The 72089-nt window shown below is 42.0% G+C and overlaps 3 protein-coding genes across 7 annotated transcripts in view; 2 read left to right on the top strand and 1 right to left on the bottom strand.

The window, feature by feature from the left end:
- Positions 1-25689: 25689 nt before the first annotated feature.
- myorg (myogenesis regulating glycosidase) lies at positions 25690-33985 on the bottom strand. Of its 2 annotated transcripts, none has more exons than XM_021610247.3 (3): positions 33859-33985; positions 31248-31754; positions 25690-30872 (listed from the first exon to the last, which is right to left on the bottom strand). In XM_021610247.3, the coding sequence occupies exons 2-3, from the start codon at positions 31511-31513 to the stop codon at positions 29084-29086; spliced, it is 2055 nt and encodes a 684-aa protein (XP_021465922.1). In that variant the 5' UTR covers positions 31514-31754; positions 33859-33985; the 3' UTR covers positions 25690-29083. The 2 variants fall into 2 exon arrangements, with proteins under 2 accessions (XP_021465922.1, XP_021465924.1); XM_021610249.3 differs by lacking the exon at positions 33859-33985 and adding an exon at positions 31903-32213.
- Positions 32297-51623, top strand: LOC110529003 (cysteinyl leukotriene receptor 2-like). 2 transcript variants are annotated; one of them, XM_090241589.1, is made up of 3 exons: positions 32297-32654; positions 48921-49311; positions 49418-51623. In XM_090241589.1, exons 2-3 carry the CDS (start codon positions 49088-49090, stop codon positions 50499-50501), a joined length of 1308 nt encoding a protein of 435 aa, XP_090097715.1. In that variant the 5' UTR covers positions 32297-32654; positions 48921-49087; the 3' UTR covers positions 50502-51623. The 2 variants fall into 2 exon arrangements, with proteins under 2 accessions (XP_090097715.1, XP_021466829.3); XM_021611154.3 differs by lacking the exon at positions 32297-32654 and adding an exon at positions 47836-48217.
- A 17869-nt stretch (positions 51624-69492) lies between these two features.
- The window catches only part of LOC110528298 (citron Rho-interacting kinase-like), a 49514-nt gene continuing 46917 nt past the window's right edge, over positions 69493-72089 (top strand). For all 3 annotated transcript variants that reach the window (XM_090242327.1, XM_090242326.1, XM_090242325.1), the window contains exon 1: positions 69493-69862. The gene's annotated coding sequence lies outside the window, so the exon portion shown is untranslated. The remainder of the gene's footprint in view (positions 69863-72089) is intronic.

Genomic DNA, 72089 nt, shown 5'->3' with positions numbered 1-72089 from the left:
GGTTCGTCAGAACCTCCAACAGCCGAAGCTAAGTAGTAACATTAACATGATGCCTTCTAATTGCAGTCGCTGTACTCATAATATACAGGAGAACGATCACCTTACGGCGAGGATAGCTGTGCTACAAGCCCAGCTTTAGACGCAATCGTTAGGCAAGGGTATTTTCAGTGTAGGAAAGGATGAAACAGTGTCTGTGCCACCAGTAAGTACAGATAGTAAAGTTAGTATAAATCCCCTCGCACGGTCCCCACCGACAACTTTCTCACGGTTTCTGGAGGGAAATGCTGTAGGAATGCTCCACCCGCTCATTCAGTCGACAGAAACTTTCAACCGGTTTTCCCCATTAAACAACGAGTCGGAGTCAGAGGCCGAGCCTTCTCTTGTCTCTACTCCTCCCGTTACGGGGTCTGAGACGCCCGAAGCTTCCCGCCATTAGCTCTGACAAATTGAAAACTCTAGTCATTGGCGACTCCATTACCCGCAGTATTAGACTTAAAACGAATCATCCAGCGATCATACACTGTTTACCAGGGGGCAGGGCTACCGACATTAAGGCTAATCTGAAGAGGATGCTGGCTAAAGCTAAAACTGGCGAGTGTAGAGAGTGTATAGAGAGATATTGTTATCCACGTCGATGTTAGGATGAAACAGTCAGAGGTTACCAAGCGCAACATAGCTTCAGCGTGTAAATCAGCTAGAAAGATGTGTCGGCATCGAGTAGTTGTCTCTGGCCCCCTCCCAGTTAGGGGGAGTGATGAGCTCTACATCAGTCTCACAACTCAATCGCTGGTTGAAAACTGTTTTCTGCCCCTCCCAAAATATATAATTTGTAGATAATTGGCCCTCTTTCTGCGACTCACCCACAAACAGGACCAAGCCTGACCTGCTGAGGAGTGACGGACTCCATCCTAACTGTAGGGGTGCTCTCATCTTATCTACCAACATAGACAAGGCTCAAACTCCTCTAGCTCCACAATGAAATAGGGTGCAGGCCAGGCAGCAGGCTGTTAGCCAGCCTGCCAGCATAGTGGAGTCTGCCACTAGCACAGTCAGTGTAGTCAGCTCAGTTATCCCCATTGAGACCGTGTCTGTGCCTCGACCTAGGTTGGGCAAAACTAAACATGGCGGTGTTCGCCTTAGCAATCTCATTAGGATAAAGACCTCCTCCATTCATGTTATTATTGAAAGAGATCGTGATACCTCACATCTCAAAATAGGGCTACTTAATATTAGATCCCTTACTTCAAAGGCAATTATAGTCAATGAACTAATCACTGATCATAATCTTGATGTGATTGGCCTGACTGAAACATGGCTTAAGCATGATGAATTTACTGTGTTAAATGAGGCCTCACCTCCTGGCTACACTAGTGACCATATCCCCAGTGCAAAAAATGGCATTTTCGTCTTTTGAGCTTCTAGTCATGAAATCTATGCAGCCTACTCAATCACTTTTTATAGCTACTGTTTACAGGCCTCCTGGGCCATATACAGCGTTTCTCATTGAGTTCCCTGAATTCCTATTGGATCTTGTAGACATAGCAGATAATATTCACATTTTTGGTGACTTTAATATTCACATGGAAAAGTCCACAGACCCACACCAAAAGGCTTTCGGAGCCATCATCGACTCAGGGAGTTTTGTCCAACATGTCTCTGGACCTACTCACTGTCACAGTCATACTCTGGACCTAGTTTTGTCCCATGGAATAAATGTTGTGGATCTTAATGTTTTTCCTCATAATCATGGACTATCGGACCACCATTTTATTATGTTTGCAATTGCAACAAATAATTTTTATTTTATTTTTTATTTTATCTTTATTTAACCAGGCAGGCTAGTTGAGAACAAGTTCTCATTTGCAACTGCGACCTGGCCAAGATAAAGCATAGCAGTGTGAACAGACAACACAGAGTTACACATGGACTAAACAATTAACAAGTCAATAACACAGTAGAAAAAAAGGAGAGTCTATATACATTGTGTGAAAAAGGCATGAGGAGGTAGGCGAATAATTAAAATTTTGCAGATTAACACTGGAGTGATAAATTATCAGATGGTCATGTACAGGTAAAGATATTGGTGTGCAAAAGAGCAGAAAAGTAAATAAATAAAAACAGTATGGGGATGAGGTAGGTAAAAATGGGTGGGCTATTTACCGATAGACTATATACAGCTGCAGCGATCAGTTAGCTGCTCAGATAGCAGATGTTTGAAGTTGGTGAGGGAGATAAAAGTCTCCAACTTCTGCGATTTTTGCAATTCGTTCCAGTCACAGATCTGTTCTGCTAATCTGCTCAGACCCCAACCAAGGAACATCAAAAGTCGTGCTATAAATTCACAGACAATACAAAGATTCCTTGATGTCCTTCCAGACTCCCTCTGTCTACCCAAGGATGTCAGAGGACAAAAATCAGTTAACCACCTAACTGAGGAACTCAATTTAACCTCTCTGGGATATGTGGGACGGTAGCGTCCCACCTCGCCAACAGCCAGTGAAAGTGCAGGGCACCAAATTCAAAACAACAATGTCTGATTTTAAAAAGGCTTTACAGCGAAAACACCACAAACGATTATGTTAGGTCACCACCAAGTCACAGAAAAACCCATCAATTTTTCCAGCCAAAGAGAGGAGTCACAAATAGAGATAAAATTAATCACTAACCTTTGATGATCTTCATCAGATGACACTCATAGGACTTCATGTTACACAATACATGTATGTTTTGTTCGCTAAAATGCATATTTATATACAAATATATAATTTTATATTGTCGCGTTACGTTCAGTAGTTCTAAAACATGCGGTGATTTTGTAGAGAGCCACATCAATTTACAGATTATTTTTTTTAATAAAAGGTTTTTATTACCATCAAAGCCCAAACAAAAACATTTTCCATAATTCAAGCAAAATCAATATATAATGTCAACCAACTCAAAATGGGCGTTTCAAAACTATGAAACATTAATTAAACCTGAAACCACTAATAAGGGGAGCATCTTGCCTCCCTTCCCACCTACAGACTATCCAAACATACACCAAAAAGAAACATAAGAATCTTACATACCTAAGGGAACATTTTGACGCTTGCCATATGGTTAGTGAGAAAGTCCATATTGCAAATGTACGGTCCCTTACTAGACGTCCGAAAACGTTTCTAAAATTCATGGACAGCGTCGGGCAGTGCTGCAGGGCTGGATCTTCCAGGAAGTCATCAAACAAACTCTCTCGGACATTCGGTTTCCGTTTTATAAAATATTCAAATTTTGGTCATTTTTCCGCTGTCCCGGTAAATCCCACAAGAGGACGAATGGAATCATATTGCAAATGTACAAAACATCACGAATCACGGCGTGGCCTTTTCTCCTAAACGGAAAAGACTTCGAAGACAAAACTTGGTGAGCATAGGGTTGGCATAATGGGCAGTTGGCCCCGAAGAAGATGGCGTCTAGGCCTCAACGGTTTTTGAGTTATTGTCACACCCTGGTCAAAGTATTTTGTGTTTATCTTTATTTATTTGGTCAGGCCAGGGTGTGGCATGGGTTTTTGTATGTGGTGTGTATTTATGGGGATTGTAGCTAGTGGGGTGTTCTAGCTAAGTCTATGGCTGTCTGAAGTGGTTCTCAATCAGAGGCAGGTGTTTATCGTTGTCTCTGATTGGGAACCATATTTAGGCAGCCATATTCTTTGAGTTTGTCGTGGGTGATTGTCCTTTGTGTCCTTAGTGTTAGTTTGCACCAGTTTAGGCTGTTTCGGTTTTCATTAAGTTTATTATTTTGCACTGTTTGTATTTAGATTCGTGTTGCTATAGTCACAATAAACATGGATCGTAATCTACACGCCGCATTTTGGTCCGACTCTCCTTCACAAAAAGAAAACCGTTACAGTTATGGCCATTTTCTGGGATTAAAGGTCCAAAATGAAAATAGAGCAATAATTTTTCCGCTTCACGTCAAAGTGACGTGTCAATAAAAAAAGAACCAGCCATTTATCTATCGTCATTTAAGAGAAATCGTACAATGTAAAATTGGTGATGTTCAAAAATAGGTGTTTAAAAAAAAAACAGTTACAGATCCATTTGCAGCGTGTTCATACGAATATTTTTAAAGTGTGCTTCGGAGCTCTGCGAGATTTCTGTGATTTTCTGAAATAACACACACTCACTAAACCCTCCGTAAATAAGTCAGTTCTTAACGTAAAGACTTAAAACTCAAAATTCTATAATTGCCTACCCCAAGGAGGATATGTGTTCACTTTCAGCTTCCTGTGTAAACCGGACGTGCCTTAAAATGGTATCATAGGTGCTATTTCGAAGGGTTAAAAAGGTCAGATCTTTTCAGAACTTCATATGTGTGATTAGGCAACCCCCATGAACTGTAAGTCAGTCATTTCCCCCAACAGATGTCAAAGAAAAGCTTCACACACACACACACACACACACACACACACACACACACACACACACACACACACACACACACACACACACACACACACACACACACACACACACACACGCAAACACACACGCAAACACACACGCAAACACACACACACAGCAAGGATGGAGTGACAAAGTGAGGTGCTTAAAGACACACAGAGCCTGCAATGGCATTTCCATATTCTCAAGGCCGTGCCGAGTTCAACGAGATGCCCCGCCTGACCGTAGCTCGCTCTGAGTGCAGCGACCGTGAAAAAAGTAGGCCCAAAATTAAGCCTGGCCCTAAATGTCATTTGCTTTTGGGTGACAGTGAGAGAACCGTTAGGGCAAGAAGCACAATTCGACCTCAGGTACGTTCCTGAATTCCTCCCGATCTGTGCAAGCCTAACCTTGACCATGTGGCATTAACCCTTAACAGTTAATCAGGGTTTTTTGATCTCACAGATTACAATGACATCTCTCCCCATAGGAATACATTGCCTGCTCCTCTAAAGTCAACCTGAAGCCTATGTGGGTTATGAATGCCTTATGAACCTGTCTTCAATGACAGTCCACCAGGACACTATGAGGTCTACCTGTGTCGATTCTAAGCTTCCTGAAGCAACCGGAAGTGTTTAAAATCACCCTAAAAGTGTTTTTCCATACCCAACCAGCAGTTTGTGATAAATAGTGCATTCAACCCTGTGTAAATCGGTCAGTTCTTAACGTAAACACTTAAAACTCAGGATTCTGTAAAGGCATACCCCAATCAGGATATGAGTTTACTTATAGCTTCCTGTGCCAACCGGAAGTGCCTTAAATGGTGGCTGTTTCGAAGGGTTAAAAAGGTCAGACCTTTCCAAAACTTCATATGTGCGATCAGGCAACCCTCATGAACTGTAAATCAGTGATGTCTCTTATAAGATTTTAAAGAAAAACTAAATCACACACACACACAGCTTGGAAGGAGGTACACATTGGGGTGCGTAGAGACAGACACTGCCTGCAATAGTTAACTTTGTTCGAACTATTAAAGAACCGTCAGACCTAGAGTTCTGAAACTTTAGAACCCTGTTCTAGAGCTCAGGTCGATAGTGCGTGGTGAGTTATGTGGCTCTAGAGGGTTCTCGGACCGAGAAACAGCCTCATACATTTGCAATGACTTCAATTCATTTTTTACATCACGAAAATGCCGACATTTAGAAATGTCCCAGAGTCGCAGACTAGGTGCATTGTGACCGCCTCGACCCATATAGACGGACCCCAACGTTTCTGTCCGATAGCTCATTCAAGGACCCCGCAGTAAGTCATGAAAAAAGTGGATTTTCAGCACCAATTATGGTCTTGCTCGGGCACCAAATGACCTATCGAGCCGAAACTTGGGATTTTATGGTCGCCTCAGCTAGGCCTACACATAATGTCAGAACTGGACCCGCAGCTAGAACGTAACTACGTGTTTTATGTTTTTATTATGGTTTGAACAGAAGGTGGTGTGAATTTTGGGCCAGCTCTGAAGTATCTGACAGTTGGCTTCTAAACGAGTTGGAAAAAGTGGGTGTGGTGTCAGTTTGTATCAGTTTGGTGTCAGAATGATATCTAATTGACTGATGGACGGTGACTTGCTGGTGACTTTTGTCCATTTGTAATATGTTTAAACAGTGAGGTACCATCACCAAAGTGACATTCTGAAATCAACCCCAAAGAGCGATGGAGAGGAACTACTATCACTGCCCGGCCATCCTGTGTTCATCAGGCCAGTCAATTTTGCATTTCTGCAGGAGTTTTGAGCATGAGAAATTTGTGATGGTAAATGCCCATTGAAACATATTGGAAATGCACGTGCATTTGCAATATGATTCAACAGTGAAAAAACATCACCAAATGGACATGATGAAATCAACCCCAACGAGCAATGGAGAGGAACCACTATCACTGCCTGGCCATCCTGTGTTCATCAGGCCAGTAAACGTTTCATTTCTGCAGTATTTTTGAGCATGTCAAATTCGTGATGGTACATGGCAAATGGACATAACATCCTGATTTGGCATTTTCAAATCTGCATTTGGACATTTCTTACGGTATTTGGCCAAAAAAAAGTGACTTTTGACTTCGAATTTTGACTTCCTATGAAGTCATATTGCAAATGGACAAACCTTATGCACAAGTAAAGCAATTGATGATAATATATTTTGCCAAAAATATATTCATAAAGTTCTTACACATGATTAATTGACCAAAAAATTTAAAACATTTCGAAAAACGGTCCAGAAAGCACTTTTTTAAGGGATTGATACGTTTTTGAAAAAAAGTTTTCGACTTTTGACTTCCTATGAAAACATATTGCTAATGGACAAAACATCTGCCTTATGCACAAGTAAAAAAAAAAAAAAAAATGATGATAATAAAATATGACTAAAGTATGTTGATACAGTTCTTATACATGTGTAATTGACACAAAATTCGAAAGAATTTCAAAAAACGGATGTTGACTTGTGTTACATTTGCAATATGAAAAATCTCGGTGGAGCGCACTCGCCATCTGTTGGATTTTTAAAGTGTTACACTTGGCATTTGCCATATGGCATCTGCAATCAACTTTGAATGAAACAACGCCAAATTGAGTGGTATTGGACACCGTGTATATTGTCCAGTGCCAATGACTTCCCATTCATTTTTGTACATTTCAGGGGGGTGTTCTCTTACCCTATGCTCCCCTTCTCTGTCCTGGCCGACGGGGATGCCTTCTCCACTCCTGATTCCCCCCCGTCGACCACCTTACCCCCATCTCTGGATGCAGGAACGGCACCCGGCACCTGCGCAACCCGCATCAAATGCCTCACGCCAAAATCCACCACCCTACCTCCCTCCGGGCTCTTTACTGAGGACCCTGTGTCACCAAACAGGAAACTTGGACCCCCATCCATTGCCCAACTCTGGGCCATACCTGGGAGGTCTATCTCCGACAGGAGTGAAAGAGAAGGTAAAGAGGGGGCCACCCAGGGCCCCGGAACTTCTCCCTCCCCCATTTCCAGCCTTTCCACCCACTTTGCCAAAGCACAGCCCCCCACACAACTAGAGGGATGTCTTCAACCACCAACTTACCCTCCTGAGACAAGGCCGAGTATAGCCCACAAAGATCTCCGCCACGGCACAACCCAAGGGGGGGCGCCAACCCAGACAGGAAGATCACATCAGTGACTCAACCCACTCAAAAGACGCACCCCTCCTAGGAACGGCATGAAAGAGCACCAGTAAGCCAGTGACTCAGCCCCTGTGATAGGGTTAGAGGCAGAGAATCACAGTGGAAAGAGGGGAACCGGCCAGGCAGAGACAGCAAGGGCGGTTCGTTGTTCCAGAGCCTTTCCGTTCACCTTCACACTCCTGGGCCAGACTACACTCAATCATATGACCCACTGAAGCGATGAGTCTTCAGTAAAGACTTAAAGGTTGAGACCGAGTTTACGTCTCTCACATTGGTAGGCAGACCATTCCATAAAAATGGAGCTCTATAGGAGAAAGTGTAGGTATGTACGGCAGGACCAAATCAGAGAGATAAGTAGGAGCAAGCCCATGTAATGCTTTGTAGGTTAGCATTTAAACCTTAAAATCAGCCCTTGCCTTGGCAGGAAGCCAGTGTAGGGAGGCTAGCACTGGAGTAATATGATCAAATATTTTGGTTATAGTCAGGATTCTAGCAGCCGTATTTAGCACTAACTGAAGTTTATTTGGTGCTTTATCCGGGTAGCCGGAAAGTAGGGCATTGCAGTAGTCTAACCTAGAAGTAACAAAAGAATGGATACATTTTTCTGCATTATTTTTGGACAGAAAGTTTCTGATTTTTTGCAATGTTACGTAGATGGAAAAAAGCTGTCCTTGAAACAGTCTTGAAATGTTCGTCAAAAGAGAGATCAGGGTCCAGAGTAACACGAGGTCCTTCACAGTTTTATTTGAGACGACTGTACAACCATCAAGATTAATTGTCAGATTCAACAGAAGATCTCTTTGTTTCTTGGGACCTAGAACAAGCATCTCTGTTTTGTCCGAGTATAAAAGTAGAAAGTTTGCAGCCATCCACTTCCTTATGTCTGAAACACAGGCTTCTAGCGAGGGCAATTTTGGGGCTTCACCATGTTTCATTGAAATGTACAGCTGTGTGTCATCCGCATAGCAGTGAAAGTTAACATTATGTTTTCAAATGACATCCCCAAGAGGTAAAATATATAGTAAAAACAATAGTGGTCCTAAAACGGAACCTTGAGGAACACCGAAATTTACAGTTGATTTGTCAGAGGACAAACCATTCACAGAGACAAACTGATATCTTTCCGACAGATAAGATCTAAACCAGGCCAGAACTTGACCGTGTAGACCAATTTGGGTTTCCAATCTTTCCAAAAGAATGTGGTGATCGATGTAATCAAAAGCAACACTAAGGTCTTGGAGCACGAGGACAGATGCAAAGCTTCGGTCTGATGCCATTAAAAGGTCATTTACCACCTCCACAAGTGCAGTCTCAGTGCTATGATGGGGTCTAAAACCAGACTGAAGCATTTCGTATACATTGTTTGTCTTCAGGAAGGCAGTGAATTGCTGCGCAACAGCCTTTTCTAAAATTTTTGAGAGGAATGGAAGATTCGATATAGGCCGACAGTTTTTTATATTTTCTGGGTCAAGGTTTGGCGTTTTCAAGAGAGGCTTTATTACTGCCACTTTTAGTGAGTTTGGTACACATCAGGTGGATAGAGAGCCGTTTATTATGTTCAACATAGGAGGGCCAAGCACAGGAAGCAGCTCTTTCAGTAGTTTAGTTGGAATAGGGTCCAGTATGCAGCTTGAAGGTTTAGAGGCCATGATTATTTTCATCATTGTGTCAAGAGATATAGTACTAAAACACTTGAGTGTCTCTCTTGATCCTAGGTCCTGGCAGAGTTGTGCAGACTCAGGACAACTGAGCTTTGAAGGAAAACGCCAATTTAAAGAGGAGTCTGTCATTTGCTTTCTAATAATCATGATCTTTTCCTCTAAGAAGTTTGTGAATGTATTACTGCTGAACTGAAGGCCATCCTCTCTTGGGGAATGCTGATTTTTAGTTAGCTTTGCGACAGTATTAAAAAGGAATTTCGGATTGTTCTTATTTTCCTCAATTAAGTTGGAAAAATAGGATGATCGAGCAGCAGGGCTCTTCGATACTCTCACGGTACTGTCTTTCCAAGCTAGTCGGAAGACTTCCAGTTTGGTGTGGCGCCATTTCCGTTCCAATTTTCTTGAAGCTTGCTTCAGAGCTCGGGTATTTTCTGTATACCAGGGAGCTAGTTTCTTTTGAGAAATGTTTTTAGTTTTTAGGGGTGCAACTGCATCTAGGGTATTGCACAAGGTTAAACAAGTCTTCGAAAAGTTTCTCAAGTGTATTTGTAAATGGGTTGGTTATGTTTCCACTTGCAACTCCAGAAATATGTATTCAATGTTTATGTATTTCTATTGGTTGATTGATTTTACAATGCACATATCAATTAGGTGTTATGCCATTGGTTAAACTTTCAGAAAGGGAGAGATAGTGAACGTAAATTCTTCCCAGTCTGATAATAACTTGCAAGTGGTAGGTCATGTTCTGATACAATGTATTATATTTTCAGATGTAAAATGTTTAAAAGTTCACTATGTACATGTCCAAATGTACAGTACCAGTCAACATTTTGGACACACCTACTCATCTAGGGTTTTGCTTTATTTGTACTATTTTCTACATTGTAGAATATTAGCAAAGAAATCTGAACTATGAAATAACACATATGGAATCATGTAGTAACCAAAAAAAGTGTTAAACAAATCAAAATATATTTTATATTTGAGATTCTTCAAAGTAGCCACCCTTTGCCTTGATGACAGCTTTGCACACTCTTGACATTCTCTCAAGCAGCTTCATGAGGTAGAAACCTGGAATGCATTTCAATTAACAGTTGTGCATTGTTAGAAGTTAATTTGTGGAATGTGTTTCCTTCTTAATGCATTTGAGCCAATCAGTTGTGTTGTGACAAGGTAGGCGTGCTACCTTGTCTGGCAAGAACAGCTCAAGTAAGCAAAGAGAAACAACAGTCTATCATTTCTTTAATACATGAAGGTCAGTCAATACGGAAAATATCAAGAACTTTGAACGTTTCTTCAAATGTAGTCACAAAAAACATTAAGCTCTATAATGAAACTTGCTCTCAGGAGGACCGCCACAGGAAAGGAAGACCCAGAGTTACCTCTGCTGCAGAGGATAAGTTCATTAGAGTTCAAAGATTGCAGCCCAAATAAATGCTTCACAGAGTTCAAGTAACAGACACATCTCAACATCAACTGTTCAGAGGAGACTGCTTGAATCAGGCCTTCATGGTCAAATTGCTGCAAAGAAACCACTACTAAAGGACACCAATAAGAAGAAGAGACTTGCTTGGGCCAAGAAACACAAAAAATTATCATTAGACCGGTGAAAACCTGAGACGAGGACTAGGACTAGGGACGAGGACGAGGACTAGGTGAACGGATGATCTCCCTATGTGTGGTTCCCACCGTGAAGCATGGAGGAGGTGTGATGGTGTGGGGGTGTTTTGCTGGTGACATTGTCAGTGATTTATTTAGAATTCAAGGCACACTTAACCAGCATGGCTACCACAGCATTCTGCAGTGATACACCATCCAGTCTGGTTTGCGCTAAGTGGGACTATCATTTTTTTTTCAACAGGACAGTGACTCACACACATCCAGGCTGTGTAAGGGCTATTTGACCAAGAAGGAGAGTGATGGCGTGCTGTATCAGATGACCTGGCCTCTACAATCACCCGACCTCAACACAGTTGAGATGGTTTGGGGTGAATTGGACCGCAGAGTGAAGGAAAAGCAGACAACAAGTGCTCAGCATATGTGGGAACAAGATTGTTGGAAAAGCATTCCAGGTGAAGCTGGTTGAGGAAATGCTAAGTGTATGCACAGCTGTCATCAAGGCAAAGGGTTTGAGGAATCTAAAATCTAAAATATCTTGATGACTTCACTATTATTCTACAATGTAGAAAATAGTAAAAAATAAAGAAAAACCTTGAATGAGTAGGTATGTCCAAACTACTGACTTGTCCAGTATACAGTATGTGTAGATATTGGGGGTATCCTGGGATGTGCTTTTGTATGTTATTGCTGTAGGAACGACTTAGCTAGTATGCTCTAATTGCAATGGTCGCCATTAGCTAATACACAGTTATTTCAATGCTAACAGACAAATCACAAATCTACAGCCATCAACATGCTGTTGTTGTGCACATCTAATGTGGTTCCTTGTGTCTATCATGAGGAACAGTTTACATACACTTAGGTTGGAGTCATTAAAACTTGTTTTTCAACCACTCCACACATTTCTTGTTAACAAACTATTGTTTTGGCAAGTCGGATAAGACTTTGTGCATGACAGAAGTAATTTTTCCAACAATTGTTTACAGACAGACTATTTCACTTATAATTCACTGTATCACAATTCCAGTGGGTCAGAAGATTATATACACTAAGTTGACTGTGCCTTTCAACAGCTTGGAAAATTCCAGAAAATGATGTGATGGCTTTAGAAGCTTCTGATAGGCTAATTGACAACATGTGAGTCAATTGGAGGTGTACCTGTGGATGTATGTCAAGGCCTACCTTCAAACTCAGTGCCTCTTTGCTTGACATCATAGAACATTTATAAAAATCAGCCAAGACCTCAGAAAAAAAAACTGTAGACCTCCACAAGTCTGGTTCATCATTGGAAGCAATTTCCAAACGCCTGAAGGTACCACGATCATCTGTACAAACAATAGTTCACAAGAGTAAACACCATAGGAGCACGCAGCCGTAATACAGCTCAGGAAGGAGGCGCGTTCTGTCTCCTAGAGATGAACGTACTTGGGTGCGAAAAGTGCAAATCAATCCCAGAACAACAGCAAAGGACTTTGTGAAGATGCTGGAGGAAACAGGTACAAAAGTATCTATATCCACAGTGAAACGATTCCTATATCGACATAACCTGAAAGGCCGCTCAGCAAGGAAGAAGCCACTGCTCCAAAACTGCCATAAACAAGCCAGACTACGGTTTGCAACTGCACATGGGGACGAAGCCCGAATTTTTTTGAGAAATGTCCTCTGGTCTTATGAAACAAAAATATAACTGTTTAGCTATAATCACCATTGTTATGTTTGGAGGACAAAGGGGAGACTTACAAGCCGAAGAACACCATCCCAACCGTGAAGCACGGGGATGGCAGCATCATGTTGTGGGGGTGCTTTGCTGCAGGAGGGACTGGTGCACTTCACAAAATAGATGGGGAAGGAAAATGATGTGGATATATTGAAGCAACATCTCAAGATATCAGTCAGGAAGTTAAAGCTTGGTCGCAAATGGGTGTTTCAAATGGACCCCAAGCATACTTCCAAAGTTGTGGCAAAATGGCTTAAGGACAACAAAGTCAAGGTATTGGAGTGGCCATCACAAAGCCCTGACCTCAATCCCATAGAAAATTTGTGGGCAGAACTGAAAAGGCGTGTGCGAGCATAGAGGCCTACAAGCCTGACTCAGTTACACCAGCTCTGTCAAGAGGAATGGGCCAAAATTCACCCAACTTATTGTGGGAAGCTTGTGGAAGGCTACCCGAAACGTTTGACCCAAATGAAACAATTTAAAGTCAATGCTACCAAATACTTATTGAGTATATGTAAACTTCTGAACCGCTGAGAATGTGATGAAATAAATAAAAGCTGAAATAAATAATTCTCTACTACTATTCTGATATTTCACATTCTAAAAATGAAGTGGTGATCCTAAATGACCTAAGACAGGGAATTTTTACTCTGATTAAATGTCAGGAGTTGTGAAAAACTGAGTTTAAATATATTTGGCTAAGGTGTATGTAAACTTCCGACTTCAACTGTACTTACATTTATTGTATTTTGTACTATTTTTGTCATTGTTATAATGTTTGATTACAAAATGCAGAGTCTGATATTAACATGCAAGCCACGAATCTACAGGCATCAACATACTGTTGTCCCTAATGTGCTTCCTTGTGTCTATCATCAGAGTAAACACTAAGCAACTGGGTTTGATGGCTGGACAATCCTTTCTTTAAAAACACAAGAGAGTTACCAAGTACGATTACATCTGTTACATATGGAGTGAGAGAACTTGGCTTTTAAACATCTCTTACATATGAAGTGAGAAAACTTGGCTTTTAAACTATAAACATCTTCCTATTTACCAAACATTTCTGACCACAACATGCAATCAAGTCACTCTTCCTGACCCCCCCCCCCCCCCCCCCCCCTTACTTTACTCAAACCAGGAAATTACTATTGGTTTGGCTATGGTGTGACTGGGGCAGAGCCCAAAGCCTATACATATCTCAAGGAAGCATAGAACCTTGTAGGTTACAAGTCAAAGAACATAAGAAGTTCAATAGAACAAGTGAGTGAACAAACAATTGAGAATGAGAATGTACCCTTAAATGGAAACGATGGGCTCGTGGTAATGGCTGGAACTGAATAAATGGAACAGTATCAAACACATCAAACACATGGTTTCTAGGTGTTTGATACTATTCCACTCACTCCATTCCAGCCTTTTATAATGAGCCGTCCTCCCCTCATTCCTGTGGAATGTACAGATGTAGGATCTTAATTTGATCGTCCTGTTACAGGAAATGTAAAACTTGTAGTATATTTGAGGTTTAAAAAGGCTTCTGAAGTTTGCAATCCCTTTATGAAAAATGTATCAACCCCTACAAAAATGTCCATTCATTATAATCCACAAAATAATTCACTGATCGTGTTGCTGCAAGATTATTTTCCTGCTTTAGCAAACTGGCTCAAAATAAGATCCTACATCTGTACTGCATAAAACTGTGTGTGAAAGCCTGAACAAATATGTAAAACTGTCCTTGTGTGTCTGTATCTGCAATGTACAGTAGCTCCAAAGCCCTTGTTAACCCTTTGGTTTTATCAGTCTTCTGCCAAATCAGTTATGCAGCATAACATACTTTTACTTAAAGAAAAACATAATCACCATAGTGGACTGTATACTAGTAAAAACCTATGCTGAACATTGACATCATCATTTGCATAGGTTACTGTATGTATGATACATCTATATGAAGCATGGTTATGAGCAGATGTTTGATGGTTTCACAGGCCTATAAAACGACGATTGGGCTGCCCATAGAATGCTCTAGTATTGATGGATGGTGGACAGGTGGGGGCCCAGGAGCCACCCTCAGACGGGCCCTGTTTATTTATTCAGTCTGTCGTCTGCCCACATCGCCCAGCACTGGGCAGGATCTGTTACATTTAGCGACATCTACAGAGACAAAGTATGCTAATGAGGCTCCTGGCTGAGCCTGTTTCGGAGAAACTGAGAAACTTAACACCATCCTCTTATGAACATTCAGGTTTTTTCACCCAGCTATTATCACCCTATGAATCCTCCTAGGTTCTCTCACTGCACTAAAGTGTAGTATGAATACCAGGAGAAATTAGATAAATATATAGGAAAAGGGTGAGGGTTGTTGGGGTGTTGTTTTGGGTCACTTTACCATGACTGATCTTATGTTTATCTCTAATCTTTGAGGCCCTACTGTACTACTTTAGCTTTAGTAACCCCAGTCTAGATCTGGTAGGGGTATAGGTGTGGGACTATCCGTCAGGGGTATTTCTAGGTGTGAGAGAGACAACTCGGTACGCAGGGCTATGACCCTGGCCAGCCCTGTTTCCCCCATCGATCCCCAGGGTGAGAGAAGCATTGTCTCTGCAGACATGAATCACAAATCCGTCTAGACCTCTTAAATGTACTCAGGGGCGGCTTTAAAGGTGGATGGGTCACCATGGGAATGACAGTATCTGTGTAACCTCAAATGTATAATTCCTCAATACCACTGATTTAGTATTTTCATGGGACAAACTGACCACATCTCTGACCGATAGCCTTATATTTGGTCAGGTCTCTCCACGATTAGAGGGATAAGATCCAAATATAATTGGTATCACTTTGTCTTGCAAATATTTCATTTTACATTTTACTTCTTAGCTATATATATTTTTTTATTTTTTCTTTATAGTATTGTATGTGTTGTATTTAATTGTTTCAAATTAAAATGCTCCAGTGCTCACAGAGAGGGAGTTGGAGTGGGGGACATTTGTATTTTGCCTGGAGTCTCCTGGCTGCCCACCACTGTCCTTTTGAATAGGCTCCTAAAATTGTTAAGTCCATCACTAACTGTGCCTCTGTTTCCAACCCGCCACTTTCCCCTGTTCCAATTGTTGTGAGAGCGAATTCCATCTGCAGATCAGTCAGCACAGGAAAGGACACAGCAGCATGCTAGTGTGATGTGGTTGCCTATCGGGCAAATAACATTCTCCCTTCCTGTCTAGCAGCTATGTAGGCCTAGCTCAACCAGCCTAGGTTGATATCTCAAAAGTACAGTACCATCTGCAATGCATTTGCCATGGCCGCAGTTCAGGGTGCCATAACATCAACATTTGGGCTCGACTAGTGCCGATAGAAAATTCTCCAACTCATTTAAAAGGCATATTAAGGTATGCGTAGATAGGGGTATGCATAGTATCAGGCTCAGAACTGAAACTCTGGCTCACTTTGTCTCCATTTTAATTAGACTGAGCCGACACCAGAGCTCATGTGGAGGTGTATTCTGACAGTTGCTTTTGTTCCGGAGAATCTGTTGTCGTCACTTTAGTAACGCTCAGAATATCCAAGGGATTGAGGTATTGATCCACACAAGCATTTCAAATAAACTCTGGATTAAATTTGCACCCCTCAAACACCTTCTAGAGAATCTAGTTCCACAGAAACATGGTCCTTTTTAGTTTTTATTTTCCAATAGTCCTGTTTAGTATTTAATACTGAGAATACCAAACTCTTTTAAGCCTAATATAACAAAGATATTTTAAATAATGCCTTCGGGGAAAAAGTATATTTATAGCATTGTGGAATATTGCATCATGAAATATTGATTTACCATGATGTTTTAACAATAAATAATATAAAATCTTTCCCATTGTCCATCATTTTACTAATGGAATGAACAATGTCATTGTTATGTGGTTTTCATCCGACATTGAGGGAGAGTATCTTATTGAACTCCTGGTAGTGATATGGAGTGAATGCCTGGTTCTAAGGTATGCGATTGGGGAGGTTCTTTCTGAGATGGGGCAGGTCGAGGGAAAGGAGTGACTTGGTGATATTAAACATTGATCAGCATTGATTCTGTGTCTGCTCCAGCATCTCTGTCTCTCATCAATGACAGCCTAGGAACAGTGGGTTAACTGCCTGTTCAGGGGCAGAACGACAGATTCTTGTCAGCTCAGGGATTTGAACTTGCAACCTTCCAGTTACTAGTCCAACGCTCTAACCACTAGGCTACCCTGCCGCCCCATATCAAGAATCTGGGGACAATAAAAGGCCACTCTAAAATGTGCAGTTTTGTCACACAACACAATGCCATGTCTCAAGTTTTGAGGGAGTGTGGAATTTGCATGCTGACTGCAGGAATGTCCACCAGACCTGTTGCCACAGAATTTAATGTTCAGTTCTCTACCATATGCCACCTCCAATGTCATTTTAGACAATCTGGCACTACGTCTATCCTGCCTCACAACCGCAGACCATGTTTATGACATTGTGTGGGTGAGCGATTAGCTGATGTCAATGTTGTGAACAAAGTGCCCCATGGTGGCGGTGGTGTTATGGTATGGGCAGGCATAATCTACAGACAACGAACACAATTGCATTTTATGGATGGTAATTTGAATGCGCAGAGATACCGTGATGAGATCCTGAGGCCAATTGTCATGTCATTCATCCACCGCCATCACCTCATGTTTCAGCATGATAAACGGCCCCATGTCGCAAGGATGTGTGCACAATTCCTGGAAGCTGAAAATGTCCCAGTCCTTCCATGGCCTGCATACTCACCAGACATGTCACTCATTGAGCATTTTTGGGATACTCTTGATCGATGTGTACAACAGTGTGTTCCAGTATCCGCCAATATCCAGCAACTTCGCACAGCCATTGAAGAGGAGTGGGACAACATTCCACAGACCAGAATCAACAGCCTGATCAACTCTATGCAAAGGAGATGTGTAAGGGGATACTGACTGGTTTTTCTGATCCACGCCCCTACTCTTTTTAGGTATCTGTGACCAACAAACGCATATCTGTATTCCCAGTAATGTGAAATCCATAGATTATTGCCCAGTGAATTTATTTCAATTGACTGCTTTCCTTATATGAACTCAGTAAAATCTTTGAAATTGTTGTATGTTGCGTTTATATTTTTATTCAGTATACTAAAATAATCTCCCCATTAAGAAATGGTGACTTCAGTTGCTAGGTCGTCGTGTGTTGTCCATGCTGGACGAAAAGGCTCATGTTCTCTCTCACTCTCTCTCTCTCTCTCTCTCTCTCTCTCTCTCTCTCTCTCTCTCTCTCTCTCTCTCTCTCTCTCTCTCTCCACACACCATTAGTGTCTCTGAATAGCTAAGCCCAGTTCTTCTTCAGTTATCTCAGATCGAGGAGTCAGTCAGTGATTCGATGGGACTGTGAACTGCCTTGCTGAGCATGTCACCCCTCCAGTGAGCAAACAGCATACGGCAGACCTGAGATCAGTGTGTGTCCCCAACAGGGGAGGGTGGATCTGAGTGTTTGTACAGGATACATCCCAAATGGCACTTTATTCCTTTTAAGTAGTGCACTAATAAGGGAATATGGTGGCATTTGTGACACAGATCCATCCACTGAGCAGAGCACAGCAGGTCTCAGGTCTATGGGAAAGTGTGGCTGAGAGTCTCTGCTGTGTCACGGCGGCAGGTGGCAGCTCTCCAGGTGGCTGCTGGGGAGCGTGGAGGCCACACGGCTGAAAATCCCATCAAGTCCCAGTTCCAGGCCTGTGCGCCAACGCGCAATTGGACAGACACAGCCAAATCCTGACACATGTCCCTCTTTCTTTCTTTCTTTCTAAATAATTTCCCCTCCTTCTTTTTCTTCCTTCCAGGAGAATACTAAATGCCCAACAAGCCAGAATACGCCACAGTGTTGCCCCAGGGTTCGTGCCCTCGCTTGTTAAATGAAGGTGTTGACTGGCTGATTGATAGACCCTCACCAGTCCCTGCCCCTCACATGTTTCCCAGTTCGCCTTAAATAAGAATCCTTTGTTGGGCAGCCTGACTTGGGCATTTGTTAAATGTAGAGTTTGATGGATGGCACCAATTTTACTCCAAACCCAGATGAGCCACCTGAGGAACACCACACCCCCCCCCCCCCACACCCCCCCCCACCCCCTCCCGAACACACACACATCCCCCTCTTTCCTCCACAGGTAAACCCCCTGTGTGTGAGAGGACAGGAGTATTCCAAAACGGTATCAATCACACCAAAGCCCACACCGCCGCAGCACAATGTTTCAATTATACCTTCTTGGACCCCTAGTCAGAGGAGAGTCTCCAACCCTCTTATCACCAAAGTGCCTTCTTTATAATCCAAATTCATTGTTTGATTCACACTTTTCTCCACTTCGATCACCCTGTCTAGTCTACAACACGATCCTCCCTTCCTTACCCCAATGTGCCACAGTCTCCAATGTGCCAACCTCAGAGTGGACAGATACTGCCATCGTCCAAAAAGGCCGTCTTCCACACCACAGCGCATGGCTGTATCTGAAAGGCATGGTTTGAGATCCGTAGAGTCCGGCCCGGGCCGGGGCTTTGTCGGTCTGCTGCAGTGGGTCGGAGACAGACAGGCAGGTGGATAGAAGAGATAAACAGATGCGAGCCCACGGTCTCCAGTGTGTCAGGTTCATTTGTTACCTGGAAGGACAGACATATTCCCATCAGACAGGGCCACAGCAGCACCAGATGGGAGGTCAGTCCCGTGGCAGAATAAAAACCTTGGTTTAAGGATAAAGACTTTCTTGGCTGTGGGCTTTTATTTCCCTTGTGGTGCGTTCGAAGCAGCCAATACACCTAAGCACTCACAAGACTTATCCAAGAACTGTTGCTCTTTTGAACTCTTCTCTCTGCCACTCCTCCTTTATATCAGTTTTTCCACTGTCTTCTGTTGTCTTTTATGAAATTAGCCAAATGTGATGCTGACTCTATTTTCAGATTTTGCATACAGTAATTATTTAACACAACAGGAGCAGTCATTTGATAGGCTACAATAGATATTTCACTGAAAGGACTCAAGTCTTCAGTAATATTCTTCACTCTCAAGTGCCCTTTTCCTCTTAAATGTGTATTTATTTAAATGTTTTGACATTTAGCAGACACTCTTATCCAGAGTGACTTACAGTAGTGAGTGCATACATTATGTGCTTACTGGTCACCTGTGGGAATCAAACAAACAACCCTGGCATTGCAATCGCCATGCTCTACCAACTGAGCCACACAGGACCATGTAACTTGTAGGGATGATGCATAAGGACCAGGTCCCATATCAACAGAAAAACTGACTATGAATACACTGAATACAGACAACAACAGCAACCAGATCAGAAACACCTCTATGGAACCAACTGGTTGCATCCCTCATGCATGTCTGGTACCACATTACCGGACAGAACTGGTTTGAACATCACAGGAAGCATTCCATCATACTGAACCAAACGTCTCCACCATCTATGCAATTCATTAGGTGAGTTTTACTATCATACTATAGCCATCGCTATTGATTAACCTAACTAGATTTGATCAACGAGTCTTGCATAAACCTCATAAAGTTGATGTCAGAAGTTTACATACACCTTAGCCAATACAATTAAACTCTGTTTTTCATAATTCCTGACATTCAATCCTAGTAAAAATTCCCTGTTTTAGGTCAGTAAGGATCACCACTTTATTTTAAGAATGTGAAATGTCAGAATAATACTTGAGAGAATTATTTCTTTCAGCTTTTATTTCTTTCATCACATTCCCAGTGGGTCAGAAGTTTACATACACTCAATTAGTATTTGGTAGCATTGCCTTTAAATTGTTTAACTTGGGTCAAATGTTTCAGGTAGCCTTCCACAAGTTTCCCACAATATGTTGGGTGAATTTTGGCCCATTCCTCTTGACAGAGCTGGTGAAACTGAGTCAAGTTTGTAGGCCTCCTTGCTCGCTCACGCTTTTCAATTCTGCCCACAAATTTTCTATGGTATTGAGGTCAGGGCTTTGTGATGGCCACTCCAATACCTTGACTTTGTTGTCCTTAAGCCATTTTGCCACAACTTTGGAAGTATGCTTGGGGTCATTGTCCATTTGGAAGACCCATTTGCAACCAAGCTTTAACTTCCTGACTGATGTCTTTTGCTTCAATATATCCACATCATTTTCCTTCCTCATGCAGCCATCTATTTTGTGAAGTGCACCAGTCCCTCCTTCAGCAAAGCACCCCCACAACATGAAGCTGCCACCCTCATGCTTCACAATTGGGATGGTGTTCTTTGGCTTGCAAGCCTCCCCCTTTGTCCTCCAAACATAACGATGGTCATTATGGCCAAACAGTCTATTTTTGTTTCATCAGACCAGAGGACATTTCTCCAAAAAGTTTGGTCTTTGTCCCCATGTGGTTGCAAACCGTAGTTTAGGAGCAGTGTCTTCTTCCTTGCTGAGCGGCCTTTCAGGTTATGTCGATATAGGACTCGTTTTACTGTGGAAATACAGTGGGGCAAAAAAAGTATTTAGTCAGCCACCAATTGTGCAAGTTCTCCCACTTAAAAAGATGAGAGAGGCCTGTATTTTTCATCATAGGTACATTTCAACTATGACAGACAAAATGAGAAAAAAAATCCAGAAAATCACGTTGTAGGATATTTAATGAATTTATTTGCAAATTATGGTGGAAAATAAGTATTTGGTCACCTACAAACAAGCAAGATTTCTGGCTCTCACAGACCTGTAACTTCTTCTTTAAGAGGCTCCACTGTCCTCCACTCGTTACCTGTATTAATGGCACCTGTTTGAACTTGTTATCAGTATAAAAGACACCTTTTCCACAACCTCAAACAGTCACACTCCAAACTCCACTATGGCCAAGACCAAAGAGCTGTCAAAGGACACCAGAAACAAAATTGTAGACCTGCACCAGGCTGGGAAGACTGAATCTGCAATAGGTAAGCAGCTTGGTTTGAAGAAATCAACTGTGGGAGCAATTATTAGGAAATGTAAGACATACAAGACCACTGATAATCTCCCTCGATCTGGGGCTCCACGCAAGATCTCACCCCGTGGGGTCAAAATGATCACAAAAATCCCAGAACCACACGGGGGGACCTAGTGAATGACCCGCAGAGAGCTGGGACCAAAGTAACAAAGCCTACCATCAGTAACACACTACGCTGCAGGGACTCAAATCCTGCAGTGCAAAACATGTCCCCCTGCTTAAGCCAGTACATGTCCAGGCCGTCTGAAGTTTGCTAGAGAGCATTTGGATGATCCAGAAGAAGATTGGGAGAATGTCATATGGTCAAATGAAACCAAAATATAACTTTTTGGTAAAAACTCAACTTGCCGTGTTTGGAGAACAAAGAATGCTGAGTTGCATCCAAAGAACACCATACCTACTGTGAAGCATGGGGGTGGAAACATCATGCTTTGGGGCTGTTTTTCTGAAAAGGGACCAGGACGACTGATCCGTGTAAAGGAAAGAATGAATGGGGCCATGTATCATGAGATTTTGAGTGAAAACCTCCTTCCATCAGCAAGGGCATTGAAGATGAAACGTGGCTGGGTCTTTCAGCATGACAAGGATCCCAAACACACTGCCCGGGAAACAAAGGAGTGGCTTCGTAAGAAGCATTTCAAGGTCCTGGAGTGGCCTAGCCAGTCTCCAGATCTCAACCCCATAGAAAATCTTTGGAGGGAGTTGAAAGTTCATGTTGCCCAGCAACAGCCCCAAAACATCACTGCTCTAGAGGAGATCTGCATGGAGGAATGGGCCAAAATACCAGCAACAGTGTGTGAAAACCTTGTGAAGGCTTACAGAAACGTTTGACCTGTCATTGCCAACAAAGGGTATATAACAAAGTATTGAGATAAACTTTTGTTATTGACCAAATACTTATTTTCCACCATAATTTGCAAATAAATTCATTAAAATTCATTAAAAAATGTGATTTTCTGGATTTTTTTTTCTCATTTTGTCTGTCATAGTTGAAGTGTACCTATGATGAAAATTACAGGCCTCTCTCATCTTTTTAAGTAGGAGAACTTGCACAATTGGTGGCTGACTAAATACTTTTTTGCCCCACTGTAGATACTTTTGTACCTGTTTCGTCCAGCATCTTCACAAGGTCCTTTGCTATTGTTCTGGGATTGATTTGCACTTTTCACACCAAAGTACCTTCATCTCTAGGAGACAGAACTCATCTCTTTCCTGAGCGGTATGACGGTTGCGTGGTCCAATGGTGTTTATACTTGCGTACTATTGTTTGTACAGATGAACATGGTACCTTCAGGCGTTTAGAAATTGCTCCCAATGATGAACCAGACTTGTGGAGCTCTAAAATATGTTTTTTCTGAGGTCTTGTCTGATTTCTTTTTATTTTCCCATGGTCAGGCAAAGAGGCACTGAGTTTGAAGGTAGGCCTTGACATACATCCACAGGTACACCTCCAATTGACTCAAATTATGTCAATTAGCCTATCAGAAGCTTCTAAAGCCATGACATCATTTTCTGGAATTTTCCAAGCTGTTTATAAATGCACAGTCAACTTAGTGTTCTGACCCCACTGGAATTGTGATACAGTGAATTATAAGTGAAATAATCTGTGTGTAAACAATTGTTGGAAAAATTACTTGTGTCATGCACAAGGTAGATGTCCTGACTTGCCAAAACTATAGTTTGTTACAAGAAATTTGTGGAGAGGTTGAAAAATGTGTTTTAATGACTCCAACCTAAGTGTATGTAAACTTCCGACTTCAACTGTATATACAGAATTTAAATACTATTTTAAATCCTTCAAATACTTTGAGCGTTAGCTTTAGCCTCCCTGGAGTGCCAGGTTGGACTGGGTTTACAATTGTCTATTGATTCCATTGAAACAGGCAAGCTCAATCAAACACAGCTAAAGTATTTGACATTTTTATAAGAGTATTGGAACCCAGTTCTGGTCCTACCTAGCCTCACTAACCCAATGACTCAGCCCAGCTGACATCCCTACTTTAGGCTCTCTGCAATCACTAAGGGCACTAAATGCAGTGTGTTGTTCAGATCTAGGTTGATAATAACTAAATAATTAGATATTCAGAAAAAAAATATGGGAGTGTTTGTCTCGTTACCCCTGGCTCTTTAGTCCGGGTTTAGAAAGCATGGCCAACTTGACTTTGATTTAAGTGAGTTTGGGGCCAGAAAAGTAATCAATCCCACACATTTGCATGGTAATCTAGTATTATGAATGGATATCCAGGTTTAATTTAATCAGTGAAGTTTAAAGTGACTACAGTCTTAAAACCTAACTTTTTCATCGACCTTTTTTGTTTATTACTGTGAAAATAACTACTGTATACCTACTTTCTACAAAGGCATTCTTTCCATTTATATCAACCTGAATTATGTTGCTATAGATGGTGAATTACATGTGTGCAAACACCACAGAGTCAAGATGACTACTGTTCAACCCACCCAAACTATTTCAAATTGTTGTGTTGTTATGGCTACAGGCCTCTTGGAGTGGGCCGGTCCGATCCATGGCTTTAAACATGAAACCAGGAGCAAACACGGTCTATGGGCAACGGCTATGGATTTCACAGGACAGACAGAACCCGAAAGGGGAGTTTGGTGGGGTGGTGCTTGAGTTGAGAGACACTTACCCACGATCAGAACTGGCACCGCTCCTCCGCAGATGGACACACAGGTGGGGGAGGAAGGGTAGGGGCCCTTGCCAGATTTGTGTTCTCCGTGCTGCTCCGTGTGTGTGTTTCAAGTGTTTTCTGTTACCTTGTTGCTGGTCACATCTGGACTGTGGTCCGCTCACTGTCTTCCTTTCTGAGGCTGTAATATGAATCTACACTGCACTCCAGTGGACAACACAGGTAGTGCCACAAACTTAGTGATTAATAAATGTTGTGGTTTTTATCTTCTGTTTTGATTTAGAAGACTACATTTGAACTAAGGTTTGAGTGAATGTTTAATATTTGATTGTTTAAAATGCAGCAAATACAACAGCTGTTACTACTTGTGGGAGAGTTGGCTATATGCATCATTTATAATGTATTTATAGTGGTGTGTATCATGGTCCAGTTACTTTTTTATGCTCCTGGAGCATGGAGGCACAGGGTTATTATAAATCATAGAATAGATACGTGTATCCACACTTTTCAATTTGTAAGAAGTGCTTCTTTCCACCAATGTTATTGCCTTCATATTAAATATGGATATTCACACATCTATAGGCCACATTACATAGGCCTCGAGGTCCTCTTTTAAAGCAACATTTGATCTTCCCCCATCAACCCTCATTCAAAAGTAAAATTGCTTATCTTTTGTCCTATTAAAAAAAATGAACAAAACAATCATTGCAGAAAAGCAAACTTACAATAGTATTGATTTCCTTTAACGTACAGACAGCAAATCGATGTGTCTCCTCAGCGCAGGCCGTGAGACTAGTTACATTTCAGAGAGGAGTCATTGACAAACAAAGTCACTCCAAGGTGCGTTCAGCGGTGTGGACTGTGGTGAATTTACCATCAAACCAGACCATTACCATCATAAGTGGTCAGTATGTTTGTAAGTCTAAAGAGCAAAAGGTACCATCACCTTCACTTCCCCAATTTGGGTAATAAAAGAACAGTTATCAATTAAATATAATTTGACGTTTACCAGATGCTTTTGTATATTATGTCAGCCTCTTTATCTAAGATTCTCTTATTGCAGTTACCCTGTCCAGCCATCTTTACCATCCCCTCACTCCGTGGCCCTCCCCTCTAATCCCAAACTACGAGATGATGTATTGATCCGAGGTAGCCTCCATGTAACCTGTAGAATTGCTTCATTGCTTTGCCATTATCAGCCCATGATGGGCTGGGTCACTGAAAGCTACAAAAGGTGTCTCCCTAAGGGGATCTTATTCAACGGGGAACGGTGGAGAAATCTGCTTCTGCGGCCAATTCTTCTAAGGTTGCAGAAGGTTGGAGGTTTGATCATTCTGTTGGCGAAGCAGCAGACACACGTTTCTGACACTGGACATGTATTACTGTACCATTCAAATACAAAGGCAGATAATTTACCATCATTAAATGTTTATATTATTTGCCACAACGTAAACATAAGGGGAAAAACAACAGACAGTTATAAAATTCAAGCAAATTAAAGATTATCATTGTACATTTTAGTCATATGAATAAACACAATCCAGGCTATGCATTGAAGACAAAGGCAACATGACTTCCATTGTATTGTTCCTAGAAATACAGGTTAAATTGGAGTAGTTACTAATCACAAAAACTTGAGAGTTAGTGTGACATGTCAACATCACAATGAAAGGCAACTGTGGCAATACTGTACTACAGTCATATGAGTAGATCATCACCATGGCAACAACACTGAACAAAAATATAAATGCAACATGTAAAGTGTTGGTCCCATGTTTCATCAGCTGAAAAATAATAATCCCAGAGTTGTTCCATACACACAAAAAGCATATGTTTTGTCACAACACAATGTCACAGATGTCTCAAGTTGAGGGAGTGTGCAACTTGCATGCTGACTGCAGAAATGTCCACCAGAGCTGCTGGCAGAGAATTTAATGTTATTTGCTCTACCATAAACTGCCTCCAACGTTGTTTTAGAGAATTTGGCAGTATGTCCAACCGGCCTCACAACCGCAGATCCCGTGTATCCAAGCCAGCCTAGGACCTCCACATCTGGCTTCTTCACCTACGGGATTGTCTGAGTGGGGTGGTGAGTATTTCTGTCTGAAATAAAGCCATTTTGTGGGGAAAAAAACTCATTCTGATTGGCTGGGCCAAAATGAATTTCAATTGACTGATTTTCATATATGTACTAACTCAGTAAAATGTTTGAAATTGTTGCATGTTGCATTTATATTTTGTTCAGTATATATTAAAACCTACTCAATGTCCCTGATAACATAAGCCTTTAAAATAAAATTTGCCTTTAAAAAATGTATTAAAAGAACACAACCATGTCTAAGCATTTTCAACAAAGCTGGTGGTGGTCCTTGAAATTCAGCATTAGGATATATAACTTTACAACATTTCAGCAAGATACTGAATGACAAAATGTATTTTTACATCAAAATGATACCGAAGGTCCAAAGATGTCCTTACTTACGTCATTGAAACAAACTCACATTTCTGTAGCTTTACAGATTTGCGTTGCCTTTTGCCAAATTGGCAACAAGGGATGCAACATAGTAGCTGGGGGTACCGGTCTTTCTGCTTAGCTAACTTAAATTGTCAGCAATTTGATGTTCTTGAATGGCACAGTTCAGTAGGCCTACCTCCACTAGCAATATGTAACCACATATAATTTTACACAGTAGCTTTTTGTAGTCGTGTGTAGATTGAAATGTTTTTTGTGTTGTATCTGGCTTAGAAAAAAACCAATGAAATTGATTAACATACACTGAGGCTATAAAAAGGCATTTCCAAAGCTATCCTCCTAAAGGAAAAGGACTCGAGTGTCACAAATCAGTAAGAAGCGAGAAAAAAAAAAAAAAAAAAAATTAAAAATAAAGTGGAGAAGTTTTCCCAACCCATCCTTTGAGGCCATGAGCCATACATTCATTGCTATATCAGTGCGTACCTTTCTCTGACTAACAATACATTGATACTTTACTCTTTTGAACCTCACATTGTTATAAAACTAGCTTTACCATAGCCTTCACTGTTCACACACTCATGGAGAACAATGTGATGCAAGCAAATACAACTGCAAATCAGACTGCTTGACTTTATGGTGGTGGGAGACCCTCACAATAACTCTCCCACATACAAACAATGTAATTTGTCAATCTAATCTGTTCCAGGTCACATAATGCTGAACGTGTATTGACAAGCCATCGCATATTGTGCTTTTGGCCCAAATTACTATATTATGCTGTTCACTAGAAAAATATATAATAAAAAGGTACTAAATATAAAAATTAATCAAAGCGGTTTCATCTGCAATGACAGTCCCTGCAAACTGTTGCTATTTCACTCATGTTTTTGGCTTGCATACAAAATCTCCTGTCATGGGTAAAGAGTGCTCTGAAATTCAAAGAGAAGTCTGTCAGCATCTTGATGTTCTTGTTTTGTATGTACCAAAAGTGGAAAACACTTAGGCTAGTTCCAGCGAGTCTTTCAGGAGACCATAGATCTACTCTTGTAAGGTAATAGTGCTAGACATAGACGATGACGGTCGAGACTAAAGGTCGATATGAGAACTGCTATAAATAAGCAGGGATGTTATGGAGAAGCTTCTGCCAGTAAAAACAATGACCCCTAGGTGACCTAAGAGTTCATATTACCGCGACATGGTGAACGTACACAGGTTCAATCTTTAAGGTCTCCAAGGACTGGCTAACAAAACAGTAAAAACATTTAGCAATATAACAATTACAAAGAGTATTGACATTCAAATATCTGTCAGAAGTATAATTCATGCAGTCATAAATCATGCTGAAAATGTGGCAGTATATTACTTGTTAAATGGCATTTAGGACAGTCTGGATGGATATTTGACATATGTCACACACAGTGGTTCCAGTTCAAAGTTCAGTTCACTCAGATCTCATAGCATCTTACATATTGGATTATTTCATTATTGCCTGCTTAAACAAAAATGGAATAGCACCCATTTCAAGTCCTCTCAATGAAGCCTGAAATGTAAAGACTATTTAGCCAAAGGTTGAGGGTATAATATTAAAAAGTGACACCAAATTAAATGGATAGTTTGTGCAGCTTCTTTTGATTTCAGAGTGGCGAGAACCTTAACAGAACAACCACTGACTGAACAATTACACACTGTATTGTTAAGTGCATTGACACAATAACAAAAATATCAGCAAAACCAAAAAATCATTAACATATATGTAAGTATACAAGGCATTTTCACATCAAAATATACTTCTTCCCTTCTTAGTGTGTTGACTCATAAATAAAACATGAAAGCATTCAAATATCAGCCCTTAAAAATGTCTAAAAGACAGCCGATGACTATTCTGTTAATAGTCGACTGTTATGTCATGCTGAATAAATGTTTGGGTCATGTCTCTCATGATGCATAAACATATCTACTTTCCAGAGGATGCTGGTGGGAGGGTCTATAGGAAGATGGGCTCAATGTAATGGGTGGAATGGCATAAATGGAACGGTAAACACAGATATGGAAACCAGGCTTGACTCCGTTCCATTAATTCCATTCCAGTAATTACAATGACCCCGTCCTCCTATAGCTCCTCCCACCTGCCTCCTCTGCTACATTCCTGGGTTATTGCAAAGGCACATGTTTGAGCAAGCAGGAAAGGTTTCGCCTTGATATTTCTTCAATAATAGTGATTCTAAATTTACAAGAACACAAATGTGCTGTGAGCCCCGACTTCAGAGAAAATACTATAAACAAATGCATGCAGGCCCACCCGCTAAGCTGTCCAGCCTTGTAACCCTCTTCACTAAACCCAGACAAAGTAAGCAATTTCATCAAGATCTACCGGATAGTCTGTAAGGTGCAGAGGCTCCTTAATATCAAACCGTTCTCCCTTGTAGCTCCGCCAGTGTCCAGCCGGGAGATAGATGTCCCTCTCCTGCTTTCCAGGCTCCAGTACTGGCGCCACCATGAGGTCATCCCCTATCAGGAACTGGGAGTCAATCTTATAAGCAGTCTCGTCGCCAGTGGCGATCCACCACAGAGGTCGTATGATGGGGTCTCCTGTGTCCAGCACCTCCCCAGCAAGTTCCAAAACCCGTGGGGCCACTATGCTCTCATGGATAGCAGTGTACTTCCGGGCAATCTCCACCACCTCGTTATCATACTCCCAGGGGGGGATGGAGAACTGCATGGAGGGCATAAAAGCCGACAGCTCCAGCCAGCGGATGTAGAGCTCACGGTCCGGTAAAGTGCGCTCACCATCAGTGCGGTTCAGATAGGCATTGCCACCGATCATGTCCGGTAGGATGAACTGGTAGCCGAGAATGCTGATGGTAAGCACGGTGGGAATAAGGGACTTGAGGCCTAGCTCATAGCCCCAAACAGAGTCCCGGTCAATGGGCCTGAAGAAGCAGGAGATGTTCTGGGACTGGTAGCCTGAACGCAGTTCGGCTCGCTCATTGTAAGGAATAGCCATCTCTGTGTAGCGACGGGTGAACGTGCTAGGGTCGCGAAGGGGTGTTTTTGTGCTGAATTGCCAGGGCAAGTAGTTTGTCTCACCCGCGTCCAGCTTGAAGGAGGACACTCCGTACTTGGATCGTAAAGACCGCAGGTGGGAGGCGAACCAATCACGGGCCTCTGGGTTGGTAAAGTCTAGAATGCCCCCGATGCCGTTCCACCAGCTTACCAAAGCCGGAAGACGACCTGTAGGTTCTCTGACAAAAAGCCCTCTTTCTACACAGGTGTGAAAATTCTCAGAGTCATAGTTGACAAAAGGGTGTGTCCAGAGAGAGACCAGAAATCCGTCTGTTTTGAGCTTCTGGAACATGGCTGTAGCGTTAGGAAACTTGGCCAAGTCAAAATCAAATTCCCCATAGCGGTTTGTGTAGCGATCGTCTAGCTCCAGGTGGCTACAGTTGAAGCCATGCTTGCGGATGTTGGCAGCAAACTTCAACAGTTTCTCTTGGTCTATGTCAGTCTTGTGTAGCGCCCACGTGGACCAGATGGGATGGCGGAACATGGCTTTGGAAGGCACCTTGTTGGGCTTGTTGAAGTATCTGCGCACCATGTACTTGTGAATGGATGTGACATCCAAGCCCACACAGACTCTGTAGCTGAGTTCAGCACAAGGTGCCTCACCAGGGTTTGGCTTGTAAGGGGTGTCATGGTACCTCGCCTGGAAGTACATGGTCTTCTCTGTGTCGTTCCAGCCAAGATGAAACGGCACAGAGTCATTGATCTTAATGGCCGTGGCATTGGATGAGAGCCAGTAGCGTTCCAAGATGCCCCCAAAGCCATTTCGGTTTGAGTAGATATCACTGGTGACAAAGGGTTTGGGTGCCTGCTGCCCGGAGATGGATATAGGCCAATGCTGTATGGCAGTTTCGGCTCCACCATACCAGTGCGAGACGTTATAGGTCATGGCGTGCTCCACGGGCAGGCTGGGAACTAATTCTTCCCAACGCACACGGTAACATTGGACTGTATTGTCAAATACAGTCTGGATGAAAAACTTGAGTTTCCTATCACTGGTGCGCCCGCAGCTCAGTATCTCCCCCTCCTTAGAACACGAGTCTAAGTCCAGGGTGCCAGACCTGTCATTCAACATTTAGAGAAGAATGATCAGTTACATAGCACATTACTTTGCATTCAAGTCTCAGGCTATATTCATGTTAGAGCAGTTGATTTATGATTACATTTGGCAATTTAAAATATAAATACCTGAATAAGCTTATATTGTTTCTGAGATTAAAAATAACCAAACTAGACATGATTTAAAGGGGAACTGTACCAGATTAGGAGGCAAGCATGCTTTCCATTCCCCAGTAGATTAATTTGAATTGGATACAGGTATATAATTAGAAAGAAATTCTCAAAGCACACCTAACACACTTTCTATAATGATTAATAGTAACGGTTCGTTAATGAATACTGATTGATGATGTCCTATACTGAAGTGAATCACAAACCTGAAAGACATCCTGAAGACAATAGCCCCTGCCTGGTTGCGAATGATGTAGCCATCCTTGTTGAGGTCCAGAAGTTCTGTCTTAAGCAGTTCAGCCTTGCGCAGAGAACCAATGTAATAGCACCATGCGGTCACCGCAGCAATCACCAGCACCAAGCCTAAGACACTTGCTACAACTAGGGGACGAGCATCCCTTTTTAGTTTCTGTTTGATAGGTGTAGCATTGGTAACTGTGCCCCCTGCACCTCCTGGTACCACTTGGTACATTGTGGTTATTGTTCAACAGTCCCCCAGTGAAATGGGTTATAAGAAATCCCTTAAATTTGATAAAGTGACTTTAAAAGTAAAGCAGGAGTCCCCTGATTGACACACCAGTCACAACACAGTTCTTCCTATATGCAGAGACTTCTATGAGGCATGGCCTTGCAGACTGCCGAGGGAATGTGTCTTGGTTATTTCTTCAGTAGACGTTGCTCTCTTCCCCCACTATTTTCATCTGTTTACCTGCCTGAACGAAAAGAAAGATAACCGGCTTTTAGATCAAAAGTCTCAAGTCAAAGTTCACCCTAGCAGTTCTTCAGATCTAAAAATCACAGAGAAAGAGAGAGGGAGAGCGTTTACTTGCTGCTGACCCCCTCTATAAATAAACCACTCACCAATTATTTGAAATCAAAAAGAAAACAAAGAACAGAAGATATTCACTTAATCTACTATCACTTTCGGAGTTTGCCCTGCAGCAATACCAAAATGTTTGTTTGGTTCAAACACAGACCTAATTTGTATGCAATCAGGTAGATTTTGGAGTCAATGCAGGGCGAATTCAGGCCTACTCTGAGTCTTTTGTTCTAAAACCACACGAAAGCCAATAAGAGGCACACATACAAAACATCCTGTCGCACTAAGTTAATATAATGCCAGTCACGGAACCTTTGACCACATTAGTGCAAGTTAAGGGAAATGTGTAACCAAAGCAACAACTCCACTCAGCCATGGGGGTAGGTGGGACTAATCATCAAACCAGGAGCTAAGAGCGTGCCAATGCGCTGACTCATATGTAAACACATAGAAGCTTCAAACACACACAAATCCTCAAGGGCCTTCCCTGGTAGGCCCAAACTAAGCAGACAGGGTGGTTCTGGGCCATTACATGGCTGATGTTAGTTACCAGGACAAATCCAGAGAGAAGTTCAATTCAAGATGCACCAGGCCCAGTGATATCTGTTGTCTGCCTCTCTCTGAAACCTCTTGCGTGCTGACTGGTATTCCTAACTGGTGTGCCTTCATAGCCTGCCTGTGCTGCTGGGGGTCGATAATGGTAGTTAATTAGCAATCTAATGGTCTAATTCTGTGTTCAACCAGCCTTGCTATGGATTTTAACATCAATGTGAACGGCAACTAATCTTGAAGGGTAAGCAATGGATTTTACATTAACAGGCTGTGGCTGCCAGACCCAACATAGCACAAGCATTAGCCTACATGTGATAGCCAAAGTGGTGATACCAAAAAATGCATGAATCATGTTTTTTGGTCAATGGTCTGTGAAGGTCAGGCCTACTAGTTGTCATTTCAGCTGATTTGCTATCAGCTAGGGTTGTGCAAATGTATGTGTGAAATAAACAAAGTACTGACAGGAACCATGAATGTTTCACAAGATATAACAGCAAGGAAGTTAGTGTTTATTTTAGTAACCCCACCCTAAATATAAAATGTCCACTTGTTGAGTGAAGAAAATATTATAAACTGGGTGGTTCGAACCCTGAATGCTGATTGCTGTGGTATATCAGATCGTATACCAGGGGTAGGACAAAAAATGTATTTGTACTTCTCTAATTACGTTGGTACCAGTTAATAATTGCAAAATGGCACCTCAGGAGTTTGTGATATATGGCCAATATACCATGACTAAGGAATGTATCCAGGCAATCCGCGTTGCGTCATGTTCAGAACTGCCCTTAACCGCGGAATGTTGGCCATATGCAACACCCCCTCGGGCCTTATTGCTTAATTATACCATACAAACTTTAACCCAACTAGTCTTTGTAATACCCATGAGAGATTGCTTTATCGCTCCAGCCAGGCATAAACCGTTAACTTGAAGAGTTGATGTGTTCTGAGAAAGCGTTTTGACAGCCTTGCTATTTTGACACAATACGCAGGGCAGTCACTGACAGTGCTAAGTAGCTATTTTACAACGGGTGAGTATAATTTGTGGAACATTCCAACAGGAATCTTCGTAAATAACAAGGTTGCCAACAAACAACGCATACAAAGTTGTACAGCGGCATAATCAGATACCGGGTCGGGTGTGGGCTATTTAATTACGTTTTTCACGCACAACGTTTATTCCGAAAATTCCTCACTATGGTAGCCTATGGACAAACATTCAGAATAAGTTGTGGTGAGTTGATGCCTATTCGGCAGCTAGTTAGCTAGTTGAATTGATAATGCTACTTTGTATGCGTTTGTTGGCAACCTTGTACTTTACGAAGTTTTTGGAACAGATTCCTGTTGGAACGTTCCACAAATTACACCCAGCCACTTACAACTAAAACAAAATCTGTATATTAACACGATGGGTGTTTAATAGGACAATTCATTGCAATAATACTCACCGTTCAAGGTAGCAAAATATCCTGTTCCACACACAAAGCTTGGGAGGTGTGTGATTGCATCGAATCTGGTCGAATTGCTTGCGCTCACAAAAACAAGACTACATGGGGTGCATGGGAAATGTAGTTTTAGCTTTGGTCTCATTAGCTAGGTTTCGATCCAGTTGGAAACAGATTTTCATGCAAATATTATAAAATCGGCATAAAAACAATATGCGCAAAAAAAACTAACCAAAATTAATTATACTTCTGTTAATAAAAAATAAAATATATTTTTTTAACTAGGCAAGTCAGTCACAAATTCTTATTCAAAATGAGGGGCTACCAAAAGGCAAAAGGCCTCCTGCGGGGAAGGGGGCTGGGATGAAAAATAACAATGAATTAAATACAAATATAGGACAGGACACACATCACGACAAGAGACAACACTACATAAAGACAGACCTAAGACAACAACATAGCATGGTAGCAACATGACAACAACATGGCAGCAGCACAAAACAGGGTACAAACATTATTGGGCACAGACAACAGCAGAAAGGGCAAGATGGTAGAGACAACAATACATCACTAAAAGCATCCACAACTGTCAGTAAGAGTGTCCATGATTGAGTCTTTGGCCTGGGAGGGCGGTACTTCTTCCCTTGCCAGTACCCCTTGCAGGTCTTCCACTGAGAATTATTTCAGGCCCAAACACTTTTCTGACGATTCTCGTTTGACAAACATTCACTAATGGTTGGGGCATATTCACTACCATATCATCAACACTAGCGCCACTTGCGTTCTCAATTATTTCGACTGCCCGTAGGAGATTCTATTCTCACCTTTACGGGGCACTCCAATAACTCTGGATCATGATCCCCACCACAGTTGCAACACTGACCTTCTTCACTTTGATTTTCAATACACTCCTTCCGCCTGCAAACATTTGCAACATGGCCAAATCCTTTAAAGTTATTGCATTGTAGTAGTTTGTGGACAAATGCTCTTACTGCATACTTTACATAACCTAACTTTATATGTGTGGGGATGTGCTCTTTATCAAAAAACTAAAGAACCAATAGACTTGCTTCCTTTTTCTCCATTCACCATGCGTTTCAGATGACGAGCACCAACCACAACTTGGATTCTCTTGAAGAATTCAATATCTACTTCCATCGACACCCCGGCTATGAATTTTAACAGGTGCTCTACTCCTTCAGTTCAAAGTATAATTCTTCAGAATTTGACATTCTTGTGATTCCCAATGCATTCTTCTTCTGCTCTTCAGTGACACAATTAACCAGCAAAAACCCACTCCTGGTCACTCCGATTGATTCCACTTTTCCCAAAACATGCTTCACCTTCTTCGATACCTCAAACGGGTTTCCCAGATACACATCCTTATTTAAAAATGCAGCCCAACAAGAAACAAATCCTTATCCAACCTACACTCCTCATCCATTCCAATTTTTGACGTGTTTCTATCAAATTGACTTGTTGGGGATAAAAGGCTATGTATTTTGTGGTTAAATTCCCATGTAGCGAATAAAAAATACAAGTTAAATGGGTTTCCATCACGTTCAACTCTACTGATGGCTTTCTCACAAAATATGTTATTCCGTGATATAGTGAGTGTGCCATCTCTGGTGTTGGCAAATGGCTCTAGCCAACAGCTCACAGATACAGTGAGAGCATAGCCTATGTGATCAGATTATTATGGACAAAAGAGCAAGATTATTTTTATTTGTCAAACAGCAGCCAATCATCAGTGATCATGTCACCAGAATAAGAACCTCAATATTTATTGGAAAGGAGCATCAAGCTCATCACCTTGCACTTTCACCTCCTTTGAAGTTCATCATAACTTTCTTCTGTAGACTAATAAAATGCATGGTTTCCTGATGAGTCATAATGGGAGGACCACACAACATGTCATCGTGTGACTCCCAAGTTTACTTCAATGTGATGGTTATAATATAAATATTTGCCCATAAAAGCGTTTCCACTGACATTTCTCGCATAATAAATTGTACTGACACAAAAATATCAAACCATGTGCCCTGCATTAAATACTAAAACTGGCAAAAAAAAAAAGTGATACATAAAGTATACCCGTTTTAATTTAAGGAACAAAAAATTGACAGCTGCCATACAGGTTGCAAAATAGTTGGGAGGAGATTTTCGATGTACCGATTCCATGGCACTTGGTTTGTGAATTGATATACAAAACGACGCCAGATTCAAAACTTTAGTTTTTCAATTTAAATGATTATACAAAATGCTTGCAACCAATATAATGTTATGTGTATACAACCATTCCAGCTCTGCAGATTTTGCTGCGAAGAGACCGAATCATTAGATCACTTGTTTTGGTACTTCCCATATGTAGCTTGTTTTTGGTTGCAGGTTAATTAGAGAGCCAACTCTGCAAATAGCACTGCTGAGTGATTTAAAAAGTCCTAGTCAATTGATCAATAATACACTTAGAAAATGTATTTATCTTTCATTTACAATCTGTAGAAACTATGAGAATAGAAAGGTTCAGAACTTTTGTGAAACAGCACAGTAGAAAAATATATGGCAGCTACAAACTGGATGGTCTTCAGAGATAGTGGGAGGGGTTTAGGGTAGCTGAAGGCTGAGACTAAAAACAAACAAAAGATAACTAATGTAAAATATACTGTCCATGAAAGTTATGTAGTATGAAAAAGCTGGAAGTGGAAGCCTAAGTACTGTTGTCCATTAGGTTACACCAATTAGGCGAGGGGTGGTCGAGTTAGGGGGAAATAATAAAGATGGAAAATATATTTAAAAAATATATATACATTTAAAATAATATGTGGTACCAGTCAAAAGTTTGGACACACATACTCATTCCAGGGTTTTCTTTATTTTTACTATTTTCTGCATTGTAAAATAATAGTGAAGGCAAACTATGAAATAACACATATGGAACAATGTAGTAACCAAATAAGTGTTAAAAAGATATATTTTATATGAGATTTATCAAAGTAGCCACCCTTTGCCCCTGATGACAGCTTTGCACACTCTTGGCATTCTCTCAACCAGTTTCATGAGGTAGTCACCTCGCATTTCAATTAACAGGTGTGCCTTGTTAAAAGTCAATTTGTGGAATTTCTTTCCTTCTTAATACGTTTGAGCCAATCATTTGTGATGTGACAGGGTAGGGTTGATATACAGAAGATAGCCATATTTGGTAAAAGACCAAGTCCTGAAGAGACATTTGAAAGTCTTTTCAGATGTTCAGGGCCTGAGTTTTTCATGTCAGACACAAAGACAGTTGGAATTTCCCAAAAACTAATCTGTATAAATTGGATATGCCCTATCGAATGAATGCTGAATGTACTGTATGGAGTATAAATTGATAACGGTGATACACCAAGATTTTGTATCTGTCAAAAACTGATTGAGACAATGCTTTTTCTATAGGTCTCATACATTGACAAAGGCCATTTGTAATTTTTACATTAAGAGGTCAGACTCTTACCTGAGTCCCTGTGATGAGCGTGGATGGAGGTCACCATGGTAACGCTGGATATCAGCCATCTGGCCTCTGTTGTAAGAACTTGGAGGAATCCATGTTACTGTAATCAACATCAAGTCAAATTAATCTTAATTATTAGTGTTCTCCATTAGAATGAATCACAGAGACAAACTCAGCCACCTTTCTTAGGAATCCCAATCTTGATTTAAATCAAGTGTATATGCAACACTTCACTGCTTTATTTTCAGGTCTGACAATAGACTTGCAGTGCGTCATTATAGTAATACATGCACTGGTTAACTGATTTGGACAGTCCTATTAAAGAACCAAAACTAAAATGCATAAGAAATTAATAGCTCATACTCTTCCCCTGTAGGTTTTTCAGGAGTGATTGAAGTTCTCTGATTGAGAGGTCAGTCATTGGTTTGTGTAGCCGAGTGGAGGTATGCGAGGTATCCACTGCACTCAGAGAGCGTGCACGTTTGCTATCTGGTGGGAGAAGAGCCATATAAGACACTGCACAACAGTAGTCCCTATGTAGGACTACAAAATAAATACAGACACACATTTTAAATACTTTATTTTAATCCACAAATCACATTCCACATCAAGAAGGATTCAAACATTTCAAAGGTCATATGGCCATTTATGGGTAAACAAAAGCAATGTCATACTGGTTTGGACCAGACAGGATCAGATAGATGGCCTACATGTAGAGAGACAGAGGGGCGCTGTTTCACTCGCTCAGATGCTTTCTCCTGTGAGATACATTCAGCCTCTTGTGAATTGAAGGAAAATTATGAAACACAGAGAGACTAAAATTACATTACGTTTTATAAAAAAATTGTATTTGTCTATTTTTTGGGGAAGCCTGGCTTCCCTTGGCATCCATGAATACACGCCACTGAGTTTTGCATAGTAAGTCTTGCATAGTTTGTTTAGTCTACATTGAAAGGGGTTAATATTGCTTTGATTTAATCACAATTCCAACAGTGAAGCGAAGTGTTGATAGTGTTAACTAATGGGGACAACTCAACTCAAACGAATGGGGAAATTATTCATCCACACCACAGCCCCGGGAGAGCTACACAGGCACGCAGTTTAGAGGGAACATTGCTGCACACACACACAGAGAAACAGAAAGACACAGAACAAGGGGTAGATGATGAGAAGATGAAAAGTAAATGTTGAACTGGTAGAATGGAGCACAGACAGTCGTACCTGGGTTATGCTGAAAAGAAAATTACAGGACAGGAGGGAAGAGTGGGCATCCGTTGTTTACAGCAGCAGCTGACCCCTAGAACACTGACCTGGAGGCCCTGTGGCTCATCTGTAGTTTCCTGAGCTACAGGAAGTCCTGTTTGGGCAGATGAGGAAAGAGGGGAAATAAGACATCTGTCCCTCAACTCTGGGCACAGAAGATATATGATTGGTAGGCTCAGGTGAAGCATTGTGGATAATTATGGGAATACTAGTGTAAGAAGAGGATTTTGTAACACTTGTTAGGTTCTAAATGAACCTAGTAAAACTCACGGACAATTAGTAAAGCTTAAACCAAGTTTATTCACTAATTGGGTCATCCACCAGTGGTAGTATATATACCCCAATTTGGGGTGAAATCTCCTCCTTCTCTCTAAACATTGCATCTTTGTTGCTAGGCAGGAAATTAAGTGACGCGGGCAATAAACTGTTTCTTCTCCCTTAACCTCGGCCCCCTTCCTCACTAAACCACATCTCTCCACCCTTATCAGTGCCTGCCAACATGTGATCATCTTTCCTTCGTGATTCAAAAACAAACACCACTGCATGTTAAATAAAACATAAACAAATTAGAATAACTAATCAACTTAGAATTACACTCTTGATAACTCCATAAGAAAATAATGGTATCCCATAAGGTAATGGTAAAATAGACTAGAGACTGGTGTCTCTCACTCATATTGTAATTAATTCCCACTTGTCTTGATCATTTCTAGTGCGGTTGATTCCTCTGTGTACATGCTGAGCTTGAGCTGAGGAGCCATGATCTCCCCAGTCTCTATACAGTACCTCTCATACACAGAGCTGTGTCTCACTCTCCACCTCTCCTACCCCACCTTAACCCATAAGAGCATAAGCCCTGTCTAAGCCAGGGGAGGATGGGGGGTACTACCAAGCTATATGACATTGTTTTAAGAAGGTCATACCAAGGATAATTTTACTAATTTATTTTTAATTTTAAAACCCCTTGAAGTATCATTTTTTTTTAAAATTTTTTTATATATTTGATGAAAAAAAAGCATTTGGCCTTACTGCTATTAGCGCATGCAAATGCATTGAATAACATGTTCACTACATGGAACATATTTTTTGACATGTATTTGAACCCCATATTTTTGTCACTAAACAGTCTTCATATATATACTTCCATAAATGTTTTTAACCGGTACTGGGGGACCTCCACATGAATCTTGTTAGGTCTGTGGGCATCCTAGAGAAAAACAACCAACATGTACAGTATCAGTCAAAGTTTGGACACACCTACTCATTCAAGGGTATTCTTTATTTTTACAATTTTCTACATTGTAAAATAATAGTGAAGACATCAAAACTATGAAATAACACATGGAATCATGTAGTAACCAAAGAAGTGTAAAAAAATCAAAATATATTTTATATTTGAGGTTCTTCAAAGTAGCCACCCTTTGCCTTGATGACAGCTTTGCACACTCTTGGCATTCTCTCAACCAGCTTCATGAGGTAGTCACCTGGAATGCATTTCAATTAACAGATGTGCATTGTTAAAAGTTAATTTGTGGAATTTCTTTCCTTCTTAATGCGTTTGAGCCAATCAGTTGTGCTGTGACAAGGTAGGGGTGGTATACAGAAGATAGCTCTATTTAGTAAAATATCAATCCATATTAAAGCAAGAATAAGCTAAGAGAAACGACAGTCAATCATTACTTTAAGACATGAAGGTCAGTCAATACGGAACATTTTAAGAACTTTGAAAGTTTCTTCAAATGCAGTCACAAAAACCAGCAAGCCCTATGATGAAACTGGCTCTCATGAGGACTGCCACAGGAAAGGAAGACCCAGAGTTACCTCTGCTGCAGAGGATAAGTTCATTAGAACTACCAGCCTCAGAAATGTCAGCCAAAATAAATGTAGAGTTCAGAGGAGACTGCGTGAATCAGGCCTTCATTTTTGAATTGCTGCAAAAAACAACACTAATAAAGGACACAAATATGAAGAAGAGACTTGCTTGGGCCAAAAAACATGACCAATGGACATTAGACTGGTGGGAATCTGTCCTTTGGTCTGATGAGTCCACATTTTTGGTTCCAACCGCCGTGTCTTTGTGAGATGCAAAGTAGATGAACGGATGATCTCTGCATGTGTGGTTCCCACCATGAAGCATGGAGGAGGAGGTGTTTAGATCTCAATCCAGGTTCCTCTCTCTCTGGTCATTGTGCCTCAGATTAATCTATTGGTGAGCCAGCGGCTGCAGGGTCTCTTTGTGTCTTCACTGGTCCACTACCCACCTGACAAGGTATGGTCAGGTCAGCTTCCCAAGAGTCACAGGAGCGGGGCAGCCAATTAAAAGGAAGATGGTCATGGTAAATCTGTTGGACCTTTATTAGCTTATTTCAGCTCACTGTACCCTTTAAGGATCCACTCCAGGTTATAAGTGTAGTGACCCCAACATTCTACAGCGATATACTGTGGTAGGCTACATATAGAGAGATGCACCCCCGTTCATTCGTCCTCACTTGTATGGACCATTTGTCCTCGCGTGCACAGTCCTGCTCACAGACCCCCGAGCTCTTGCATTCTAGCACCCATCTCCCACTGGAGCCTACAAGTCTGGGGTCATAACCTCTGATATCTTGATCATCATCTCACCTAAGCCTATTACCCCTGTAATGCCCGGGGTGTAGTGGAGGAAGAAGTCAGGCGCAGGAAGCAGAGAGTTCAGGGTAGCGCTACTTTTAATACACCACACCGGTGAAACGACGCCAACCCAAACAAACGCCCCAAACACGGGGAACTTAAACAGTTCAGCAAAATACACACACATGGACAACCGTGACCTACAGTCGTGTACAACCGTACACTGAAAATAATCCCGCACAACCAGCAGGCGGGCCGGCTGGTAAATAAAGCCCAACCATTTATCCTAACTAAACACAGGTGCAACTAATAAACAGAAAAGGGGGAAAAGGGATCAGTGGCAGCTAGTAGGCCGGTGATGACGACCGTCGAGCACCACCTGAACAGGATTGGGAGCCACCTTCGGTAGGAGTCGTGACAACCCCTTATTTGTTGCCGGCTGCTCAATAACAATGACACAGGGCCCGGCCAAATAGTCAGCCCTTAGCCCAAGTTTTCACCTTCAATAAATACCAAAACACATTCCTTTCCAAAGAAAGCTGGCACATTTCCCACCAGCTGACCTGAGGCAGGAATGACAGTCAATACCGGTGAACTCTCTCTCTCCCTCACTGTGTACATTTGCATCTGACATTTGCATCTGACAAAAAAAGGTCAAACAATTTCTAATATGTTATCTTCATACTTGCTTATGTGGTGACATAGATAAAGACAGAGAAGACAGAACCTACATGCCAGGAGGTTTCTGAGAAAGGCCTGAAAAATTGTCAAAGACTCCAGCCACCTGAGACATGGACTGTTCTCCATGCTCCCGTCCAGCAGGTAGTACCGGTGCATCAAGGCTCAGACCAACAGACTCATAAAAAGCTTCTAACCCTTGGTCATAAGACTGTTAAACGGCTAACCACTACTGCTCCCCCTTATACTTACGCTGCTACTAAAATTATTATTGATTCCATTTATTACTACCACCACGCTGCTGTTCATTTATTGTTGATTGCCATTATCATAGGTATTTATCTATTTATCCTGCTACTGGTCACTATTGATCCTGTTTACATGTATATATTACCATTAGTACATAGCTAAAAGTATTTCTATATTCCTGCTACAGTCACTTTTCATCCCTGGTTGTGCTGTATATCCGCCTATCATGCCTACACTGACACTCTTACATAAACATCAAATCAAATCAAATCAAATCAAATTTTATTTGTCACATACACATGGTTAGCAGATGTTAATGCGAGTGTAGCGAAATGCTTGTGCTTCTAGTTCCAACAATGCAGTAATAACCAACAAGTAATCTAGCTAACAATTCCAAAACTACTGCCTTATAGACACAAGTGTAAGGGAATAAAGAATATGTACATAAAGATATATGAATGAGTGATGGTACAGAGCGGCATAGGCAAGATACAGTAGATGGTATTGAGTACAGTATATACATATGAGATGAGTATGTAAACAAAGTGGCATAGTTAAAGTGGCTAGTGATACCTGTATTACATAAAGATGCAGTAGATGATATAGAGTACAGTATATACGTATAGATATGATATGAATAATGTAGGGTATGTAAACATTATATTAGGTAGCATTGTTTAAAGTGGCTAGTGATATATTTTACATCATTTCCCATCAATTCCCATTATTCATGTGGCTGGAGTTGAGTCAGTGTGTTGGCAGCAGCCACTCAATGTTAGTGGTGGCTGTTTAACAGTCTGATGGCCTTGAGATAGAAGCTGTTTTTCAGTCTCTCGGTCCCAGCTTTGATGCACCTGTACTGACCTCGCCTTCTGGATGATAGCAGGGTGAACAGGCAGTGGCTCGGGTGGTTGTTGTCCTTGATGATCTTTATGGCCTTCCTGTAACATCGGGTGGTGTAGGTGTCCTGGAGGGCAGGTAGTTTGCCCCCGGTGATGCATTGTGCAGACCTCACTACCCTCTGGAGAGCCTTACGGTTGTGGGCGGAGCAGTTGCCGTACCAGGCGGTGATACAGCCCGCCAGGATGCTCTCGATTGTGCATCTGTAGAAGTTTGTGAGTGCTTTTGGTGACAAGCCAAATTTCTTCAGCCTCCTGAGGTTGAAGAGGCGCTGCTGCGCCTTCTTCACGATGCTGTCTGTGTGGGTGGACCAATTCAGTTTGTCTGTGATGTGTACGCCGAGGAACTTAAAACTTATTACCCTCTCCACTACTGTTCCATCGATGTGGATAGGGGGTGTTCCCTCTGCTGTTTCCTGAAGTCCAATATCATCTCCTTAGTTTTGTTGACTTTGAGTGTGAGGTTATGTTCCTGACACCACTCTCCGAGGGCCCTCACCTCCTCCCTGTAGGCCGTCTCGTCGTTGTTGGTAATCAAGCCTACCACTGTTGTGTCGTCTGCAAACTTGATGATTGAGTTGGAGGCGTGCGAGGCCACGCAGTCGTGGGTGAACAGGGAGTACAGGAGAGGGCTCAGAACGCACCCTTGTGGGGCCCCAGTGTTGAGGATCAGCGGGGTGGAGATGTTGTTGCCTACCCTCACCACCTGGGGGCGGCCCGTCAGGAAGTCCAGTACCCAGTTGCACAGGGCGGGGTCGAGACCCAGGGTCTCGAGCTTGATGGCGAGTTTGGAGCGTACTATGGTGTTAAATGCTGAGCTGTAGTCGATGAACAGCATTCTCACATAGGTATTCCTCTTGTCCAGATGGGTTAGGTTAGTGTGCAGTGTGGTTGAGATTGCATCGTCTGTGGACCTATTTGGGCGGTAAGCAAATTGGAGTGGGTCTAGGGTGTCAGGTAGGGTGGAGGTGATATGGTCCTTGACTAGTCTCTCAAAGCACTTCATGATGACGGAAGTGAGTGCTACGGGGCGGTAGTCGTTTAGCTCAGTTACCTTAGCTTTCTTGGGAACAGGAACAATGGTGGCCCTCTTGAAGCATGTGGGAACAACAGACAGGGATAGGGATTGATTGAATATGTCCGTAAACACACCAGCCAGCTGGTCTGCGCATGCTCTGAGGGCTCTGAGGGCTCTGAGGGCGCGGATTCCGTCTGGGCCTGCAGCCTTGCGAGGGTTAACACGTTTAAATGTTTTCCTCACGGCTGCAGTGAAGGAGAGTCTGCATGTTTTGGTTGCGGGCCGTGTCAGTGGCACTGTATTGTCCTCAAAGCGGGCAAAAAAGTTATTTAGTCTGCCTGGGAGCAAGACATCCCGTGACGGGGCTGGTTTTAATTTTGTAATCCGTGATTGACTGTAGACCCTGCCACATACCTCTTGTGTCTGAGCCGTTGAATTGCGACTCCACTTTGTCTCTATACTGACGCTTAGCTTGTTTGATTGCCTTGCGGAGGGAATAGCTACACTGTTTGTATTCGGTCATGTTTCCGGTCACCTTGCCCTGATTAAAAGCAGTGGTTTGCGCTTTCAGTTTCACGCGAATGCTGCCATCAATCCACGGTTTCTGGTTTGGGAATGTTTTAATCGTTGCTATGGGAATGACATCTTCAACGCACGTTCTAATGAACTCGCTCACCGAATCAGCGTATTCGTCAATGTTGTTCTTTGATGCAATACGAAACATATCCCAGTCCACGTGATGGAAGCAGTCTTGGAGTGTGGAATCAGATTGGTCGGACCAACGTTGAACAGACCTCAGCGCGGGAGCTTCTTGTTTTAGTTTCTGTCTGTAGGCAGGGATCAACAAAATGGAGTCGTGGTCAGCTTTTCCGAAAGGAGAGCGGGGCAGGGCCTTATATGCGTCGTGGAAGTTAGAATAGCAATGGTCCAAGGTTTTTCCAGCCCTGGTTACGCAATCAATATGCTGATACAATTTAGGGAGTCTTGTTTTCAGATTAGCCTTGTTAAAATCCCCAGCTACAATGAATGCAGCCTCAGGATAAATGGATTCCAGTTTGCAAAGAGTCAAATAAAGTTCGTTCAGAGCCATCGATGTGTCTGCTTGGGGGGGAATATATATGGCTGTGATTATAATCGAAGAGAATTCCCTTGGTAGATAATGCAGTCGACATTTGATTGTGAGGAATTCTAAATCAGGTGAACAGAAGGACTTGAGTTCCTGTATGTTGATGTGATCACACCACGTCTCGTTAACCATGAGCATACGCCCCCGCCCCTCTTCTTACCAGAAAGATGTTTGTTTCTGTCGGCGCGATGCGTGGAGAAACCAGCTGGCTGCACCGACTCCGATAGCGTCTCTCCAGTGAGCCATGTTTCCGTGAAGCAAAGAACGTTACAGTCTCTGATGTCCCTCTGGAATGCTACCCTTGCTCGGATTTCATCAACCTTGTTGTCAAGAGACTGGACATTGGCGAGAAGTATGCTAGGGAGTGGTGCACGATGTGCCCGTCTCCGGAGTCTGACCAGAAGACCGCTTTGTTTCCCCCTTTTACGAAGTCGTTTTTTTGGGTCGCCGGCTGGGATCCATTCCGTTGTCCTGGGTGAAAGGCAGAACACAGGATCCACTTCGCGAAAGTCATATTCTTGGTCGTACTGATGGTGAGTTGACGCTGCTCTTATATTCAGTAGTTCTTCTCGACTGTATGTAATGAAACCTAAGATGACCTGGGGTACCAATGTAAGAAATAACACGTTAAAAAAAATGCATAGTTTCCTAGGAACGCGAAGCGAGGCGGCCATCTCTGTACACACACTCACACAAGCACCACTACACACACACCCACCCACTATGCTGCTGTCATACTATTATTATTATTATTATTATTTATCCTGCTACCAGTCACTTTTCCTAATCACTGCCTACATGTAAATATCTACCTCAAATACCAAAGTATCCCTGCACATTGTAAATTTACCCTGTACAGTATATACAGTTGAAGTCAGAAGTTTACATACACACTAGCCAAATATATTTAAACTCAGTTTTCACAATTCTTGACATTTAATCCTAGTAAATATACCATTAGGTCAGTTAGGATCACCACTTTATTTAAAGAATGTAAAATGTCAGAATAACAGTAGAGAGAATTATTTATTTCAGCTTTTATTTCTTTCATCACATTCCCAGTGGGTCAGAAGTTTACATACACTCAATTAGTATTCGGTATCATTGCCTTTAAATTGTTTAACTTGGGTCAAACGTTTTGGGTAGCGTTCCACAAGCTTCCCACAATAAGTTGGGTGAATTTTGGCCCATTCCTCCTGACAGAGCTGGTGTAACTGAGTCAGGTTTGTAGGCCTCCTTGCTCGCACACGCCTTTTCAGTTCTGCCCACAAAATGTATATAAGGTTGAGGTCAGGGCTTTGTGATGGCCACTCCAATACTTTGACTTTGTTGTCCTTATGACATTTTGCCACAACTTTGGAAGTATGCTTGGGGTCATTGTCCATTTGGAAGACCCATTTGCAACCAAGCTTTAACTAGCTGACTGATGTCTTGAGATGTTGCTTCAATATATCCACATAATGTTCATTCCTCATGATGCCATCTATTTTGTGAAGTGCACCAGTCCCTCCTGCAACAAAGCACCCCCACAACATGATGCTGCCACCACCTTGCTTCATGGTTGGGATGGGGTTCTTCGGCTTGCAAGTCTCCCCCTTTTTCCTCCAAACATAACGATGGTCATTATGGCCAAACAGTTCTATTTTTGTTTCATCAGACCAGAGGACATTTCTCCAAAAAGTATGATCTTTGTCCCCATGTGCAGTTGCAAACCGTAGTCTGGCTTTTTTATGGCGGTTTTGGAGCAGTTGCTTCTTCCTTGCTGAAAGGCCTTTCAGGTTATGTCGATATAGGACTTTTTTAACTGTGGATATAGATAATTTAGTACCTGTTTCCTCCAGCATCTTCACAAGTTCCTTTGCTGTTGTTCTGGGATTGATTTGCACTTTTCGCACCAAAGTACGTTCATCTCTCAGAGACAGAACTCGTCTCCTTCATGGGCGGTATGACGGTTGCGTGTTCCCATGGTGTTTATACTTGCATGATATTGTTTGTACGGATGAACGTGGTTCTTTCAGGTGTTTGGAAATTGCTCCCAAGGATGAATCAGACTTGTGGAGGTCTACAATGTTTTTTTCTGAGGTCTTGGCTGATTTATTTTGATTGTCCCATGATGCCAAGCAAAGAGGCACTGAGTTTGAAGGTAGGCCTTGAAATACATCCACAGGTACACCTCCAATTGACTCAAATGATGTCAATTAGCCTATCAGAAGCTTCTGAAGCCATGACATTTTCTGGAATTCTCCAAGCTGTTTAAAGGTACAGTCAACTTAGTGTATGTAAACTTCTGTCCCACTGGATTTGTGATACAGTGAATTATAAGTGAAATAATCTGCCTGTAAACAATTGTTGGAAAAATTACTTGTGTCTTGCACAATGTAGATGTCCTAACCGACTTGGCAAAACTATAGTTTGTTAACAAGAAATTTGTGGAGTGGTTGAATAGCAAGTTTTAATGACTCCAACCTCCTACTTCAACCTTAGCTCCCTTTCTTATTTCTCGTGTTAGATTTATTTTGGTTATTATTATTATATTGAATACTGCACTGTTGGGTAAGGCTTGCAAGTTTATCATTTCACTGTACTTGTTCAAATGAAAACTAAATCTTCAAACTTGAAATAGAGAGAGGCGGGTCGTTGAGTTGGCACTCTGCCCAGTCGTCATACCGTTTGTGTTCCATGGAACTCCACCATGAACCCACCCCCACTTCTGCATAAAGAGTGCACAAACTATTCAGACTCAAACAAACCGACTAACACAACTACTGACGTATCTGAGGAGAGAAGAGGAAAGGAGAGGAGAGAAGAGAAGAGAAGAGGGACTTTTTATGAAGACATAGTTTATATTATCGGGGGTGTCTTGACTGGACATACTCAGAAGACTCCAGATGTGTGTAGTTAGAGTCTTCTAACAATAATCTACCAGTACTGTAGTATTTGATAACAACACAGCAAAGGTCGACAGGCAGACACTATTTGTCCCACGAACGATGTTCAACAGAATGCAGGAGCATGTTCTGACAGAATGACAAGTGAGTAACTGCAGCTGCTTCACACACATCTGTTGAAACAGTTACTTGTAGTGTGCTCACTATAAGGTGAGCACACTGCATCCTGTGGCATAAAGGTCCAGACCTCTTGGAAGAGGTCATTGTACTCACATATAAGGCTGAAGTATTTGTTTTCAGCAGAATGCTGTTTGACTGTAGTACGGTATGTATAGGATTTTGTTGTTGTTAACATAGCCGTTGCCTTATGCTGGCAGGTATAACTGATCATTTTCCTGTGGTTTGTAACATTTGCATCAGCGAACAGACCTAGACGAGCAGAACAACATAACTCGTGTTCACCTGAGGACACACTTCCTCATTCCAATGTAAATGCCTAGTGCTATTTTGGGTATGGTGGTCCTGTCCAGAAACAACCACACACCCTTAAAACCTAGGTCCTAGGCAGGTCTAAGCAACATGGTAATAGTGCCACCTTTCCCTAACAGTTAAATAACATAATATAAATGATTCTGCTGATAATGATGATGATTATGATTAAAAGGATGGTCAATGGTCATGATACCAACGATATCAAATACTGTGATAATGGTGATAGCGATTATGATAATGGGGGTGATAGTGTTGATAAAGAGGGTAATAATAACGATGATGGTAATGATGATGAAGATGATTATGGTGATAGTGATAATTACGCCTATGATGATGCCTCTGTGTCTCTCCCCAGCTCCGTGGCTTGAAACGTCCCACTCGCTCGACTACACCCTTCCACCAGTGGTCATTCACCTTGGTAACCACACGACGACAGCATTGAATAGCAACCAGTCCTGTAGTGGTGATGACGAGATCTTTAAGTACCGAGCCTACACTGTCACCTACCTACTGGTGTTCCCTATGGCGTTTCTTAGCAACATTGGAGCGCTGTTTGTGTTCCTGCGACTGATGCCCAAACGGTCTGCGTCCTCTGTCCTCATGACCAATCTCGCCCTATCAGATGCATGCTTCTCCCTTACCCTGCCGCTGCGATTGGCCTACTACTTCAGAGGCGCTCGCTGGGACCTCCCTGATTGGCTTTGCCGACTGTGTGTGTTTTGCTTCTATCTCAACCTCTACACCAGGTACAGTACACACACACACAACCTAATTATCAGAATGTGAGTTGACACTGGTTGCCCAGAAAGACATTTAACTAATAAACTATGTCTTAACTATTCTTCCCTACAGCGTTCTCTTCCTTACTGGACTGAGCGTGCTCCGTTGGCTGGCCGTGCTGAAGCCTCTCCGTCATCGAGCCTTGGCCACGCCCCTTCGTGCCTTATTGGCTTGCTTGGGCATTTGGCTGTTTGTGGGCGGCGCTTCAGTCCCATTCCTGTTTTCGGGGACCAGGGTGAGGGCGGGACTAACACGCTGCTTCGAGCCACGTAACCCTGCCTCCTGGAAGATGATCTTCATTCTCAACTACGTGGGCATGACATTCGGCTTCCTGATCCCATTCCTCACCATCCTCGGTTGCTACGGCTGCATCATCCACCGACTGACAGCTACAATTTCGTCAGCATTAGGGTTGACTGGTAGCCTGAACAGGAACAAGATACGTAACCAGGGGAGACGTCGGCGCCGGCGCCGGTCTCTGCGTCTGGTCGCCATGGTGATCTGCACATTCCTACTGTGCTTTCTGCCCTATCACGTGGCTCGCTCACTGCACCTGCACGCGGTGGTGGGCAGGTGGGGCTGTGTTGCTACGGCGACACTGCAGCGGGTGTTGGTGGTGACGCTGTGTCTAGCGGCGGCCAACAGTGCGGTTAACCCTCTGTTGTACTACTACTCCGGGGAGTCCTTTAGAGCGGTCATACGCAGCGCCTCGTCACGACGACGGTCCTTCTCCTCCTCCTTCACTCAGGGCAGCCTGCTGCTCTCTCGCAGAAAGAAGACCACAATGCATACAACAGCAACAATACGAGACTCACCCCTCGCTCCACCCCTAACCCTTCCTGGGTCCCTACCAGATACACCCCTCGCTCCACCCCTAGCCCTTCCTGGGTCCCTACCAGACACACCCCTCGCTCCACCCCTAACCCTTCCTGGGTCGCTACCAGACACAAACCTCGCTCCACCCCTAACCCTTCCTGGGTCGCTACCAGACACAAACCTCGCTCCACCCCTAACCCTTCCTGGGTCGCTACCAGACAGAACCCTCGCTCCACCCCTAACCCTTCCTGGGTCCCTACCAGACACACCCCTCGCTCCACCCCTAACCCTTCCTGGGTCCCTACCAGACACACAAAGCCGTGTGGAAGACAGTCTATAAAGGGTTCAAAACCTATTTGCCCTATACCCCACCTCTACTTACAGACACTGAGACCTGAACACCTAGCTACATTCTCCAGAATCAGAGACACTTTGCTGCACATGTAAAATGGAGCCCTGAGGCCTGAACCAGAACCACACACACACACACCCACACGGAGACACTAACCTTTAGGTTTCCGAGGCACTTTGTGGGTGTGCTCTCTGTTATTTCCATTCCCGCTGCCCGGCCGGCAGCCACAGGTGCCGGGCCTACTTTTGTTTGATTGTTTATTATCCCAGTGTTAATCATTACACTCTTCATAGATGTATCATATAGGTTGAAAACAGTTTGCACAAGTCCCACAGGCTCACATTTGTAGGTTAAATGTAATAATATCTTCAGTTGATCATAGTGACTGACAATTGTTGCCTACGTAATACATATTTAGTTTTTTCCTTGACATTGAAGTAACGGATATATTTGATGCAAGGGCTTCGAATACCATATGCGTCTCATAAAAAACCTCATCCAACATCAAGAGGCTCTTGTCCAGTTTGACATTGCAAATAAAGTTAGCAGGACCATTGGAGACCAGCCAGACCTCATGCAGAGATTTGATGAAGACTGTTGGCTGAAGCCAGAGTCTGGAAAGCACTCAATCTCAAGGACATCTGAGGATATCAACCATATATTAAGTGTGCTTCTTGATCAGGTGTGTACCTGATCAAGATTACTTTGACACCTGTCAGGTTTTACCAAAGCTTCCAGAACATCCAAATAAACCTGTTGCGCAAATTGGACTATGAGAAACTAGTGTTGTGGATCAGCAACCCCAAACTGAAATCACACTGTGAGAAGAACAAACTGTCTGCTCATTTGGCACGCAGACAGAGGCCCAAAGTTGACAGTTGATTTCAGCTGTAGTGCTGAGACCCTAGAATAGAAATTGTTATCTTAAATGCCACAGTTAGAGAAGTGATGTAAGTAATGGGAAAGAATAAGTAGTACTGAAACCAATGACAATGTAGACTCACAAAATGTATATTTATTTTTATAATGTTCAGTGGCGTGTATTCATGGTTGCCAAGGGAAGCCAGGCTGCCCACAAAAAATTTACCAAAAAATAAATTATTAATTTATCTTTCGTCTCTGTGTTTCATAATTGTCCTTCAATTTGAAAGAAGCTGTATGTTTCTCACCCTCTGTCTTTGTATGTGTAGGCCATCTGATGCTGTCTGGTCAAAAAAGAGTATGACATTGTTGCCGCCTGTAGCATTTAATGCAAGGGAGTTTATGCCATGTGTAACTCTGTGTTGTTGTTTTTGTCGCACTGCTTTGCCTTATCTTGGCCAGGTCGCTGTTGTAAATGAGAACTTGTTCTCAACTGGCCTACCTGTTTAAATAAAAGGTGAAATAAAGAAAATAAATATATAAAAAGTAGAGCTCCTAGAGATTATACATTCCTTTATTGACAGGAAACGTTTTTTGGTGAAGCCGGCTATATTGTGGTAGCGTTATTTTCTGCCACCAGTCACCAGAACATTGCACAACTCAGGGAGTCCAACTAATACACAGACTTGCGATGTGTCCCCAAGCTATTTGACCCACGTATGCAGTGACGATTCCTTGAGAGTTCAGAACACAAACCCGATCCTCGATTATCAGAGGAGAATCTACTACTACCATCAATTTAACTACTTTCAATAAATCGCAGACTGTCGGCCACACTTGATACACTAAACATTTACCGTACCCTGTAGGTTTGACACGCCAAAATGTATATTTTCTTTTGTAGAGTGTTCAAGCAGAGTTGTAATGCCTTCATCGACTAAATGTTGTGTGTAGAGCACATTTCTGGCAAAACAGAATTTAAAAAATTCTCCATGTTTTCTTCCATTTTCTGCAATGTTGCAAACTGGCTAGCATAAGGACCAACTTTCTACAAAATGTGTCCTACCTGGTCGGAAAACAGTGACGAACATAAAACGTACCACCCCCTTCAACCGGCGTGTGGGGGGAGGGTTCTTGAAATGTAACATCCAATCAAAATCTTGCCTCTGGGAGCCAGCGGACCATTCAAACCTTTTTTGCAATACTATAACAATAATAATTATAATTATAATTATTTTATTTTAATTGCAGAAAAAACAGTATACTTACAAGAAGTATCAAATCAACGTTTATTTGTCACGTGCCCTGAATACAATATGCCTAGTCTACTGCTGTCTCGGCTAGTTTTTATTGTTTTATTTCAATGTAGAGTCCTCAGTCCCGCTCAAAGTGCCTTTAGATAGCGCTTTGTCCCACCCCCCACACATGTGGAGACCTCATCCTGGCTTAACTGGTGCCTCCAGAGATGAAACATCTCTCATCGTCACTCAATGTACTCACATCTTACCATACCCTTGTCTGTACATTATGCCCTGAATCTATTCTACCCCACCCAGAAATCTGCTCCTTTTATTCTCTGTGCCCAACGCACTAAACAACCACTTGTTATAGCCTTTTGCCATACCCTTAGCCTACTCCTCCTCTGATCGTCTGGTTAAAGGTTAAGCCAGGCCCTGTAGCCCCCAGCATCACACCTATTCCCCAGGCGCTATCATTTGTTGACTTCTGTAACTGTAAAAGCCTTGGTTTCATGCATGTTAACATCAGACGCCTCCTCCCTAAGTTTGTTTTTTTCACTGCTTTAGCACACTCCGCCAACCCTTATGTCCTAGACGTGTCTGAATCCTGGCTTAGGAAGGCCACCAAAAATTCTGAAATTTCCATCCCCAACTACAACATTTTCCAACCAAGATAGAACTGCCAAAGGAGACATGTTGAAAATGAGACATGTTGAAAATGTCAGTTAAGACACCTGCCAGTTGGTCAACACATGCTCGGAGCACACGTCCTGGTAATCCACCTGGCCCCGCGGCCTTGTGAATGTTGACCTGTTTAAAGGTCTTACTCACGTCAGATACGGAGAGCGTGATCACACAGTCATCTGGAACAGCTGATGCTCTCATGCATGCCTCAGTGTTGCTTGCCTTGAAGAGAGCATAAAAGTGATTTAGCTTGTCTGGTAGGCTCGTGTCACTGGGCAGCTCTTGGCTGTGCTTCCCTTTGTAGTCTATTGGTTTGCAGGCCCTGCAAACACAGACAATGATAACATATGCTAGGGGGTACAACAAATGACAGATTACACAAAGACATAAAAGATGCACACATATTTTGTAACAGCTTTCTTATTGGAAGAATGTAGAAAGGTCTTAATCTACTGCTCAAATTCCTTATAGAAAACACGTTTGAGTTTTTTTATTTGTGAATTTACATTTATGAATATTACTTTTTTCCAGTAGCACAATTAGATTTAAGAGGGAAAATTGTTTTTCTTTATCCTTTTTATAGTTAAGGAATCAAGCAGCACATTCTCCCATAAAAAAAACAAAAGTCATCAAGAATACGAACAAATATAAAACTATGAATATCTTTCCAGAATTTCTTTACATGTAGACAATTCCAAAATAAATGCAAAACTGTTTCTGGATGCTCAACACAAAAAGCACAGTTAATGTTAATGTCTTTTTTGAGTTTCTTCAGGTAATGATTCTCAGGGTCGAACTTATGGATCATTCTGAAAGAGACCTCTTTGACCTTGTTAACAAACAGGCATTTGTGTGGCAATAACCAGACTTTTTCTAACAGATGTTATTGACAAATGAATTCCAGTAAGTTGTGGCATAAGGTATGGATACAATATCCCTTTGAAATAAAGCACATATCGATCTGTTGTTCTGATGGAGCAAGGAGAAATACATTTTTCCTATTGGAGATTCAACTGGATTAAGCGAGGGTAGGTCATAAAGGTGAGGTCTGGTTACACCTCTAAACAACATGAGAGGTCCAGATGGAATAGCATCAAACTATGGCGAACTCTCTATTGTGTAACAGGGATATTGTAACGCAATAAAAAAAATCCTCATAATTGAGTAACAAACCTTCTACATAAAAGAGTTGCCTCACCAGCAGGATATGATTATTAAACCAGTTCTTAAAACTTAAGACTTGTTTCTATACAAAATATCCTTAGAAATGGAATCCAGCCGGTCGCTCTCTATAATGTTAGAAATCATTATGGATGAGTTGGGAATGAAAAACTATGGCATCACAATACCCGAAGAGAGAATGTGGAGAAAAGGAGGGATTTTGCACTGTGTGTTTGGACCTCAACAGACAGCACAGCCCTGTGGTGGAAGGGAGAGGGAGCAGCAGTCAGTCACCAAGGAGGAGTGAAACTAACAAGTTACCCCTCACCACTGTCTGACACAGGGACAGATATTCTTTATACCTTCCTGATGATGAGGATAAGTTAGGGGGTAGACCGGTACATGATCCTAGATCTGTATGGTTATGGAAAGTGTCTACTTAGAGCATGAAACTGAGCAAAGTGCGATGATAATGGGCAATATAGGCTAACTCATGGGGCTGAGAGACAGGCGATGACATAAGAGTTACGGTGGGTTCATTGACAAGGCCACAAATGCTTCACTATTTACAGAAGCACAGAGAGGCGTAGGGTAGCCAGCACGCAGCAGCACTACACGTCCCTCTGTTCCCGTGAGAACAACACACAGAGAAGATCCATCCACTGTCACAGCAAACCCCAGGAGGCCCTTTGCATCATTCAGAACATTGCTTTGCTCTCACACTATGTAGGCCTGGTTTAAGTAGTCTTAATAGTTTGATGCACATAGCAAAACAACTGTAACTGTTAAAGGGGCAATCTGGGATTTGGGATTTGAAAAACATCAAATGTGCTTCATGAAATGCCATAAAATTATACTTGTGTTGCTTTGTTTGCTAACTGGCTAGCTTTATTGATGACACCACCATTTAAATTGAAGCTAATAATAACTAGCTAACCAGCCAATGTAACCCTTTCCTCCAAATTTGTGGGAGCTAGCTAAAAGCTATGAATATGCCCTGAACATAACCCCCTCTAATAATGAAAGAGAAGGATTACTGTGTTGAATTTGGTCAAGTCAGATGGGAGAAAGAGCACCAGTAAGAAAGTGACTCAGCCCCTGTAATAGGGTTAGAGGCAGAGAATCCCAGTGGAAAGAGGGGAACCGGCCAAGCAAAGACAGCAAGGGCGGTTCGTTGCTCCAGAGCCTTTCTGTTCACCTTCACACTCCTGGGCCAGACTACACTCAATCATATGACCCACTGAAGAGATGAGTCTTCAGTATAGACTTAAAGGTTGAGGACGAGTTTGCGTCTCTCACATAGGTAGGCAGACCATTCCATAAAAATGGAGCTCTATAGGAGAAAGCCCTGCCTCCAGCTGTTTGCTTAGAAATTCTAGGGACAATTAGGAGGCCTGCGTCAAGTGACCATAAAGTACCTGTAGGTATGTACGGCAGGACCAAATCAGAGAGATAGGTAGGAGCAAGCCCATGTAATGCTTTGTAGGTTAGCAGTAAAACCTTGAAATCAGCCCTTGCCTTGACAGGAAGCCAGTGTAGGGAGGCTAGTACTGGAGTAATATGATTAAATTTTGGTGTTCTAGTCAGGATTCTAGCAGCCGTATTTAGCACTAAATTAAGTTTATTTAGTGCTTTATCCGGGTAGACGGAAAGTAGAGCATTGCAGTAGTCTAACCTAGAAGTAACAAAATAATGGATTCATTTTTCTGCATCATTTTTGGACAGAAAGTTTCTGATTTTTGCAATGTTACGTAGATGGAAAAAAGCTGTCCTTGAAACAGTCTTGATATGTTCATCAAAAGAGAGATCAGGGTTCAGAGTTTTATTTGAGACGACTGTACAACCATCAAGATTAATTGTCAGATTCAACAGAAGATCTCTTTGTTACTTGGGACCTAGAACAAGCATCTCTGTTTTGTCCGAGTATAAAAGTAGAAAGTTTGCAACCATCCACTTCCTTATGTCTGAAACACAGGCTTCTAGCGAGGGCAATTTTGGGGCTTCACCATGTTTCATTGAAATGTACAGCTGTGTGTCATCCGCATAGCAGTGAAAGTTAACATTATGTTTTCGAATGACATCCCCAAGAGGTAAAATATATAGTGAAAACAATAGTGGTCCTAAAACGGAACCTTGAGGAACACCGAAATTTACAGTTGATTTGTCAGAGGACAAACCATTCACAGAGACAAACTGATATCTTTCCGACAGATAAGATCTAAACCAGGCCAGAACTTGACCGTGTAGACCAATTTGGGTTTCCAATCTCTCCAAAAGAATGTGGTGATCGATGGTATCAAAAGCAGCACTAAGGTCTAGGAGCACAAGGACAGATGCAGAGCCTTGCCATTAAAAGGTAATTTACCACCTTCACAAGTGCAGTCTTAGTGCTATGATGGGGTCTAAAACCAGACTGAAGCATTTCGTATACATTGTTTGTCTTTAGGAAGGCATTGAGTTGCAGCGCAACAACTTTTGTTTTTTAAATTGAGAGGAATGGAAGATTCGATATAGGCCGATAGTTTTTTATATTTTCTGGGTCAAGGTTTGGCTTTTCAAGAGAGGCTTTATTACTGCCACTTTTAGTGAGTTTGGTACACATCCGGCAGATAGAGAGCCGTTTATTATGTTCAACATAGGAGGGCCAAGCACAGGAAGCAGCTCTTTCAGTAGTTTAGTTGGAATAGTTCAGTTGGAATTAGTCTGCAGCTTGAAGGTTTAGAGGCCATAATTATTTTCATTGTTGTGTCGAGATTTAGTACTAAAACACGAGTGTCTCTCTTGATCCTAGGTCCTGGCAGAGTTGTGCAGACTCAGGACAACTGAGCTTTGAAGGAATACGCATTGATAATTATGTGGATATATTGAGGCAACATCTCAAGAATCTCAGTCAGGAAGTTAAAGCTTGGTCGCAAATGGGTCTTCCAAATGGACAATGACCCCAAGCATACTTCCAAAGTTGTGGCAAAATGTCATAAGGACAACAAAGTCAAGGTATTGGAGTGGCCATCACAAAGCCCTGACCGCAATCCCGTATAAAATGTGTGCGCAGAACTGAAAAAGTGTGCGCTAGCAAGGAGGCTTACAAACCTGACTCAGTTACACTAGCTTTGTCAGGAGGAATGGGCCAAAATTCACCCAACTTATTGTGGGAAGCTTGTGGGAGTCTACCCAAAATGTTTGACCCAAGTTAAACAATTTAAAGGCAATGCTACCAAATACTAATTGAATGTATGTAAACTTTTGACCCACTGGGAATGTGATGAAAGAAACAAAAACTGAAATAATTCATTCTCTCTACTATTATTCTTACATTTCAAATTCTTAAAATTAAAAGTGGTGATCCTAACTGACCTAAGACAGGGAATTTTTACTATGGTTAAATGTCAGGAATTGTGAAAAACTGAGTTGAAATGTACTAGGTGTATGTAAACTTCTGACTTCAACTGTAGAGTTTAGTGTGTCAAATCGGAGGGCCTGCTGTTCGGACCTCTGGCAGTCTATTTTCTCTGTTTATATCAATGATGTTGATCTTGCTGCTGGTGATTCTCTGATCCATCTCTACGCAGACGACACCATTCTGTATACATCTGGCCCTTCTTTGGACACTGTGTTAACACACCTCCAAATGAGCGTCAATGCCATACAACACTCCTTCCTTGACCTCCAACTGCTTTTAAATGCATGCTCTTCAACCGATTGTTGCCCGCACCCGCCCGACTAGCATCACAACTCTTGACGGTTCTGACTTAGGTATTTGTAGTTGTCTACATATTCTAGGTGTCTGGATAGACTGTAAACTCTCCTTTCAGTCTTAAATTAAGCATCTCTAATCCAAAATTAAATCTAGAATCGGCTTCCTATTTCACAACAAAGCCTCCTTCACTCATGCTGCCAAACATACCCTCGTAAAACTGACTATCCTACCGAACCTTGACATCGGCAATGCCATTTACCAAATAGCCCCCAACACTCTACTCAGCAAACTGGATGTAGTCTATCACAGTGCCATCCATTTTGTCTCCATTTTGCCGCCTTTCCTTCCAGTTCTGTGCTTGCCAATGACTGGAACGAATTGCAAAAATCACTGTAGCTGGAGTCTTATCCCTATCTAACTTTAAGCATCAGCGGTCAGAGCAGCTTACCGATCACTGTACCTGTACACAGCCAATCTAAAAATTGCACACCCAACTACCTCATCCCCATACTGTTATTTATCCTCTTGCACCCCAGTATCTCTACTTGCACCCCAGTATCTCTACTTGCACATCATTATCTGCACATCTATCACTCTAGTGTTAATGCTAAATTGTAATTATTTCACCTCTGTGGCCTATTTTTGCCTTACCTCCCTACTCTTCTACATTTGCACACACTGTACATAGATTTTTCTATTGTGTTATTGACTGTACATTTGTTTATGTGTAACTGCGTTGTTATTTTTGTCGCACTGTTGTGCTTTATCTTGGCCAGGTCGCCGTTGTAAATGAGAACTTGTTCTCAACTGGCCTACCTGGTTAAATAAAGGTGAAATAAAAACATGCTTTATTCATTTCGGGCCCAGGCAATTTGGCTGGGAACCAATCCTTTTCCAGATATTTTAGGGATCTCTATAGATGTACAGATGTAGGGAAACATTGGCCTTAGCTAGCCTGTTTTATACTTTAATCTGGCCCAGCACCTCTTGTAAAGAGTACATTTTATGTATCATTGCATTGTGCTTTGTCAGTCCTGAAAGACCGGGTTTCGATGCAATTTGCCTATCTCGGTATTCTATTGTAATACATTCTATATCCAATAGATGGCTCCATATATCATCTGTTTCAGTCTGATTCCCCAAAGATACACAGTACAGTTATATCTACTATAGATACTACAGATTTTCAAAACATGTTATTTATGAATAATGTTTGCAGGGTTTTTGATAACAAAAACAAGTATATAGACAGAATGAATGCATTAATAGCATCTATAGACCAGAGTAAAGTTTGCTTTGTCCAAGCACCATTCATTGGTTTAACTTCCATTCCTTCACAGCCTTTTTTGAGCCACAGGGCTGAACAATATGAAAAAGCTATCTTTAAATCGGGGCAATTCTCCCTTTCAGTAATAGAAATCGACAAAGCATTGCAGTCACATGTAGATTTCCATGTGTATCATTATAAATAGAAAAACCTTCTGCATCAGCCCTAGTCCTAAAAGGTTATGGACTGTCATTCAATTTCTAAAGCCCAAATGTGGCCCTTGAAATTGGCAGTTTACATGTTTTTTCCCACTTGACCTCATCCCTACTATTGTGCATTTTCCTCTCTGTACTCCGTCTGTGGCTGGATCGCTCTATCCGATTGTTCCTGGGAATTTAGTGGGAGTAAAATATCCAATACAAATGCCAAATGAGCAATGCATTGCTGCAGCCTAATAGATATTATCAGGGAGCTGAGTGGTTCAAATTAGAAATAAATGATTTTCCATGTCTTCTTCAGCTCAGTCAGTCCCCACCCCCAGCTCTGCTCTGCCCACACTTCCATACTGAGCCCAGTGAAAATACAAAGAATCCATCTCTATCCAAGTGTCAGACTGCTCCAAAGTGTCTCTCAGTACCCTGTTGCTAGGTAACGTCTTTAGAATGCTGCTGTTCATTCAGACTTCCCGACCATTCATGCGTTGCTGTATGCCTCTCTTCGCAGAACTTTTATTAACATCCCGACTAGTAGCTGCTGCCTTCATTGCTTCCTGTTTATATTTAGAATGCATGGACCAACAGCAGCACTGCTGGAATACAAGAGACATTGTTGCTTTACAGATATATTTTGGAGCTCTTGGTGGTTTAATATATGACCAATGACCATATAAACTGTATGTTCTGGGTGTTGTGGTAATGCTTGTCTTTTTGCTTGGTTTGAAATAAACCTAGCCATTGGTCACACAAGGCTCCAGTCGGTCTGATAACATGTGACATTTACCACCTTTATTTAACTGGGCAAGTCAGTTAAGAACAAATTCTTATTTACAATGACGACCTACTAGGGGAACAGTGGGTTAACTGCCTTGTTCAGGGGCAGAAGGACAGATTTTTACCTTGTCAACTCAGGGATTCGATCCAGCAACTTTTCGGTTACCTGCCCAACACTTGGGCCCTGCCACCCCGAGATATGATTGTCACGGTACTATGCGTGTTTGTGTTTAATTTCCATGTATGTGTTGATAGGCGATTGAGTACCATCGGGTAGAGACCTGATGGCTCTGATGAACAGATATGAAGAGCAGTTTGATGATGCTATGGCCCAGTTTTACCTGATCGAATAAGTGGGCTGCCATTCCACGCTGTGCATCAGATGGGCATTTTAACACGCTCAAATGTGCTGCACACCTGTGTACTGCTTATGTGAATCCCAGAATAGCATTGTGACTGGTAGAGTCAAGGTTCAAATAAGGTTGCTACAAGTATAAGAGCCAAATAATAGTCACTCTTTGTTAGATCTCTCACCTGGGTTGTCAAATTGTTTGTTCTGGTCTCAGCTCCTCCCTGTCCTTCCATTCCCATTTGCTTTCTCCTGCATTCTCTCACATCCTCACTTCTTTCCTGTTGCAGAGATGTCAAACCAGAGAATGTTCTCATTGATTGCATGGGATACAACAATCTAGTAGACTTTGGTTCAGCTGCCAAGCTCACTGCTAATAATAAGTTAAAATCTTTACTTTGAATGATCACACATCAGATAGTGACACAATTGTAAATACCAAATGTAATAAATATCCCAAAGATGGTTCCTTATTTTTCATTTTGAATGTGTGGAGAAGGTTCCGCATTTTCATTTTAACACAAACGGAATGCAATGGAAAATCGTTAACGACTCCAGCCACCCAAGCCATAGACTGTTCTCTCTGCTTCCACATGGCAAGCAGTACTGACATCAACAGGCTCCTGATCAGCTTCTATCCCAAAGCCATAAGACTGCTAAATAGCTAGCAGAATGGTTACGGGGACTATCTGAGTTGACCTTGTACTATTTTTTGTATCATCTCTATGCCCACTCACAGGACTCAACACACTCACTGCACACTGACACTCCAACATGCACCCAAACATGCACACACATTTATACTGACTCCACACACACTCAAATACAATCATCATTTATGCTGTTGCTATTCTGTTTATCATATATCCTGATGCCTAGTCACCTTACCCCTATACATATCTACCTCTATAAGTAGTATCCCTGCACATTGTAAATATGGTATTGGAACTAGGGCTGTTGTGGTGACCGTATTACCGCCACACTGGCGGTCATGAAAGCAGTCAAATTCCACGTGACTGTTTAGTCACGGTAATAAGGCCAAGCTCTGATGCTGCTGATGGTCATAGAAGCCTACCAAACTTGCTAACTGTCTGGTACTCAGCACTCTATTGTCCCTCTAATCACTCTGACTTGAATACAAATGTAATCAAAAATCTAATCAAACACTTCATGAGAGCCCATGAGCTCATGTTGCGTATCATTTCAATAGGCTATGCAATTGTGTGAGAAAACAGTGATGGCCTCTATTAAATAGAGGATCCCATTAGCTTTCTATAGGCTAGGCCTACAATATTTATTTCTCAACTTTGCTAATATTAAGCACATGGCTTCTCTTTACAACAGGAGTATAATCTACCTGGCTGGCATGAAAATGAACCACAGGAAAATAATCCTCCAATTGCTATTTAAGTGCATAGATAACATCTATTTTCTTCCCCTGCCCTGGTTTCGAGATAGGTGCATAATAATGGTCCAGTCTAAATCAAAACAATTTTCACAAATATAATATTTAGTATATGTGAAGACGAGATTAAATCAAGAAAAGTCTGAGGGGTGATAGGCTAATATTATCTCTTGAACTATATATTATCACTGATGCCCAGCATAAGGCAAGAAACAATGCATGCCTTTTTGTTGCGACTCTTTTAAAATCAATCATATTCACACACCTCATGTAACCTAGCCCATAGGCCTATATGTTTTGATAAGGTTTGTATCACAACTAAAGTGGCCAAATAACTTTTTAAAATTGAGCACATTAATCCACTTAACAATGGGTGGAGAACCTAACTGGCATACATACAGTTGAAGTCGGAAGTTTGCATATACCTAGATTGGAGTCATTAAAACTTGTTTTTCAACCACTCCACAAATTTCTTGTTAACAAACTATAGTTTTGGCAAGTCGGTTAGGACATCTACTTTGTGCATGACAAGTAATTTTTCCAACACTTGTTTATAGACAGATTATTTCACTGTATCACAATTCCAGTGGGTCAGAAGTTTACATACACTAAGTTGACTATGCCTTTCAACAGCTTGGAAAATGTCAGAATGTCATGGCTTCAGAAGCTTCTGATAGGCTAATTGACACAATTTGAGTCAATTGGAGGTGTACCTGTGGATGCATTTCAAGGCCTACCTTGAAACTCAGTTCCTCTTTTCTTGACATCATGGGAAAATCAAAATAAATCAGCCAAGACCTCAGAAAAAAACATTGTAGACCTCCACAAGTCTGGCTAATTCTTGGGAGCCTTTTCCAAATTCCTGAAGGTGTCACATTCATCTGTACAAACAATTGTAAGCAAGTATAAACACCATGGGACGACGCAGCCGTCATACCACTCAGGAATGAGACGTGTTCTGTCTCCTAAAGATGAAGGTACTTGGGTGCGAAAAGTGCAAATCAATCCCAGAACAACAGCAAAGGAACTTGTGAAGATGCTGGAGGAAACAGGTACAAAAGTATCTATATCCACAGTAAAACGAGTCCTAAATCCACATAACCTGAAAGGCCGCTCAGCAAGGAAGAAGCCACTGCTCCAAAACTGCCTTAAAAAAGACAGACTGCGGTTTGCAACTGCATGTGCAACTGCACCTGGGGACAAAGATCATACTTTTTGGAGAAATGTCCTCTGGTCTGATGAAAGGAAAATAGAACTGTTTGGCCATAATGACCATCGTTATGTTTGGAGGAAAAAGGGGGAGGCTTGCAAGCCGAAGAACACCATCCCAACCGTGAAGCACGGGGGTGGCAGCATCATGTTGTGCGGGTGCTTTGCTGCAGGAGGGGCTGGTGCACTTCACAAAATAGATGGCTGGATGAGGAAGGAAAATTCTGTGGATATATTGAAGCAACATCTCAAGACATCAGTCAAGAAGTTAAAGCTTGGTCGCAAATGGGTCTTCCAAATGGACAATGACCCCAAGCATACTTCCAAAGTTGTGGCAAAATGGCTTAAGGACAACAAAGTCAAGGTATTTTAGTGGCCATCACAAAGCCCTGAGAACATTTGTGAGCAGAACTGAAAAAGTGCGGCGAGCAAGAATGCCTACAAACCTGACTCAGTTACACTAGCTTTGTCAGGAGGAATGGGCCAAAATTCACAAAAAGCTTGTTGTGGGAAGCTTGTGGAAGGCGACCCGAAACGTTTGACCCAAGTTTGTAGCAATTTAAAGGCAATGCTACCAAATACTAATTGAGTGTATGTAAACTTCTGACCCACTGGGAATGTGATGAAAGAAATAAAAGCTGAAATAAATCATTCCCTCTAGTGTAATTCTGACATTTCACATTCTTAAAATAAAGTGGTGATCCTAACTGACCTAAGACAGGGTGTTTTTACTAGGATTAAATGTCAGGAATTGTGAAAAACTGAGTTTAAATGTATTTGGCTAAGGTGTATGTAAACTTCCAACTTCAACTGTATGCAGTACATGAGTTTCAGGTTTGGGGATGATAATTTTCACCATAAAAATGCACCTTTGATAATAAAAGCATTACATGCATAATCACATTTCCGGTCACTTTTGATGGTGTTTTTCCGCTAAATGGAACATTTAGCTTATAGCCTACTATGGTGTGTGCATTGCTGCATTTTTAATGTGAAGAAATAGCCTAATAGTTTATCAACATGTTAAGCTAAATGTTCTGATCTGTTGCGTTAGCCTTATTGCATAAAAAAAAGTTTTTGATGCTAGTGGTTGTATTAATTTGGGATCTATCACATCCCACAACTGTCCCAGACTGTGTTTGGAATATTTCTTTCTCGCACAATAGAATACATCAACTTTTGTACTATGGGGAAAGTAGATTGACATCGGCTAGTGCTTTTGCTGTTTGTTAGGCCTACTCATCTTGTTGGCTGACAAAAAGTAAATGTGGACAGTTCTTCCAACATGCGCCTCAGAATTGGATAAGGATGCGTGCAGTTGTGTCCCCAATGTGTCTGTCTTCACTTGTAGCCTGTGAGAAAGACCCAATCACGTGACGGAGAGCCATGTGAGTGAGAGGTGTTTCGGAGCACACAGCATGCAGGGAGAAGGGAATTATAATTATTATACTCAGCCTAAGGGCACAACGGCCTCTGGCTGCAAAAAGCATGGATTTTTTTAGGGGGCATTACGGCCACACAAAGGGGATGCTGCTGGAAAATTCGAGGCATTATCAAGTCCTTGTCAAATTGTGAGTGAGAGAATGATGAAGTGTGTACAGCCAGTACAAAAAAAAACAAAGCAGAGCTCATCCCTTTCTTGCGACTTTTTACTAAATCGTCATTAGAGTTGCATCATGCTATCAGACCTCAGGATAAGACCAGGATACAGACAATTCGAGGTAACAAATGTTTATTACAAAAACAGCGGGCAGGCAAACGACAGGTCAAGGGAAGGCAGAGGTCAGTAATCCAGAGCAGAGTCCGAAAGGTACAGAACAGCAGGCAGAGGTCAGTAATCCAGGGCACTGTCACAAGGTACCGGACGGCAGGGTCAGGGCAGGCAGAATGGTCAAAACCTGGAAAACTAGAAAACAGGGACTAGAGAGAAAACAGGAGTATGGCAAAACCGCTGGTAGGCTGAACAAGACGAACTGGCAACAGACAAACAGAGAACACAGGTATAAATACACAGGGGATAATGGGGCAGATGGGTGACACCTGGAAGGGGGTGGAGACAAGCACAAAGACAGGTGAAACAGATTAGGGTGTGACAATGCAGCCTTAGAATGTAATACAAATCTAAACATATAGCCCAACGTTTGTATCACAACTAAAGTTACATAAATAACTCTAAATGAAGCATATAGGAGTACCTGTTTCTTTGTTAACCGCTTTTATTCAGCTTTGTTCAATTGTATTCTTCATGCTATAAAATAATGCCACGGAATTCTAAGCAAATCTTGTCTGCTAAATGAACTAGTGCAGACCACAGCCATATGGCATAGCCAGATCAGGACCAAACATGAGGACAACTCGGATTATGCGTTTCTGTTCTTCTGAAATAGACCACATTTTCTTCATATCATGTTTCTTTAGACCTGTTTAAAATAAATAATGGGTTTATAGGGAAGGTGTAAGCTATATTACATGGATTTATTAGACTTTTTAAAATGTAGATGTTCCAAAGGTTTGTACCAGTGGAAGCCAGGAGATGCTAAATGTGTTTATGTTAAGTAAAAATGGTCCATTACCATGAGACCAGTAGTTATTTGCTTGACAATTACCAGCTGACCAAAGTTTGTGAACGCCACAGCCCTAATTGGAACTGACCCTGTATATATCTTCTTACTTTCTTATGTTCTTATTTCTGGAGTGTTTTTTTTCTACCTTATGTTATTTGTAATGCTACATTGATATTGACTACTGCATTGTTGGGTTTGGAGCTTGCAAGAAAGGCCTTTCACTGTGCATGTGACATTAAAACTACATGTTTACTGTTATATTTATGTTGGTAACTGGTTTATAATAGCAATAAGGCACCACCTGGGGTTTGTGATATTTGGCCAAATTACCACTGCTAAGGGATGTATCCAGGTACTCCACTTTGCATCGTGCATAAGAACAGCCCTTAGGCGTGGTATATTGGCCAATATACCACACCTCCTCGGTCCTTATTGCTTAAATATAATAGCAGTTATAACTTTCACATAGTAACATTGATTCATGTGGAGATGATGACTAAGGTGACAGTAACTCTGATGTCCATTTTGCAGGTGGTAACCCCCAAGGTACCTGTTGGGACACAGGGACACCTGTTGGGACCTGTCCTCTGAGGTGTTGAGAGCTATGAAAGGGGGTGTCCCAGTGTGGCTACGGCCTGGAGTGTGACTGGGGTCATTGCTTACGAGATCATCTACATCAAGTCTCCCTTCACTGATGGCACCGCCACCAAGACCTCCCACAATATCATGAACTTCCAGGTAGATCCTTTTCCAATATACACGAGGGCTTGAATTACCAGGGACCTCACAATATGATATTTTCACAATACATAGGTGCCAATACAATATGGATTCTCACAATTCTATATGATTCGATACTGAGATTTTGTTGCGATTTGATTTTCCAAACATATTGCTCACCATGTCTGCTGCAGAGAGCATGAGAAAATGTGTTTTGACTATAGACAGACCCACCACTCACTGTGCTTCAAATAAAGAAAACAATATGTTCACAGCGTAATCCACACACACACCCACAGTAGTAGTAGCAGTAGTAGGATTCACTACAGTCAGCTCTCTCCAGAGGGGGGGGGGGGGGGGTGTTGATGACAGATCACTGTGTGTGGGATCCTCAGGTGTGCTGGGAAAAGGCAGTATATATATATATATATATACAGTGGGGCAAAAAAGTATTTAGTCAGCCACCAATTGTGCAAGTTCTCCCACTTAAAAAGATGAGAGAGGCCTTTAATATTTATCATAGGTACACTTCAACTATGACAGACAAAATGAGAAAAAAAATCCAGAAAATCACATTGTAGGATTTTTAATGAATTTCTTTGCAAATGATGGTGGAAAATAAGTATTTGGTCATCTACAAACAAGCAAGATTTCTGGCTCTCACAGACCTGTAACTTCTTCTTTAAGAGGCTCATCTGTCCTCCACTCGTTACCTGTATTAATGGCACATGTTTGAACTTGTTATCAGTATAAAAGACACCTGTCCACAACCTCAAACAGTCACACTACAAACTCCACTATGGCCAAGACCCAATAGCTGTCAAAGGACACCAGAAACAAAATTGTAGACCTGCACCAGGCTGGGAAGACTGAATCTGCAATAGGTAAGCAGCTTGGTTTGAAGAAATCAACTGTGGGAGCAATTATTATGAAATGGAAGACATACAAGACCACTGATAATCTCCCTCGATCTGGGGCTCCACGCAAGATCTCACCCCGTGGGGTCAAAATGATCACAAGAACGGTGAGCAAAAATCCCAGACCCACACGGGGGACCTAGTGAATGACCTGCAGAGAGCTGGGACCAAAGCAACAAAGTCTACCATCAGTAACACACTACGACACCAGGGACTCAAATCCTGCAGTGCCAGACGTGTCCCCCTGCTTAAGCCAGTACATGTCCAGGCCCGTCTGAAGTTTGCTAGAGAGCATTTGGATGATCCAGAAGAAGATTGGGAGAATGTCATATGGTCAGATGAAACCAAAATATAACTTTTTGGTAAAAACTCAACTCGTCGTGTTTGGAGGACAAAGAATGCTGAGTTGCATCCAAAGAACACCCTACCTACTGTGAAGCATGGGGGTGGAAATATCATGCTTTGGGGCTGTTTTTCTGCAAAGGGACCAGGACGACTGATCCGTGTAAAGGAAAGAATGAATGGGGCCATGTATCGTGAGATTTTGAGCGAAAACCTCCTTCCATCAGCAAGGGCATTGAAGATGAAACGTGGCTGGGTCTTTCAGCATGACAATGGTCCCAAACACACCGCCCGGGCAACGAATGAGTGGCTTTGTAAGAAGCATTTCAAGGTCCTGGAGTGGCCTAGCCAGTCTCCAGATCTCAACCCCATAGAAAATCTTTGGAGGGAGTTGAAAGTCTGTGTTGCCCAGCAACAGCCCCAAAACATCACTGCTCTAGAGGAGATCTGCATGGAGGAATGGGCCAAAATACCAGCAACAGTGTGTGAAAACCTTGTGAAGACTTACAGAAAACGTTTGACCTCTGTCATTGCCAACAAAGGGTATATAACAAAGTATTGAGATAAACTTTTGTTATTGACCAAATACTTATTTTCCACCATAATTTGCAAATAAATTCATAAAAAATCCTACAATGTGATTTTCTGGATTTTTTTTCTCATTTTGTCTGTCATAGGTGAAGTGTACCTATGATGAAAATTATAGGCCTCTCTCATCTTTTTAAATTGGAGAACTTGCACAATTGGTGGCTGACTAAATACATTTTTGCCCCACTGTATATATATATATACACACACACTCTATGTATAGCCTATTCATTACACTAGGATGAGGTAACATATTCATGAGAGAAAAGCTTGTGTGTTAGAGTTCAGAATCACTGAATAGCACTGAGATGTGATTAGAAGATGGCAAGAGCCTTTAATTTACCAGATATGGCAAATTTCCTCATTGATGGTCACTATTTACGATTGTTGTCAGCGTAAATAGACAAACCTGTGAAATTAGAATTACTGTGAGCAATTCAAATTTTATAAGAGGATTTACTGGAATGTCTTTCCTTCCATGAAAGAACTCTGATGTGTTGACCCTGATGGAAATAAAATTGTTGCTAAATTCAGTTGTGAGTGTCACCTGTCCAGGCACTTGATCATAGAGCTACTGTATTAGGATCCTTTGTTTAATTGACATGTTCTGTTAATTGTCTATCATATCAGATGTGGCCTGGGTGGCTGTTCACCCGCCTAGATTAAATGGGCTATTTGTCAAATATGCTATAATCAAAGGAACGTTAGTGAATCCAAATACTTCATCAGGATAAAATACTGTTAAAGATTATCATTGGATGGTGTGAATGCTGTGTGTCTGAAATGCAGAGAATTGTGTGTGGGTTTGTGTGATTGGTTTGTGTTTGTGTGTTGTGGGGCTGTGTTTGTTGACAATTGAGTGAGTGCAGAGCAGAGCAGATAGAGTGCTAGGCTATAGGGCTCCAGCTGATTAGCCCGAGATGCTGCAGTGAAAGAGAGAGAGGGAGACACTACAGAGTATGTATTAATGGGAGAGGGGGAGGGAGACAGAGGAGATTGTGTGTGCGTGTGTGTGTGTGTACGCCAGTTGCTGTGCTACATCCCCTCTCCTGCCTCACTCTTCTATCACTTCCCCCATTTAAAAAAAATCTGTTGCCTCTTTCACGGCTTACCTCTCTCACACTCTCCCCTCTCTTCCTCATTCGTTCTCCCTTCCCTCCTCACGCAGCCCTCCCTCCCTTACTTCCGACGCTCCGCGCCGAAGATGATACCTCCAATTTTGAGGAGCCTCCGGAGAAGCCTCGGCCCTGGCCAGCGGACGCCTAGCGAGACCCTGTGCGGCCGAGCTTCCAGGGCCAGGACCTGCCCTTTCTAGGCTGGTTCTTCAGCAGGGAGTTGACAGCACTGGCCAAGTCTGAGTAAGTACTGTACCTTGAGCTGCGTCAGTCAGTCGAACCCCTCTCCTCTCCCCTTGATAAGTGTCAGTCACAGGTGGTGGCTGGTTTGCCTTGTGGGTTGAAATTGAGCATTGCCACAGCAACTCCACAGCAACACTCTCCATGTATCCTCCAACCAAGTCTTTCTATATGCTGCCTGGGTGTATTGGCTGTTTTTTCTCATCCTGCAGTGGCAGTGCTTGGCTGGTGGCTTTATAATGGCTTGTTGGCGATGTGCTGTCAGACAGAATGAGGGGATTCCCCCCCTCTCTCCTGTCTCCTTGGAGACAAGCCCCTATTTCATGCATTCTAACTGACCGTTTTACCATTGAAACACAGCTGTCTGATTGAGAAATTCATGTTGGGATTGAGAATAAGAGGAGTGCCAGTGGTTTGTTGGCATCTGTCTACCTCTTCGACTGCTGTGGAGATCAGACCGATCAGAGCTGTGTGGTAGGAGAATGTAGCTTTCTTCTATTATTGAACCTTCACAGAGCTGGTTGGTATTCCGGTGAGTGTGTGATGTCGTGCACTGCTGTGAGGTAGAGGAGACTCTCCCTCTTCTCCCCAGTTGTGTGCATGTTAAAGGACTCTGTCTTTGTTATTGCCCCTTGGTGTATAACGGCTTTGCCAGTTTGTCAGTGGGGTGGTTTGGTTGGTAATTGACTCAACTAGTTAGGGGTTTGATAAATGCTAATTCCCTAATAATGCACCAGCTGCATTTCTAGCACTAACTGTTCCTTGTGGCAGGTTAATTGCAGAAGCTGCTAGATGCAGAGGAGCAGGAGGACAAAAAGACAAAAAAAATACTAAACAAAAAGCAAGATTGGGCTAGTCAGAGAAAGGAGGGATGCAGATTGGTGAAGATAATGTATTTCTATGGAAACCGGGATGTTATTTGTCCCCACCCCCATTGTTCTCCCTTTCTTTCTCTCTCCCCCGCTCTCTTCCCTGTTTTTACATTCACATGTTTTTCTTCTCTCCCAAGGTGCTGTAGCGCTCTAACAAACAGTGATCTGTTTTAGGTTTTCTTTTTTGCTCTGCTTTTAAGGATAACAAACAAGCAGCTCAATCAAGATATAAGTTTGTGTTGCCTATGCAGAATTTATTAAAATGCTCGTTATGCCCAATGAGGGGAAAATGCAGATCAATCTAGGCAAAATGCAAATGGACATCTGTTTAGCAGACTTGGAGCAGATGGGATCTCCTGTAGCTGACCTGGGCAAACATGTAACCACACAGAACCTGCCCAGCCATCAGTCCTGGCTATCTTAGACAATGTAGCCAGCACTGACCATCCATCTATTACCTCTGTACAGTGTGATGCCGGCAGCAATACCCATTGTGTGTTCGCTGTTCGCCAGCCTCCTTCTCTCCCAGGGGCATTGAGATGAGGGATATATCTCGCTCAGTACGCCCTCAAGGAAAACTGGTGCTGATTTTGGTGGATGCATGTACCCATTTCTGTCATTTCAATGTATCAGTCAGTTTCAATCTGTATTAATGTTTTGGTGAAACTGATAACTCTAGGAAATGTGCTGTTGTGTTTACACAGCAGATTTCTATTTAGACATTTGACTATTTTCTCATGGTTTGTATGTTCATAATTTGACAGACCATTTGTCGTTATGTAAACAAGATTCTCTGTGAGATATTGGTGAAAGTGGAATCTATATTATATGCATATGCAAATATTCATTAATGTCATTCACATCTTTTTATAGTAGTCAGGGAAAATACAAAATGGTTCAAACATAATCCTTTTTGATTGAATCTATAAAAGCACGTTTTCCATCAGAGCTGGCCAGAAAACTAAATGGATCCCTGTGAGATTTAAGCTTACACATAGCGCTTAATTTCTATGATATATTGTGATCTGTAGTGGTGAAGGAATGACAGCAAGATAAGTCTTCATTTTTTAAGAGTTAGGTCTAGACATCATTTGTTTACTCCTATGACAACAAAAGCACAAGCCCCAAAACAATGAAGCCTATGATAAAAAAACAAGTGAAGAAAGTCTTATTTGAAGTCGATAGTTCCGTCCTCCGACATCAAGCGGTGGATTTATTGTACCTTCCCTTTAATATCTTAATCCTCTCAATCAGTCATCTAATTACCACAAACGAACCTTCTAAGCATTAGAGGATTGACTTCAAATTCAATGTCTGCCGACTCGGTCTTGACTTTTCAGATTGACTCAACATAGTCT

Source organism: Oncorhynchus mykiss, chromosome 7, assembly GCF_057628025.1.
Source record: "Oncorhynchus mykiss isolate SJ-2025 chromosome 7, ASM5762802v1, whole genome shotgun sequence".
Taxonomy (NCBI): domain Eukaryota; kingdom Metazoa; phylum Chordata; class Actinopteri; order Salmoniformes; family Salmonidae; genus Oncorhynchus; species Oncorhynchus mykiss.
The sequence above is the reverse complement of the archived record's forward strand: the minus strand, read 5'-3'. Positions and strand labels throughout refer to the sequence as shown.

Excerpts from the sequence above, each read along its gene's own strand:
- myorg (XM_021610247.3), bottom strand. The coding sequence starts at position 31,513 with ATGTACCAAGTGGTACCAGGAGGTGCAGGGGGCACAGTTACCAATGCT. Across the intron at positions 30,873-31,247 it reads GTCTTCAGGATGTCTTTCAG|GTCTGGCACCCTGGACTTAG; the intron begins GTTTGTGATTCA and ends GTTGAATGACAG.
- LOC110529003 (XM_021611154.3), top strand. Across the intron at positions 49,312-49,417 it reads TATCTCAACCTCTACACCAG|CGTTCTCTTCCTTACTGGAC; the intron begins GTACAGTACACA and ends TCTTCCCTACAG.